Genomic DNA, 72,089 nt, shown 5'->3' with positions numbered 1-72,089 from the left:
TTCAAGTTTTAAGGACTCCCGTATGCTGAGCCTTTATTCTTCAGTCATGTGGACCCTGTTATGATGATGGATTCAGCCATGTGGTAGAATATTTATTATGGTCTGTGTGCCCAGTGCCTGACGCGGGGATAACATCCAAAACAACAATTGCACTAATCCATCATCGTCCACCAGCGTTTTGCAAGGACTGTTGAGAGGACTTGAATTAATAATTACTGCTAATATGGTATAATGTAATTAATTATGCTAAGCAAAATGCTGGTGTTATAAAAATGTTGATAACGTTTTAAGAAAATGTGCAGGAGGTGGAGTATTGGAGTGTTGAAATGTTTGATCTGCTACGTAAACTTTTCCCAAGTGTTCTTACAGGTGGAGAAAAGGAGGAAGCCGAATTTGTAAGTGAGGTTCCTGGAAAAAAATAAGTCCTACTGAAATTATGCAAGTGTCTGCTTGTGCAATTCCAATGAGGTTTGCTCCTGATGCACATCTCCATTATTGTCTGGAGTGTTGAGGGTTCCGACAGCACCCTCAACCATAGAAAGGGTATAGAGTACCGTAGAAAGGGTATAGAGTATTCCGCTCTCCTAGGGGAGGGTCAGTTTGTGGACTCTTTTGTAAGTTCGCTCCCATTTACCTGAATTGTCTAGTCTCGAAGGACATAGAAAATTTTCCGACTTCCAAGGCAAGGGGGAAATAAACCCTTTATCCATTCCTGCCCGATTTAAATTCTACATGCAGATATCCTTTTCAGGTCTTGTTCACACAAGCATGCATTTGCACGTGCGTAGGTGTGCACAAATCCGCGCATTCAGGCTCGTGCCATAACACGCGTAAATGAAGCTCCGTGCAGCATTGAAAGCAAAGGCCTGCCGGCAACCCCTGCAGTGATTTTCAGGGAACAACTTCCCTGAAAATCATCCCCATCATGTGTAAAAAATAAAAAAAACATATACTCACCTGTCCGCCACTGCCGGGGTTCAAGTGCGTCTAGCTGCTTGTTCTCCCTGCACAGTAATGAAGTTCTTTCAGCAGACAGGGATTTAAAATCCCAGCCTACTGAAAGGGCTTCGTCTGATTGGCTGAGTGCTCAGCCAATCACAGGCAGCACTCAGCCATTCATTGAATGACAGCTGAACACTGCCTGTGATTGGTCACAGCGCTCAGCCAATCACAGGCAGCGCTCGGCCATTCATTGAATTCAATGTTCAACATGTGCTCAGGGACAGGAGGACTCCCCTCGGGGAATATTGACACGCAGCACAGACCTATGGTACACGCATGTCCTATGTTTTGCAGGTATGTGCGTATGCATACCTGTAAAACAAGGACTTGTGAACACTCCATAGGGAACCAATGGTTCTAATAGACGCATGGTTTTGGGCGGACGTATGCGCGCACATAAACACGCTCGTCTGTATAAGGCCTCAATCTGCGTGTTGGTTCAATTGTGTGTTTTTCTTTATTTTAGGCTTTGTGGAGAAGAATTATGTACAGGCCCCATAGTGTATGCTGTCGCATCCAAATACTGACACCAGAAGTGAGACTTCAGTAGTTATGCTGGAGTGGGTTGTTTATGCCTAGGCAACCAAAAGAGGAGAGGGGTATGGTAAGCTATGCCTTCACCAGTCTTGTATGGTGATTTTTATTTCCTCTCTAACGCCCCTTTATTGTAGATTTCAATTCACTCTTTACTGGGTGCGTTAGGAGATGGTTCAATGGGTTAGTACACTGAGGAATACCAATCTCAGACTTTATCTCTGAGTTACGGAGTGTGCCGAGGTTGGCTTTCTTTAAGTGGGGGGGGGGGGGGGGGAGGCAAGATGGATCCACATCTGTCTGCCTAACAGAGTCACATGTTCCTTTGCCCCAAAGGATTCCTGCAGTAGTTACTGTAACCTAAGCTGGTAATGCAGACGAGATAATGTGATAATCATTGGTCAATGGTTGGCAAATAGAATCATTTGTATGGATAATTGTCACAAACACATCAACTTCCTGTGCTAATGAGCTACTCTTGCTTGACCGATCTTTAACACGATCATTTGTTCCCATTCACAGGGAGATGTGCAGTCAACCAGTGAGCAACACGATCAGCTGATGTACAAAGTCCCACAGAGTCCCTGGGGCTATGTACTATAGAGCCATCCTGTATAGTGTCCAGGTACATGTCTACCATGAGGCTTGTTGAGCATATCGCCTCAGGCGGCACCCTGCAGTTTCACACAGGGGGCGGCATTACAGCAGCTGCCATGTAAAAGGAGCTGCTAAGGTACCTTTAAAAAACATACAAATGTGCTTCCGTAACCACTTGAAGACCTGACATTTTTTGTTTTTTCCCCGCACTGAAACGTCACTCACCGGCCGCCGACTCCGCTCTGCGCATGCGCCGGCAGCCGGCACATGAAAGAGCCGGGGCCGCAGGAGCAGGTGAGTGTCACGCTGCTCTCTGCAGACGCTCGGGTCGGGTCGCACTGCGAGAATTCTCGCAGCCGGATCCGACCCGGCCGTCTGCAGGTGGCCTAAATATTAAACAACCCTCTGCTTAAAAAAAATTGCTAATTGTCCCCATATTTTGACACATAAACCTTCTGATTTTTCTGTCAATTGAGCTGTGTGAGCGTTTTTTTTTTTCATGGAATGAGCTGTGGTTTTTAATGGTAATATTTTTAGGCACATCCGACTTCTCGATCACCTTTATCCAATTTTTGGGCAACGAGTGCTCAAAAATGCAATTCTGGCATTGTGTATTTTTGTTGTTGTTTTTACACCATTTACCATGTATGATAGATAATGAGTAGAGATGAGCGAACACCAAAATGTTCGGGTGTTCGTTATTCGGAACGAACTTCCCGCGATGCTCGAGGGTTCGTTTCGAACAACGAACCCCATTGAAGTCAATGGGCGACCAGAGCATTTTTGTATTTCGCCGATGCTCGCTAAGGTTTTCATGTGTGAAAATCTGGGCAATTCAAGAAAGTGATGGGAATGACAAAGTGACGGATAGGGCAGGCGAGGGGCTACATGGTGGGCTGCATCTCAAGTTCACAGGTCCCACTATTAAGCCACAATAGCGGCAAGAGTGCCCCCCCCACTGTCAGCATAAAGATCGTCCTCCTCTGGCACAGCTGTAACAGCTGTAGCAGAGAAGAACGATGTTTGCCCATTGAATTCAATGGAGCGGCAATACAGCATGTTCCACTGAATGCAATGGGCTGCCCGCGATCGCAGGATGAATGGTCGGAAAGGGGTTAAATATATAACCCCTTTCCTGCAATTCATCCAGAATGTGTTACACTAAAAATATATACCGGCGTATAAGGCGACGGGGCGTATAAGACGACCCCCCAACTGTCACCTTATACGCCGGTAATACAGTGGAGCAAAGAATAAAAAGCATTACTTACGTTTTTAGATGATCTGCGGCGCTCCTGCAGGCTGTCACTCCCTCCTAATCCACGGCAGACAAGCTTTCTCTATGAAAGGCTTTAAATCCCTGCCTCCAGAAAGACACGTGCCTTCAGCCAATCACAGCCAATGACAATGATGTCATTGAATGGCTGTGATTGGCTGTGTTTCTGGAGGCGGGGATTTCAAGGCTTGAAATCCCCGCCTCCAGAAACACAGCCAATCACAGCCATTCAATGACATCATTGTCATTGGCTGTGATTGGCTGAAGGCACGTGTGCTTCTGGAGGCAGGGATTTAAAGTCTTTCGTGGAGAAAGCAATACTCTGCCGTGGACCAGGAGGGAGTGACAGCCTGCAGGAGCGCCGCAGATCATCTAAAAACGTAAGTAATGCTTTTTATTCTTTGCTCCACTGTATTACCGGCGTATAAGGTGACAGTTGGGGGGTCGTCTTATACGCCCCGTCGCCTTATACGCCGGTATATATTTTTAGTGTAACACATTTCTGGATGAATTGCAGGAAAGGGGTTATATATTTAACCCCTTTCCGACCATTCATCCTGCGATCGCCGGCAGCCCATTGCATTCAGTGGAACATGCTGTATTGCCGCTCCATTGAATTCAATGGGCAAACATCGTTCTTCTCTGCTACAGCTGTTACAGCTGTGCCAGAGAAGAAGGATTTGTCTTCTATATGTTCTCAATGGGGTCAGCGCTGCTGCCGCTGGCCCCATTGAGCGCATATAGAATGCATCCATAGCGAACCGCGGGAGGGGCAGACTTTTATATCAGGCGGACACCTTATCTCCCCAGCCACTCACAGCAGGGGGGTGGTATAGGGCTTAAACGTTGCAGGGGGAAGTTGTAATGCCTTCCCTGTCTTTATATTGGCCAAAAAAAAGCGCTAACGTCTCAGGGAAGAAAGTTTAAGTAACCCGGACACCGCATGGTGTTCGTTACGGATAACGAACATACCGAACACCCTAATATTCGCACGAATATCAAGCTCGGAAGAACACGTTCGCTCATCTCTAATAATGAGACATTTTAGTGGCTCTGATCTTTGCAGATATGACTATACCAATTATGGTTTCTTTTCTTCCTTTTTTAAAGTCCCAATGTTGACTTGCCATCTTCTGATCACTTGTGCAATGTACTGCAATACTTCTGTATTGCAGTACATTGTAATTTTACTGGCAGTGCTTAATAGGTTACATTACAGTGCGAGTCTTGAAGCCTTAGGCCAGCTGCACACGAACGGATTTCCATTGCGGATTCCGCGGGGGGCGTCCGCACCGCGGATCCACAACAAATACAGTTTGTAACATGCTATGGGAAAGTGCTTCTTCCTGCACAATTGTGATTTCCGCTCGCGGATGAAAAATCACAGCATGTTCCATTTTAGTGCCAATTACGCGCGGACGGCTTCGTCTGACATTGCGGATAGGTGGTGGCTACCCTCGTCATCGCTTAGTGACGGTGCGGGAAAAAAAAACATACAGGTAGTGAAAAAAGAAGACAGGTACATGGGGTCGCCGGCTGGGGTCAGAGTTGGATTCCGCTGCGGGTTCCTGAATGCGGCCTTAGCGCTCTTTAGATCCTGGATAGTTGTTTATAAACTGTTCACACTGAGGGCTCAGCTGATGCGCCCGTGTTACTGCACGAAGAAGATGGACGCACTGCAGGTGCAGACGACTCTCCGCACCGCCGGAAGAAAGAACACATGACCGATAATGGAGCTGGTCACGTGTTCTTTCTTCCAGCGGTGCGGAGAGTCATCCGCACCTGCAGTGCGGCCGTTTTCTCGTGCAGTAACACGGGCGCCGATACGCCCATGTGACTGAGCCCTGACGTTGCAACTGCTTTATGTAAGCTCTGTTGGTCACGCTATCCACCTTCCCACAAGGTGGTACTGCCTAAAGTAGTGACTCATCTCTTCTCATAGCAGATGCTCCCCTGGATGGAGGGGAATGGGCCTTTCTATAATTCGGCTCAGGCAGCGGAGAGGCTAGGTCCCATACAACACTGTATTATGCAGGTAGCTGTTGAATGTGGAACTAAGCACCATGTCAATGGACACCGTATTACAACTTTGTACAACTCAAAGGTTTTATGGAGTTGTAACACACTCATAGGTATGGGGTTCCAGGCTGGATTCACATGTGCCATTTTTGTAGCTATTTTGGTTACATTGGTGACATTGGTGACAAAATTCTGTCCTGGGACTGCAGGAGCCCTAGGGTTTAATACCTTGCATTGTTCTTCTCTGCTGTCACACCTGTCACTGGTATAGGTCCCATTTATGGTCATCCAAGACGACTGACACAATCTTCAGACCTCCTAATCCTCACACTGCTTCGGTAGTGCTAGACTTCTAATGCACTATACCTTCTCTGAACCGAGGTACGTCAAGAATAGGTCAGCAGTGAGGCGATAACATGAAGGACAGCAAGTAGTACTGGTCCTGGGATATAGGGGAGTGCATGCACCTGGGCAAAAGCCCCGGCTGCAAGTGTTCTGGATGTAGGGTACATAAAACATAGTGATTATAGGTTGATATTCCAAATAAACGTTTAATAATTACAGTTATAATGTGTAACAGTACGAGTTCCACAAATGCACAAATTAAGATCAGCACTGGCCAATCAGAGAGCAGTGCATAGTGTGCATTAGATAATTGCTGCTGCCATCTTTGACAGCCAAAAACAGGGTTCAAAACCGGTACATCAAAGGCTCTGCAGTTAATATACCACCCTAACCCTCCCGTCCCAGAACAGAATTTTGTCCCAAAACTGTAGAATCAGTTTAGCAAATTACTTTTTTTTAATCTAGCAACAAAAAAAGATTTAGGGCTAAAAAAAACATGAAAAACATAAATAACAAGAAAAACACAAACATAAACAATCCCAACCCCCCAAAATATCCTAATACAATTTCCAGATGTTTATTTGAATGATGTAGACTCAGTTTTCGAAGTTGACAGATTTACTTCATTTCTTCTTGGCTGCAGAGACTCTCGCCAAGGTAAAATGTGTTGGGTAATGGTCCAAGAAAGGTTCAAGAAAGCAGCAGAAATAAACAAAACTCCCGAGAGATACTAAGTCCAGGATAACATCTTATCATCAGACGGTCTCTGTGGTTTCGCAGAATGAGAAAACAATCAGCCAAGATGGACGCATTTTCCATCACAGTCGGTATTGGCTCTGGATGATGTTTTCGAATTATTTTCCACCCCTACTCTAAATGTAATGACTATGATTGATTCGCCCGCATAAACCCAACCACATGAAGATCTTAAAAAGTAAAGACCAAATCCATTTCCACATGTAAAAAAAATACAGATCTTAAAGTTCTCCCCTTAGAGATCAGTTTTATCTCACTTGGCTACTAAATTGCAGCAATGGCAGTTTGACTACTGCCAAATGCCATTTTCCAGATATCCCATAAAATTTATTTTTTACAGATTGCTATAACTTCTTTACTGTCAGCAATGTGTGCATCAAGCCTCTTTCCTGCTCTCGGTGCCAGAGGGCAATCCAGCACATTGTTCTTCTTTGCATTGTGGGTCTGGGCAATAATCAAACGTCTTTATGGGGAAATGATTGTGGAACTGTAACAAATTCCGGGGTATTTTCGCCTTGAGATTTTTATGTTAATTCTTAAACACAGAGTTTATATAGTTCCAGGAAAACGGGTCGTAACATGAACTATCCTATTTTACAAGATGTACAAAAAGGCAGAGAACATCGATTTGCAAAGAATGATCGGAATATAATATATATTTGTCATCAGATGCACTCAGGCACATCGTGGTGTTGGGTTTTTACTGCATATCTCATAAAATGTCAATTACTTTTAGTGGGTGCAGTTGCTTTAGAAAGTACATTTTATAGATGTTCTTCATTGGAGGGCTGTGTCTGGGGATTTAAAGGGGTGGTCCATATGAAAACATTTGGCTTATCTGTAAGATAGGTCATCCATAGGAGATCGGCAAGGGTCCGCCACTCAGGACTTGATCAGCTGTTTGTCGAATCGTTGTGCTTATGGACTGAGCTGATTTCTGCAGGAAGCAGACTTCTTCATTCGCAGTGTGGTGGCCATTGAAGTGAACGTGAACTGAGCCTGCAATACCAGGTCTGACCACTGAAGAGAGAATGGAGCTGTCTGCTTCTTGCAGAAATCAGCTCACTGCATGAGCACATCGGCCTGGCAAACAACTGATCTGCAGGAGTCCCAGATGGCGAACCTCTGCTAGTCTACTTCTAATAGCCTATCATATGTATAGGCCATCTGTAGTTTACAAGAGGACAATTCCTTAAAAATAGATGAAAAGCATGACCTAACTTTTCAGTGTACATGAGGAATAACACTATTTTGGCCCATTATATGATTTGTATCCTGCATCCATCATCAGTTTTCCCTCTGCAAGCTCTATCTCTAATTGTTATTAGTCGTCAGTCGTCACTGAGCTGGTGGGTGGAGACTGCTGCTGTTTTGTCTCCATATACTGCGCATGAAGAAAACAGCAGATTCAGCTTCCTAAAGGCACCTTTACACGGGATGAGTAATGGACGAAAAATAGTTGAAAGAGCGAATCCAAATGATAGTTATTCAGCGTGAACGTGGCCACCAACAGGGTGACGAATGATAAGTCACTAGTCATTTCATTTCAGCTTACCAAAAAAGTAGTTGATCAAAAGTTGTCTGCTGCAATTTCACTATTCTTCATATTTGATGAACTTGCTATCTTGGCAAACAACTAATAAATTATAAGCACTTTGTGTAAAAGCAAACAAATGACTGTCGCCTGCATTTGAACAATAGCTGCTCAGTGTAAGGCTACCCTATTTTTTTTGTAGCACACACACACACACAAAAGTAACAACATCATACAGGACTGTAGATATATGAAGATGGGATTTCTGTAGCTGTAACACAGAAACTAACTCTCCATTAGTTTCAGCAACATGTCTTTGAGTCTCTACTTCTGTTTTCCTCCTCCTTTTTTCCCCTCTCCTCTGCTCTCCATAGACTTCTATGGGCAGCATAACACAATACCTACCACACTTCTCATTCTCCATCTTGCTATCTCTGTTACTAGACTGGACTTCACTTGACAACATTCATTGGCCAGCAAATGAAAAGGAAGAGAAAAGCCTTATTTTTACTTTTTTTTAGTCGGCCATACGGTCCTTGCATTACCGATCATTTAATCCCTTATACAATACAGTGCAATACCTCTGGCATTCTATGCTGAGAATAAGGGGGAGAAAATCCCTTAAAGAGCTATAATTATTAAAATATTTTTGGATTATAAAGGGGTTGTGCCAAGCTATAAAGTTATCCTCTATCCATGAGATCAATGGTGCTCTGACCATTGGGATGCCCACTAATCCCAAGAAGGGTGGTTTCCGGTCACTCCCCTAGTAAAATGGAATGGAGGTCGCGCAGGCACATCACCACTCCATTCTCTTCGATGACCACACTGGAGACTACCAAGTTCAAGCACTTCAGCAACCTCTGGTGCTGTTACTGAAGTGAATGGAACAGCAATGTGGCTGTGTGACCTCTGCTCCATACATTCAGGGACCAAATGGACCTCTGTGCTCTTGATCGGGGAATAGCTTTATAACTTAGCACTATTAATTTAATATAGAAGCTAAGGAATACAATGCTGCAGCTCTAACACTATAAATTAATCCCGGCACCATAATTCCCTTATTCTCCTTGTGTTTGCCCAGTGCAATTTGAGGCAACTTTTTGTCTTACTTTGATGATCTGTTAAAGTGGACCTCCTCAAATACTGGTTGGCAGCGCACCCTACAACCGTTTATTGTGATGCTGGCAGCCGCAGCAGGGTGGTCCTTTACCTCCTATTACAATTAATTAGATATACATCTGGTCAATTAGTCTATAGGGGGTGGGCTTAGTATTCAGAAGAGACATTAATTCAGAGAGTGATATTGCAAGAATTCTAATTTCTGTAGTCAGCTATAGTTTTTAGTTGCATATTCATATATAAAGGAAAGCATGTGCTGGATTCATGTACATTAGACATGCAGGACGGTTACATTTCATGTTACTAAATATACACTCATTGTACAAAAAATCCCACTCTTAGAAGAAGTTGTGGGAATGGCATGAAACTTTCTATGTGCGATTGTGACATAAATATATACGTAAGTGATTGCAATATCAGAGCAAAATGATAATTTATTATGGAAAACTGAATACTTGTAGGGAGGCTCTAGTACCCAGTTGGGTCGCCTCTAGCTTGGATACAAGATGTGATACGAGTGGGCATGGAGGCACTAGTACCCTGTTGTACAGCCTCTAGCTTGGATACAAGACGTGATACAGAAGGACATGGAGGATCTAGTACCCTGTTGTACTGCCTCTAGCTTGGATACGAGATGTGATACGAGTGGACAATGAGGCTCTAGTACCCTGTTGTACTGCCTCTAGCTTGGATACAAGATGTGATACGAGTGGGCATGGAGGCTCTAGTACCCTGTTGTACTGCCTCTAGCGTGGATACTAGATGTGATACAGGTGGGCATGGAGGTTCTAGTACCCTGTTGTACCGCATTTAGCTTGGATGATGATGATTATCTGTTCAGTCGCATCCGATCTTTGGTCATTCTGTGGATCAATGTTCTACACGCTTTTCTGTCTTTAACCGCTTCTTTCAGTTCCATGATTGCCATGTTCAGAGTGGTCATCTTGGATACAAGATGTGATACAGGTGGGCATGGACGCTCTATTACCCTGTTGTACCACCTCTAGCTTGTATACAAGATGTGATATGGTTGGGCATGGAGGCACTAGTACCCTGTTGTACAGCCTCTAGCTTGGATACAAGACGTGATACAGAAGGACATGGAGGATCTAGTACCCTGTTGTACTGCCTCTAGCTTGGATACGAGATGTGATACGAGTGGACAATGAGGCTCTAGTACCCTGTTGTTCTGACTTTAGCTTGGATACGAGATGTGATATGGGCAGGTATGGAGGCTCTAGTACCCTGCTGTACTGCCTCTAGCTTGGATACAAGATGTGATATGGGCGGGCATGGAGGCTCTAGTACCCTGTTGTACTGCCTCTAGCTTGGATACAAGATGTGATATGGGCGAGCATTGAGGCTTTAGTACCCTTTTGTACTGCCTCTAGCTTGGATACAAGATGTGATACGGGTGGGAATGGAGGCTCTAGCATCCTGTTGTACTACCTCTAGCTTGGATACAAGATGTGATACGGCAGGCATGGAGGCTCTAGTGCCCTGTTGTACCACCTCTAGTTCGAATGTAAAATGTAATATAAATGGGCATGGAGGCTCTAGTACATGTTGGGCCACCTCTAGCTTGAGTACAAGATGTGATACGGGCAGGCATGGAGGCTCTACTACACTGTTGGGCCACCTCTAGCTAGGATACAAAATGTGATGTAGACGGGTAAGGAGGCTTTAGTGCCCTGTTGGGCCGCCTTTAGCTTGGATATAAGAGGTGATACAGGCAGTCATGAAGGCTCTAGTACCCTGATGGGTCACCGCTAGCTTGGATACAAGATGTGATATGGGCAGGCATGGAGGCTCTAGTACCCTGTTGTACTGCCTCTAGCTTAGATACAAGATGTGATATGGGCGAGCATGGAGGCTTTAGTACCCTTTTGTACTGCCTCTAGCTTGGATACAAGATGTGATACGGCGGGCATGGAGGCTCTTGTGCCCTATTGTACCACCTCTAGTACGAATGTAAGATGCAATATGAATATGCATGGAGGCTCTAGTACATGTTGGGCCACCTCTAGCTTGAGTACAAGATGTGATACGGGCAGGCATGGAGGGTCTAGTACCCTGTTGGGCCGCCTTTAGCTTGGATACAAGATATGATATGGGCAGGCATGAAGGCTCTAATACCCTGTTGGGCCGCCTTTAGTTTGGATATGAGATGTGATATGAATAGGCATAGAATCTATAGTAGCCTGTTGGGTTGCCTATAGCTTGGATATAAGATATGATGTGGGCGGGAATGGAGGCTCTAGTATCCTGTTGTACCATCTCTAGCTTGGATACAAGATGTGAAATGGGTAGGCATGGAGGCTCTAGTACCTTATTGTACTGCCTCTAGCTTGAATACAAGATGTGATATGGGCGGGCATGGAGGCATACAGTTTCCGTATAATATCCTGTGGCATATTGCTCCCCATTTGCTGTAATTGAGCCTCTTGTTTGAGCAAACTTGAAAGCTGTTGAAGTTGGCATCCCAGCTGGTCCCATACATGTTCTACTTGTCATAAATCTGGTGACTGGATGGCCACGTAAGTGTGGCAATGTTGTGGAGACATTCCTGTGACACCCTTGTTTGTCCGGCCGAGCATTATGCTGATGGAAAATGCCCTGCCATGAGAGAAACACACATGGCTGCAGGATGTCCTGAACATATCGCTGAGCTGTCATTGTCTACTAGGGGTGATCACCTGTCGTATGCGTTGCCCCCCCCCCCCCCCGCAAGACCATCACACCAACAGTGGGGCAGTGTGCTGCTGCACAACAAAGGCAGGATTGAGGAGTTCCCCCCTTTGTCTTCAGACATGAACACGACCATCGTCAGTGCCCAAACTAAACCTAGAATTGTCACTCTAGGCAACACGGTTCCACTCCATAGCATCCATATTCGTGGTTCACGACATCACTGCAAACGGAGGAGATGGTGGGTGAGTGTCAACAGCAGTATATTAATGGACATCATAAGACCATTTGTCCTTGAGCCAAGCACCTGAAACTAGTTCTGACAGACACAGGGGTGTAACAATAGTTCCACTTATCTCTGCATGGCGAACAACAAAACATTTGGAGCTGCTCTGGCTTGTCAGACAATCAGACGATCAGATGATCCTCTCTACTAGCTGTCTGTCAAGAATGTCCTGAGCCTGGTCACCTCATGTGCACCATGTATGTGTATCAACACCTCCTAACTGTCTTGGTCAAAACGGTCCAGGCGGCGGGCAATTCATCTTCGATTATGTCAAAGAGGCATTTAGTGGCCAACAAGCTGCACACATGGGGAAAGAAGAGGTCTATGACATACAAGTAGTCTCTGAGAGCCTTTTTATAGGCCAACGGTGGACCCACTTTTTGGGTCTCAAGTGGGAAGGCCATTTATGTAATCATCCACAACTTTAATCATTTACATACCTGGCTGAGATGCAACTACATGCCGAATTTTTAAGCACTTAACTTCTTTCAGGGGCTGGAATTTTTGAAAAATTAGGACTCATTCACACAAACCTATCTGTAAAATGTTGCGGGAGTCCCACAGCATTTAACCGGTCTGTGTGAGCCGGCAAAGATTGTGTATGGCAGCGAGTGCATTGCGCATGACCATGTTGCATAGGCCGCCCATACAAAAGTATGGAGCTCATGCTGCATGGTACGCAGAGAAATGGAGCGCACTGCAATCTACGTATCGACACGCAGTGTTTATACGCTAATGTGAACGGATCAATGAAAGTCTATTTACTTTCATTGACTCCATTCACCGCGTGTCACGCGGCTGGGCATCAAGGCCATAATACGTGCCGAAATGACGGTCGTGTGAATGAGCCCTAAGTGTATATTTAGTCATAGTATTTAAAAAAAAAGTTAGTAATGAGATATTACATGTCACCGAGTGGTTTAAAGATGATGAAATCTCAGGTAGTTTATGACATGGTTATTGAATGATACAATGGTACAATGCCTCCGCAGCACTACCTATTGGGTGGTAGCCTTCCTATACGTCCATTTGTGAGCTACCTTCCAATAGATGGCACTGCAGAGGCATTGTAACATGTAAATGAACCTATTCAAATGAATGTGTTAATTTTTCTTACACATTTTCTTTGTGTTGGACACAGGCAGACCTCTGATGTGAATACGGCCATATTGAGAATATTCTGGCTTGGCTTATATTCTTAGACATGTTGCAAAGCTTGTTTGGAGGTTGGACACTGAGTTATACGAAAGCTACCTTCCAATAAGTGTCCCTGCAGAAGTATTAGTCCCCAATTTGCATACTAAAATCCCCAGAGAAGCATCGCATGGTCTATGTAGGTACCTTTAATATGATGACTATTAGCAAAAAGTCACAGTTGGCCATATTTGAAGAACTTGTGAACAAATTTGCATAGAGATTACTTCTACGACCAATATCTCAGCAAAAAACTAACGACCAATGACTGCTTTGTCTAAAAGCCATTCGTACACTCCATGACTTTTCTTGACGACTATCTGAATGATAGTTGCTCCATGTAAAGGTACCCTAAGTCTCCTTGCACTCAAGTAGAAACACTACCCTTCCTGACTTGTAGTTTAGTGGAGTGGGGATTATGGGAGATCAAATCCTTAGCCAAAAATGTTTTTGGATGGAGATAGATTTCTTTGAATTTGGACTGAAACCTCTAATATAGAGTGGAAAAAGCTGATATTACGTTAAAATAGGTAGACAATGATGGCTGGAAAAAAAAATGTATGCCCCTCATCTCCAAGCCCTAAGCCTTGATGATAGTTCCTGAAGAATGTTTGTAAGCGTAGCAACTTGATAGTTTGGAAACCGTATCCTTATCAATCAGGTTGGCTTAGAGGGTAATGATACAGAAGCATATTATGGACGTCTTGAGGGGTGTCTGGAAGGCTTACAACGAGGCATAGACTATTGTAGAATGCTGTGCTGGCCCAGTTGATTTTGTAATACAGAATGTATGTTTGTAGACTACGTAATCCACTATTATAGGTTATATGGGATGCCTATGAAGTGTTTGTTCTCCCTATACATAATGGCTTTGGCAGCTAGGGGTAAAATGTCTGAAGGTAATTTGAAACATGTTTCTACAGAAAGCTCACATGATTTCATGGTCGTTGAACTTTCCACTAAATCATTCCGGTGTCTGCCTTTAAGTAATAATATGTCTTCACCTTATAAAACTCTGTTTTGCACAGAAATAAATTCCAATTTTGTGGTCATCACTGCACATCTAGGTGGCACATTCCTCTTCAGAGGTTGCAAAGTTCTTTTCTTCTGAATTAGGAAGTGTGACCACAGTAATTAGCAGCAAGTTTCCAGACATAAATACAGTACATTGAACACAGACATGCTCCCAACCGATGCTGACCTTGTCAGTGAGGGAAGGCGGAATGAAAATATGAGGATAAAAACAAATATATCACCCACTGCTTTTCTTCATTTCCCTTCTGCCGGTTTGGTCCACTTGAGTGAACAAAGTGTACACTTTAGGCTGTGCCAAGCACATCTTCCGTAGCATCTGCTCAGAGCTGGTCTACAGCAGTTAGGCATTTACTATGCTTTTAGAGGAGCATCGTGACCCTAAAATAATTAGTGTGGAACTTTGATTCATTTTTTTTTAAAAAAGCAAAAAGAAAAAGAAAAGTAACCTTAAAAAAAAAAAAGTTTGAAAGAGAACTACAGGATTGGAATTCCAAGAGTAGGTTCTGAAGTAGTGGGCAAAATAGCTCATGGTTTTTATTGTAGGATTGATCCACCCTAAATACACCTGCATCTGTCATAGGTTCTCCTTAACACTGAGCACATTGAAGGGGTTGTGCCAAGATTGATTTTTATGACCTATCCACAGAATAATGAGAGTGGGGGAGCAGGTGGCACAAAACATGTACTGGAGGTCATGCCCGGAGGGCTTATGCCACCTTGCTCCCCAGCCCAACCTGCCCCTGTCTCCACTGATTAGACTTTTATCACCTATCCTAAAGATGGCACTTTTGATGGCAATGGCAAATGGTTTGTTGGCATCCCCCTGGCACTCGCGCCTCACCAGCCCTCTATTAATCATCCTCATTTTTTGGAGCAATCCCCGTTGAGATTGTATCTGGTCTAGATGGAAACCGACTCACAGAGTTATCCTTATAGCAAAACCTGACAGAAACATGATTGGGCCACATTCTAGCATGACCACAATTGGCAGCCAGTGACTTAAATAGACAATTTAAGATGTCTTCCCATCTTTACTCCTTCTCTTGTGTCATTTCAGCTCTTCATTGGCCTCCGTGTTTCTATCTCATCATTTTTCCTTCTCCTACTTACTCACCTTCTGCCCTTTCTACACACTGATCTCTTAAATTGCCCTTGCCTCTTAAAAGACGCTTGTACTATTGATAACCTATCATCAACGTCAATCATCAATAATTGATCGGTGGGGATCCGCACCAATCAGCTGATCCTACGGCACGCTTTCAGATTAGAGTGGACTACGTGTCGGCTCCCAGGACTGACAGGGAATGGGAAGGCCGGTAAGTATAAAAACAACAGACCTAGACTCTACGCTCCATGTCCCATGAGTCCATAAATTTAGACTATACTGCTCACATGATGTGACAGCTTTCCTTTAAAGTAGCAACATTTGTATATAGCAAAAAGGCTCAATGACATTCCAATACACAGGATGAGTTATCAATTCTAAGCAGAGACATAACTTGAAGCTCCTGGGCCCCAATGCAAAACCAGGAACGGGCCCTCAACTATAATGCTTTATTCCTAGCACTGGGCTCCCTATATGGAGAAGAGAGGCCTTATGGGCCCCCCAAGGCTCCTGGGCCCGGGTGCAACCGCATCCCCTGCATCCCCTGCATTCCCTATAGTTACGCCCCTGATTCTAAGGTACGTACGGTAGCTGCCCTCTCTAGTGAGAATGATATATTGTGTATTCTGATGTGTAAAGTTCATTAGTTATGTAATAAAAAGATAAATAAAATACCAGAAATTGAATAGATAATCACAGTTGGTATCATTGCAATATATTTTCCCTTCTATGTAATCTGTGTATTGTCATTTGTGCGCAAGATTATGGTGTTTTATTGGCACCAGTGTTATTTATATAGTGTATAACAATATGGACAATGTATGGCCCTGTCATTTGTGTACTGTATGGTGGTAATATTTGGACACTGTATGGTACTGTTACTTGTGCACTATCTGAATATTGAATACCTATTGGAAGGCAGCATTCCTGCAAGTCAATGTTAGACTCTTTATACAAGCCTCGTAATAATGACTGGGAATTGAAAGCCAAATCAGGATCCATACACAGACAGCTGTTTTGGGGTGTTTTCCCCTTATCAGTGTGCAGTAGGTTTCTGGCTTGGCTAGCGAGAGGCCTGTGATGTGGGTTTTTGTACATTGTAATGGTATGATATGGCAACGCATGGCACTATATAATAATATTATGTGGAAACTGTATGGTACTGTTGTGCAGTGTGCAGTGGTTTTGTATTGTCTATGAATGACTCTGTTATTTGGGCACTGTCTGATGGTATTCTATGTACACTGTATGGTAATGTTATTTGCATACTTGCTATTATATGAGCACTGTATGGCACTGTTAGGGTGGAGTCAGACGACCGTATATCGGCTCGGTTTTCATGCCGAGCCGATGGGTGGAAGAGCCAGGAGCAGGAACTGAGCTCCCGCCCCCTCTCTGCCTCCTCTCCGCCCTTCTGCACTATTTGCAATGAGGAGAGGTGGGATAGGGCGGGGCTAATTCTCAGAATTTAGACCCTGTTCATCCCACCTCCTTTCATTGCAAATAGTGCAGAGGGGCGGAGAGGGGGTGGAGAAGAGGCAGAGGGGGGGAGGAGCTTAGTTCCTGCTCCTGGCTCTTCCATCCTCTCCCCCCTGCAGATGAGGACGCCGTATATCGGCTCGGCGTGAAAACCGAGCTGATATACATTCGTCTGAATCCAGCCTTATTTGTATAGTTTATCTGAGTATTTGAAAAATATTGTTGTGATAATACCAGCGATACTGTTATCATTTGGGATCACAATTGCCCTTTAAGGGCTCCTGCATTCGAGTATATTTTTGCGCACAACACGCAGCAAATAGAACCCATTGATTTCAATGGTTTCTCATTATGGACACGCTAAAAAAAGCTCACTGTTGCCCTCATCCACTCCCGGCTCGATTATTGCAACTCGTTGCTGATCGGCCTCCCCTGCACCAGACTCTACCCTCTCCAATCCATCCTGAATGCGGCAGCCAGGCTCATCTTCCTGTCCAGCCGCTACTCGGACGCCTCTGCCCTGTGCCAGTCACTGCACTGGCTGCCCGTTAAATACAGAATTCAATTTAAACTCGCCACCTTCATCCACAAAGCCCTCCACAGTGCATCGCCCCCCTACATCGCCTCCCTCATCTCAATCCATCAACCAGCCCGGGCTCTCCGCTCTGCTAACGAAACCAGATTGAGCGCCCCTTTAATTCGAACTTCTCATTCCCGCCTCCAAGACTTCTCCAGAGCAGCACCGGTCCTCTGGAACGCACTACCAAAGGCTACCCGAGCAATCCAGGACTCGCAGAACTTCAGGCGTGCTCTAAAAATGCACCTCTTCAGGGAGGCATACCGAATTCCCTAAACAAACCCCTCTGTTCTCCGCCTGATAACATGCTGCCTGACCTACTGACTGCAATCCCTGCTAGCCATCATAAACCGCTCCTGCAGTCATACTGTTTCTGCCGTCACACGGCTAAATGTCTGACCATTGTCTATGTGTATAACATCGCTCACTCTCCACCTCGCCATACAGTGCACATCTCCAGCCCCTTTACCTTCTGTATCACCCCATTACTTGTAGTATGTAAGCTCGTTGGAGCAGGACCCTCACCCCTATTGTTTCCATCAATTGATTACTATGTAAACGTGGTTCTGTAATGTTTGTATTTTGTCCATCTGTATTCCCCCTGTCTATGTAAGCGCTGCGGAATATGTTGGCGCTATACAAATAAAGATTCTTCTTCTTCTTATTATTATTATTATTATTATTACATAAGCGTATTTTGCGTGCACATTTCAGTCGTGCAAAAAAACCCCAAAAAAACGCAGCGCTGCTACTGTACTTTTCTGTGCATTTACGCAACAAAGGTCCCCGTAGAAGGAAAATGCACAGGGAAATACATAATGTGCTGTGTAATTCTGCTGGGAAAAGACCACATCTGGAATTAATCAGTCATTTCAAGAGGTGCGTCTTATTTGCTGCATGCAAAAGAACATGCCCTGCAGGCAGAAAATCCTCAGTAAAATACGCCAATGCGCGTGCAAAAAAAGCACCATTCATTATGTAAAAACGCAGTGCTGAGGCGCGCGCTAATGCGCATACTCCTGTGTGAAGGGGCCCTTAATTGTAACCTATGCTACATTTGCTGTTACAAATCAGGGACTAGAGACAATAGAAATTTGTTTCTCTAAATACATTCTTTAAAATGATAATCACAATTTGTTGAGAAGCGAGAATATTTTCCAACTTTTCTACCATTGGCAAGACCTTTGTATCCAAGTCGCCGCTGCATTCATTTTGTAAAGTGAAAGACTATAAATTTGCTAAAACTAAAACATGGCGACTTGGCCAGCGCTGTTGTGAGGGCTTTATATATATCGCTATGAGGGCACTTTACCACACCAGAATATTCTGCATGTGGATTTGGATGTGGATTTGAAAACTGCTGGCAATTCCACATCAATATCCACATTTAGACATGTGGATTTTGACAGTGGAATATTCCACAGCATCTTGCAGAGTATTCCATTGTGTGCCCTTATGGAGGTGTTGTCACTGGCCCTATAATGAAACCTTATGACATTTGCAAAAAGAGTACACCGATGTCATATCTATCTATCTATCTATCTATCTATCTATCTATCTATCTATCTATCTCATATCTATCTATCTATCTATCTATCTATCTATCTATCTCATATCTATCTATCTATCTATCTATCTCATATCTATCTATCTATCTCATACCTATCTATGTATCTCATATCTATCTATTTATCTATCTATATATCTATCTATCTCATATATATCTATCTCATATCTATCTATCTATCTATCTATCTATCTATCTATCTATCTATCTATCTCATATCTATCTTTCTATCTATCTATCTCATATCTATCTATCTATCTAATTATCTAATTATCTATCTATCTATCCATCTATCTCATACCTATCTATGTATCTCATATCTATCTATCTATCTATCTATCCCACATCTATCTATCTATCTATCTAATTATCTATCTAATTATCTATCTAATTATCTATCTAATTATCTATCTCATATCTATCTATCTATCTATCTATCTATCTATCTATCTATCTATCTATCTAATTATCTATCTATCTATCTATCTATCTATCTATCTATCTATCTATCTGTCTGTCTATCTATGGTAAGTGAGGAGACTTATAAGGCATCTTCTAGGTGCTCTCCCTTAAGGAGAAAAGATAGTGTTCCTGACCCACATCACAGGCCTCTCGCTAGCGAAGCCAGAAACCTACTGCACACTGATCAGGGACAAACACCCCAAACAGCTGTCTGTGTATGGATTCTGGCTTGGCTTTCAATTCCCAATCATTGTTACAAGGCTTGTATAAAGAGTTTAACATTGACTTGCAGGAATGCTGCCTTTCCATAGGTGACACTGTAGAGGTATTGTTTCATCTCCCTTATTTGCATATTACCCAGAGGAATTAAGAAAATAAAAAATGTATCCAGTATAGCGCTTCACGGGATGAAGGATGAGTAGAATATATCTTTCTACACCATAAGATGAAGCTTTCTTAATTTTACTTACTGGGCTCCCTAGTCCTAGGGACCCCAGATATCCAAGCAGCTCTCCGGACAGGATAAGGAAAGGAGGACCGTCCAATCGATTTATCTACACGCTATCCCGGATTTGGAGGTACTAGTGAGTTTACCCATCCCAGGGTTACTCACTCAGTACCGGGTAAGTCATTTTTTTACATTTATTGACCATATTCTCATTTAATACTGGAGGAGCGCTACTTCTGATCCCGACATTATTGTCATATTACCCAGAGGAGCATGAATGGCCTTATAAGTCTCCTCACTCACTCAGCTTCTAGGTGCTCTCCCTGAGGAGAAATGCATGTGCTAAGTATTAGTAACTAATAATAGAGAATTGTAATAATTTATGTCTAAGTCAGGTGTCTAGGTAGCCTAACTTTCAATGTATTTGTCTAAAATGACAATAAATACTTTGGCTTGTTAAAAAATAAACTTAATCATTTGGGATGTACACAAATGCTGTGTGACCTGTTTCCAGTCGTGCTGCTCTTGTATCAGTAATTTTCCAATTGGCAAAACAGAGTCCTAAAGAAGAGTTTGCAGCGGCCATGCAATCATGGTGTCGACTTTGTCAAAAATTGTTATGTCAAGAAGGAGATTATGTTGAAATGAGACAATACATTCAACTTTCCGGGGTAAGTATTTTAAAAGAAAAAAATTAGGAGACCTTGGAACTTGAATGCACCTTTATCCTCTATTTCTTCCTAATCTATTGAATATTTCTTAGCTAGAGGAAAGTCAAAAGATAGAGGGGAATATGAAAGAATAAACAGGGTTTGTTTGCAGTCTATAACAATGGATACATTAGCAACTTTAAAAAAAATAGTTGCAAAGCTTATTGAAAGGGGCTGCTGCCTAGGAACCCTGCTGATCGCCGGGGTCAGAGTTTCAATATATGAAGCTACTTTATTACCAGAAACAGACAGGACTGATCATGCAGTACCACAGCGGGACACTGTGCAAAGTATGGAGCAGTCTGTTTCCGGCAACAATGCACCTCTGCACCTTAGAGCGCTGGCCCAAGGTAACAGCTGATTGGTGGTGGGTAGAGATGAGCGAGTATACTCGCTAAGGCATATTACTCGAGCAAGTAGTGCCTTAGCCGAGTATCTCCCTGCTCGTCTCTAAAGATTCAGGGGCCGGCGCGGGTGACAGGTGAGTAGCGGCGGAGAGCGGGGGGGAGAGAGGGAGCTCTCCTCCGCCGCTCCCCACCTGCCGCCAGCCCCCGAATCTTTAGAGACGAGTGGGGAGATACTCGGCTAAGGCACTACTCGCTTGAGTAATGTGCCTTAGTGAGTATACTTGTTCATCTCTAGTGGTGGGTCCTAGTAAGAACTTGATCCCTCCAATCATGTAATCGATGACCTATCTTGAGGATAGCTTATGAATCGAAAATGTGGGAACCATGATTGGTATGACAAATCAGTTTTCAAAGTCCAACAAATCCCAATGAGTCCTGAGTTGAGATGAGCGAACTTACTCGGCCACGCCCATTTTTCGCCCGAGCGCCGCGATTTTCGAGTACTTCCGAACTCGGGCGAAAAGATTCGGGGGGCGCCGTGGGTGAGTGGGGGTTGCAGCGGGGAGTGGGGGGAGAGGGAGAGAGAGAGGGCTCCCCCCTGTTCCCCGCTCCACCACGCCTCCCCCCACCCCCCGGCGCCCCCCGAATCTTTTCACCCGAGTACGGAAGTGCTCGATCGAGTAATTACTCGAAACGAGTACGTTCGCTCATCTCTAGTCCGAACTGATCTTTGTCTTCATCAGGCTTCCAATATTTTTGATGGCTAGAAAGCTTGGTGCTGATGATAATGTTTTTCTTGCGGTCTTAATGGGGTACCGCTGGGGAAAAGTATCTGGGGGTATTAGTGGATAATAGACTAAACTGGAGTAACCAATGCCAGTCAGCTGCTGCAAAGGCAAATAAAGTCTTGGGGTGCATTAAAAGAGGTATAGGGGCGAAGGACGAGAACATTATCCTTCCATTATATAAGGCACTTGTCAGGCCTCACATGGAATACTGCGCACAGTTCTGGACACCGGTGCTCAGGAAAGATGTCACAGTGCTTGAGGGGGTTCAAAGAAGGGCAACTAAACTAATACATGGAACGACGGGACTGGAATACCCGGAGAGGCTATCCAAATTGGGACTATTTACTCTAGAAAAAAGAAGGTTAAGAGGCGACCAAATAACCATGTATAAGTACATGAGGGGACAATACAAGGATCTCTCCCAGGATCCGTTTACACCCAGGACCAAGACGGTAACAAGAGGACATCCGCTACGATTAGAGGAAAGTAGGTTTCATCACCAACATAGAAGGGGATTCTTTACTGTAAGAGCAGTTAGACTGTGGAGCTCTCTGCCGGAGGAAGTGGTGATGGCAAAATCCATAGAGGCGTTTAAAAGGGGACTTGATGTCTTTCTGGAGAAGAAGGACATTATAGGATATAAATCTTAGGTTAATTGTCAATCCGGGTATACAGGCAGGTAGGAACTATTAGGGGTTGATCCAGGGAACAGTCTGATTGCCATTAGGGAGTCGGGAAGGAATTTTTTCCGCAAAAGGGCTAATTGGCTTCTGGCCTTGGGGTTTTTTGCCTTCCTCTGGATCAACTCAGTAGGATAGACAGGCTGGACTAGATGGACATTGTCTTCATTCAGCCTTAGGCCTCAGTCAGACGGGCGTTTTTTCGCGCGTTTTGCGCATCGCATGTCGGATGCGCATGCGCAAATCGCGTGACCGGAGGCGAAAAATCGCGGGAAAAATCTGCACCTAGCCGCGTTTATCGCCGCTGCAAAACGCCCGTCTGACCGGAGAAAAATCGCCGTGCGCATCAAAATGCGCATGAAACTTCGTCTGACCGGCGAAAAAAATGATTTTGGTGCGCACATACAACGGCGAACGCAGATAGGCGCGATTTGCGAATCGTCGTGTCCTATAATTTTTCGCAAAAGCGGACATGTGACCGATATCATAGCGAACTATTGGTTCTATATATGCGCGAAACACATGCGCATGCGCAAAACGCGCGAAAAAACGCCCGTCTGACTGAGGCCTTACATACTATGTTACTATGTTTAGTCTACTTGGATGGTTTCACACAGAGCAAACTTTTTTGTGGTGTTTTTTTTTCATTTTAGGTACATTTTCAAAGCACAACATTGTCTGTCTAAATTTGTCAGTTTTTTCAGACATTTATCCACAGACTTCTCTACAGGAATAAACAATGACCGAAAAAAACACTTCAAAAATAATTCAAAAAATTCTTGTAAAAAAACTGAAATCCATGACTTTTCTTACAAGACCCAGAAAAAAGCATTTCGAAAGTCGCCTACGGCATTTTTTACATTGCAAAATGCGTGTGCAGATTCCACTGTAGATTTCACACCAAAATACGCATAGGAATGGACATCATTTTGCATCAAATTATTTGAATGTAAGTAAAACGCTGATTTTCACATATTGCAGGAAAAAAAAATAAGGTAGAGCAATGTTCATGTGCTGATCTGTGGCATTTAAAGATTTAAATTTATGGCAGAAATTTGAGGTTCAGCCTTGGATTCCTGCCATGGATTCTGTGTCATGGAAAAATCAGCCATGTGAGCGAAGCCATAGGGTGCAATCACATGAGCTTGTGAGTACATTGGTGCACACAAAAGCACGCACCCACGTACGTGCACAAACAGGCGTGAATGCAGGTCCGTGCAGCATTGCTTTCAATAGGGCCGCGGCTGCTGCCAGCGGCCCCATTGAGTTGACTCCATTGATTGGCTGAGAGCTCAGCCAATCACGGGCAGCACTCCGCCATACATTGAATGACAGCTGAGTGCTGCCTGTGATTGGTCACAGCACTCAGCCAATCACAGGCAGCTCTTGGCTATTCATTGAATTCAAGCGCGCAGCCAATCAGATACAGCCCTTTCAGCAGGCGGGGGTTTTAAATCCCTGCCTGCTGAAAGAGATTCAGAGCAGTGCAGGGAGAAGACAGGCAGAACGTGCCTGAGCTCCAGCAGCTGAGGAGAGGTGAATTTTTTATTTTTTTTAAACCAGATAGGAATGATTTTCAGGGAAGGGCTTATATTTAAAGCCCTTCCCTGAAAATCACTGCAGGAGTGCCGGCATCGCGATCCTCTGCCACAGCTGTCATAGGGGATTCTTTACTCCCTGCAGGGAGTCCCCTTGTCACTGACATGTGAACACATCATAGGGAACCAATGTTTCCAATAGGCGCATGTTTTTGTGTGCACATAAACATGCTCATCTGAATCAACCATGAGACTGCATTCAGATGCCTGTATGACCTGAACCCTGCAACAGTAATGTGAACGCTAAACTGTGGCCGCCTTTATGGGTTCAAATTATAGGCATACTCCATTCCAGCTGCTGTGGATGGATATCTTATCACATTCTAAATAAATAAATCGTGTAATTCAGTGTTTTCAAGTAATTTTTATTTATTACCCCCATCAAGCTGGGTACTCCTTTTACTAACCTCAGAAGGACATAAAGCTGAGTCAACCTCGATCTCGCTACCTGAACCAAGTGGGGATTGAACTCACAACCTTCAGGTCATTTCTGCCGCCTTAACACTCTGCACCACCCAAGGCTCAATCTACAGCATAATGTCTTGACACCAGTTTTTCAGTGGTCATTGCTTTGTTTGTAGAATACAAATAATGCAAATTATCCCCTTTTTTTCCCTTTTTGGTGGGAATCTAGGTGCCTGTAATCGACTTCCCATAATCTTTGTGCTCTGTACTGAGCAGCGCTTTGTGAAAGCCATTTTTCACATTATCCCCATACTGAATGGCGTATTCATAAGTAGCTCAAGCCAGTGTTCCAAATTTGCTACACTTAGGACATAATGCCTGATGTATATATCCTAGAAGAACGTGTCCAAATATCAATTCAGCCTAATTTATAGCAAAAACGGAAAACACTAGAGCATTTAACAGAACTCAAGCCTATATATTATTTGCTTTGATCTTGGACTTTTGCCCAGTTTGCTCATTTGTAGGCATTTTGTACGTGTTTTCGTTCCAAGAAGCCAGGAATTTGAAATGGATTTCACCAGGCAGAGCTCATATTTTATATCTATGGAAGAGGGGAATCTATCTGATCTGACATCTGCAGTGCTCTAAGCTTTCACAAGAATCATGCAGAAGACGGAATGAAACAGCAACTGCACACATTTATTGATTGCACGTGTTGTTGGGATGGGGTTGTACAAAGGGTAAATGGCAATCTAGGAAAAAGAGAAGCATACTTTCCTCTCTGTCTGAGCTCTAATGCATAATGCAATTTACAACTAGCCGCCTTAGCAAGTTGTCGTTATTCCACTAGATGGCACGATAGGACTGTGATTATATAGGCTCGGCGATACCCTGTACATAAATTCCTTGTGTTGATATGTAATGATTGGGTGGAAATACTCAAATTAATGCTGTCTGTGAAAAAAGTTTTTTTTTAAAAAAATCACTACTTTTTTTAACTTCTTCATTGATTCTGCAAATTTGCTTTATCTGATTTACTTCTACAAATTTAAAAAAATGACAAAATGAAAGGATAAAATAGCAACACCAAAAGGGTTGTCATAGGAAACAATCGTATATAACACAGTAGGACTGCTGGGAGAATTGTCAGCCCGTCGAAAGACTTTCAGGTTGTTTTAGGACCTTTACATAGCAGCATAGAGTCTGGAAGCATAACATTCTGAATTCTAGCTCAAATTTGTAATTGTACAATTCTCAATTCTTACCAAAATTTTTCATTGCACAGTTTTTAATTTTAGCTCAATTTTTTTCATGGCTCAATGAAATCTGCTGAATAATTTTTAACTTTCTCATTTTTTTTATGTTTAAGCAGTTTGCAACCTAATGGAATCCTGTTGGGCTTCTTGATCTAGTGATTGATCTAGTAATTCTTGCCCTCTTTTTGCACACTGGACATTAAGCAGTCACTTTTGTTTTCTTTTGACTACAGTTACATTTCAATGTAACTAAAGCAGAATGTAATTTTGAGAGTTATGGATGCTTAAAGGGCTTTTCTAATTACATGAAAAGAAATGGCCCTCTAATAGTGATGAGCGAGTATACTCGCTAAGGCACATTACTCGAGTGAGTAGTGCCTTAGCTGAGTATCTCCCCGCTCGTCTCTAAAGATTCGGGGGGTGGAATGGGGCAGCGGGGAGGAACGGAGGGGAGATCTCTCTCTCCCTCTCTTCCCCCGCTCCACCCCGCTCCCCGCCGCAACTCACCTGTCACCCGCGCCGGCCCCCGAATCTTTAGCGACGAGCAGGGAGATACTCGGCTAAGGCACTACTCGCTCGAGTAATGTGCCTTAGCGAGTATACTCGCTCATCTCTACCCTCTAAGTATGGCATCTGGGGCTCAAATTGTTCTACTAGCCAGGATGTTGGATTTGGAATTGCAATCAGACTATATAATTCTGTAGGCTCAGAGGATGGAGCAACACTCACTGCTTCCTTCACTGCATCCTCCTTTTCCTCCTAGGCCCCACCTTTATGTTCTGGCTCGGCCTACTAACTGTTCTTAGCTGTAGTCTTCTTCTACATACCCATAGCCCCATTTAATTTTGAATCAAAGGACTCATGCCTTGTTTCCTTTCCATCCGGAGCCTCATCCCCACAAATAGCTCCCCAGTTAACCCTTCATATAGAATTTGTTGTTGCTCTGACTATGCCTTCTGGAGTTATCCTTCCAGCCAGCTCTGGCCTACTCTCTGATGTCATTCACCAAATGCTGGAAATCTCATGCATGTGCTGGGATATTATGAACCAGTGCAGATGAAGGAGCACACAGGAGGGCCAAACAATCTGCACATGCACCAGTTCATGATCTCCTGGCGCATGAATGAGATTTTATTCATACACATCACAGAGGGGTTGAATTATGGAACAAGCTCTGAGCCAAAGTGATGGTCTGGCCTGCCGACTGGACCTTTCGAAAACCATTGGATTGTGGTGCAAGACATTTTAAATGGCTATTTCAAAGATATGCTTTGTCTAGGAGATAGAACCAGATTTTGGAATCGGCTCTACATCCGTGTTCTATAGCTGTAAGGAGTTTTACATACTTAGAACTGCTGACAAGTTCCATTTAACAGCCCTGTACCATGAGCCAAGTGTTTCGAGTAGACCAGTAGACAATAGTTGCATGTCCACAACAATTTAATTTTCAAGAAAATCAGTAACGACTCAATGAGCACCCTCTGTAGGCCTGGGTCGTTACTAATTGGGATCTCTCCAGGTCCATCTGCATCTATTCAATTTACACACCTTGGTAGGTCATGGAGGTGCCACCCTCTACCACACAGAGAACTACGACATCGAACTGCAGTTGCACATGCATTGCAGGTTGTCAATGTGGATTTCCTAGAGTTTAACTAATTTTTAAGGGGGTTTTCCTAGAGTAAAGATATTGCTTTCCAATATCACCTATAAAAAAAATCTAGACGGACGGAGAAAGGAAGATGCATATTTGTCTTTACAATGCAGCATTCCAAAAGGCGAATTTTTTGCTCTAGACAAAGAGGTTTAAGTCACTTTTAGACATGAGTGGGTTAAACATCGATTGTAGATTTATTTCTGTGTTTTTACTTTAAGCGTCCATTCTTCCTGTAGAATAGAACTGCGCTCCCCAATAACTCTCAATCCATCCAGCCTCAAGAAATACAATCTTCCTGGACAATGTAATGTGCTTTTCTTTCCTGAAGCTATAGAATACAATCAATGTCTACCTGTTATACAGATAATTGGATGCAATGAAGAGAATATGGCTTTGGAAATTTGATAAAAGGACCTCTGCAGTCCTTACAGCCAATGCACGAGAACCCTATGCTGGATGTGTTTCTCCATTAAAAGAGCCCATCGCTGAAATGCAAGATGTTCTTACATGACACTAACGTAAAGAAATGACGCCCTCAAGATCATCCATCCTCCTCTGCAGGTTCACTTGATTACAATAATCATTTCTGATTAGGATTTCTTGACATTTTCACTAGAGAGTTTTGATCGCAGGGATTTATTTCTCTTTCACTCATAAGCTAATAAAGTATAAAAAACATCAAAATGAAAACTTCAACATACGGTAACTTTATATAGTTTCTCCTTGCAAGCTCAACAGTTTGTTCTCCAGAACCTTTTTGGTTCAGTTTCCGACATAGGTCACTTCTGAACCCAAAAAGGTTACATCTGGTTGGTTACATTAACTCTAGCCTGTATCTATTGGCCAAATTCAGACCCTACACTGCCTTCTCTCACTATCTCATAATTGATGTAAACTTTGCCAATCACTATAGATGAGGCTCTGTTCACACTAGTGTTAGGGCCCACCAAGGCTTCTGTTGACTTTCTAGTATTTTTGATATCAAGAATAGTGCAATCTGCAAAGTTATTTTTCACATCAAAAAGGTCAAAAAGTTGACAGACCCCCAGCAAAGTCAATGCAGTCCATTAGGGTTGCCTGATATCCATTCAAAAATGGCATGCGTGTCATATTAAAATGGTTTAACGTCTCTGCGCTTCACGATACTGTGGTATGAGTAAGCTACTTGTCAAAATTATAGAGATAATGGCAGCAGAACGGCACTTACTGGACAGGAGGGGGATATGATGTTCAGAAACCCCCTCCTCAGGGGCGTAACTATAGAGGATGCAGGGGATGCGGTCGCACCCGGGCCCAGGAGCCTTAGGGGGCCCATAAGGCCTCTCTTCTCCATGTAGGGAACCCAGTACTATGAGTAAAGCATTATAGTTGGGGGCCCTGTTACAAGTTTTGCATCGGGGCCCAGGAGCTTCAAGTTACGCCTCTGTCCCTGCTTGAAGTGTAGATTCCAGCATCAAAGGGGAAGTACACTCAAGTCCACAGAGAGACAATCCAAAGCTTTAATATAACAGGCAACGCGTTTCGGTGCTTACACGCTAGCACCTTTTTCAAGCCAACATAAAATAACACATACATATGATCCCATTTATATTAAAACAAGTAATACATTACTTTGATGCTGTCTAGAGTCTAGAGTAGGGGACATCAATAAACACCAATAAAGCATATAGATATAGGTGGTCTTTATGAGACTGCTGATCTGATGGGTTTTCTGGGCTTTTACTATTTTTCTGGGCAAATCCATTATCAGTAGTGGATCGTCAGGGATTTGCTGCTTGGGATCCCCACTGATCGGCAGGGTTCTGCTGCTTGGGATCCCCACTGATCGGCAGGGTTCTGCTGCTTGGGATCCCCACGGATCAGCTGATCGTCTGGTCTGCAAATCCAGACATCATCATAAGGGTCAGTGCCCGATGTGTAATAGTCGGCTTCACTCCTAATGAAATCAATGGGAATGAAGCTGCCTGTTACACTTCCATCTCTGACCCCAATGCATAGCAGTAAGTGTAATAGGTGGTAGCCTCCATTGATTTCAATAGTAGTGAAGCCAGCTATTACACTTTCGACTCCGAACCTGATGAGAATGTCCGGGCTGCTGCACTGAGAGCAGGCCAGGGATCCTGAGTGGCAAATCCCTGCTGATCAACTATTGATGACTTATTCTTAGGATATGTCATTAATAGTAAAAGCCTGGAAAACCCCTTTAAGAATAAAAACCATTATGCTATTGCAAACAGAGCCTTGGATCTTGCACATTTTCAATTTCTGATAATTGAGAAGATCAAAATGCGTGGCAGTGTAAGATACCATGAGTAAGAGTATGTCTGTCTTACACATTTACAGCCTATTAGTTCTACTACTATTATGAAACTGCAAATTCCATCACGCCATGAAAGCTATAGACTGTCTGAACCTCAAATTGCCGACCACTGATAACGTATATAATATAGCCCATAAAGAGTTAAATATCAATGAAGACACATAATTGCTGATTGACTGATTTGGTTATATTTTCAATAATGTTAGGTAAAGTATTTGTATAATGAAAAGGAAATTAAGTTGTATTAACGAGTATTAATGTAGTCAGGAAACAGATCTAGTTGACTAAGCAGATGAGAAGCAGTTCAACCATGTATTTCTCTCGCTGTTCTGCATTACCTTACCTTTGCTTCTCTCTGCATTCTGCGACATAACCAACCTAAGGCTTTGTTCCCATAAGCGTATATCGGCCCGCCGTTTCACGGTTTGTCAATACACCCTTTGATCTGATGTATTGGATTTCAATGTATTAGATCACATGGCTGTATTCCCGCGACATAAAAGCGCCGGGTGTTTTTATGTTGGGCCCAAAAAATAGTCCTGGAACTATCTTTTGGGCCGGAATACGTCGGAGAAGGGAGGTGGGAGGGAGTTTAGCAGTGTGACTGCTAAGCTCCCTCCCTCTTCTTTCCTCCCCTCCAGCTGTTTGAAAAGGGAGGGGGAAGGATGGGGTAGAGCTTAGCACCGCCACATCCCGCCTCCCCCCATGCTGGCTGCGGGCAAGGAGCAGGACGGTGGCAGAGCTAGGCTCCTGCCCCCTCCCCGCCCCTTATCCGCAGCCAGCAATGGAGGATGCAGGGCAGGGTGGCACTTAGGTCCGCCCCGACCCTGACCCCTCCCATTGCAATCAGTTGGATGGGAGGAGAGAGGAGGTAAGCCGGCGAGGGGAAGGGAAAAGGAAGAGGCAAAGCTGTCTTGGCATATATGTGCCGGGGTCCATGGCGTCTGAACGGGCTCACAAACGTTAGATTTGTGCACCCATTCAAGAGTTTATACAGCTTGGATCGTAGCGTACATCGGCCAGCCGTGAAAATGGTGGCTGATATATGCTTATGGGAGCAAAGCCTAAATCTATAGTGTCTGATTGCTCTTCCTCCCTTCTGAAGGCTACTTCAGAAAGGTTATCAAAACAAAAAAAAGTTAGAAACTGCTCACTGTCGTGGAAAGACACAAAAGAGGGCATACCTCACCTGGTCTGCACCTCCCTTACCGCTGGTGCCCAGTGCCTTGGTGCTGTCTGTACCCAGCCGCAGCCATTATGACATTTCAACAACAGAACATATAATGCGTCAGCGGACAAAGTGAGTGATCACATATCCCTGATAGTCTTGAGCGAACCGAAACAGTAGAACCCTGTTTGGGGTTGAACTTTGCTAAAATTTTGGTTCAGTTCTGAGCTTTTACCAAAGTTGTTCTACTGGTTTGGTTCAAACTAATTACTACAGAACGAAATGTTTTGCAAAAGGTATGCAAACCGGCCAGACCAAACTTTCCAAAAGTTTGCTCATCACTAGTACTGGATTTTGATGACGTCATTACTATAGCAAGAAGTACAAAGCAATGAGGGACCAAGCACCATCAAATTGTGAGCCGCAGGAGATCAGGTGAGATATGTCCTCTTTTATGTTTTTTCCACCACACTGAACAACTTTCTAATGTTTTTTTGACTGTGTAGCCCTTCAGTTACCAGGCCCCATGTTAACTGCTTTACCAGCTACCCTGGTGGTCACATATGAGCACTGGGAGGCACATGTTTTACACTGTGGTTTATTACTTCTAGAAAGTTTACAAAAATGTAATAAAAAATATTATTTTCCATTTAATTTTAAAGTTACATTTATGTTTGCATTTATATATAAATTTACAGGGAGCAGGTTATTTATCACAATTCTGTATAGAAGGTATAAAAATAAACTACACCTTGTAAAATAATAATAATATTTCTTCCCTTTAGTACCTAAAACACATGGAAATAAAGTGGCCTGGCCTATGTTTTAGACATTGGAGTAGCTAAATCACATACAGACCCTCGTTCCCCTCTTTTGGAGAATTAATTCCTGATTAGGACCCAGGGATAAAAATTCTCTTTGGGGAGATTAATGTAGAGAGTCTTATATAGGCCATGCAATGCTTCCTGGGAAATGTATGCAAATAAAGGGTAGAAGAGTGTCTCCACAGCACCATCTATTGGAAGGCGAGTGCCCTGTAAGTCAACTTTTCAACAGGCCTTGACAACATAACTAAGGTCTAGAGATGAGCGAGCATGCTCGCTAAGGGCAATTACTCGATTGAGCATTGCCCTTAGCGAGTACCTGCCCGCTCGGAAGAAAAGATTTGGCTGCCGGCGGCGGGCGGGGAGAGGCGGGGGAGAGCGGGGAGGAACAGAGGGGAGGTCTCTCTCTCCCTCCCACTCCCCCTGCTCCCTGCCGCAACTCACCTCTCACCCACGCCGAACCTTTACTTCAGAGCGGGCAGTAATTGTCCTTAGCGAGTATGCTCGCTCATCTCTACTAAGGTCCCTTTTACAGGGCCCGATAAATCATTTAACTTCCCGCATCCAGTGGGGATTACTTTGCAGTGTAAATGCAAGCAATGAGTGAACAACAAAAGAGAATTTGTTCGCTTCTCATTCCTTATTCAGTTTCTACAGGCATAAAACTGAATGACGGATTGGTCTGTGTAAACAGGCAGCAGTTCATTTATGAACAACTGCCTGTTTACTGTGGATGGAGGTCAGCCGGTCCCGCCTCCATTCGCTAACAATGATTGTTCCTGTGTAAAAGCACAGGAATAAGTATTGGTGGGACAACCTGAAATCAATGGTTTCGTTTTGACCCGTTATGTAGTCATGATTATCACTCGGTTCTGTATAGATTGTATTATTCACATCACATCATTGGAATGTAGGGGCTCCCAATGGAAACCTATACAAACACGGGGAGTACATACTATCTCCTTGCATATGTTGTCCTTAAAGCTCCTTTACACAGGCTTATGTGCAACTATGCTTACCGCTACGGAGCATAGTTGCGCATGAACAAGGTTTTTTCACCTCTTCGGGTCATTCGAACTCCGTGCTACAGCACAGGAGATTGAAAAAACTGCCGGAAGATGAGTCCTACCCTATCTTCTAAATCCTATATGAATTCTCGTTCGTACTATTAACCCTCTCCAATCCACTGTCTGACGTATAAAGACATTCTGATTAAAGGCTGTACAGCTCCGATGGCGGAAGACGTCTAGCTGGGTATTCTTACTGCATATTACTGGCCGCTCTGTTGTCGGGGGCCTCTCCAGCATGTCACATACCGCAGTACTGGCTCAAGCCAGCAGATGGCGCCATTGTATAATGGCAGAAAGAGAAAGCACCCTAGGAAACCCTGAATCTAAAATTGGATTGGAAAGGGTTAATGGGCGAGAATCCCGATAGTGAAATCGAAACCATTGAAATCAATGCGTTTTTTTCATCCCGATATGTGGTCACGATTAACATGGTTGCATAGCAGGACCAAAACACGCCGATCTATTCAAGCCCTAACTGCCTATTTGCTTTCACTTTGACACTGGTGTCACGGTGTTCAGTAACAAGGGGTCTCCCCGCGGGGAATATTGACACGCACCACGGACCTATGGTGCACGCATGTCCTATCTTTTGCAGATACGTGCGTTTGCATGCCTGTAAAACACGGACATGTGAACACACCATAGGGAACCAATGGTTCTAATAGACGCATGGTTTTGTGCGCACATAAACACGCTTATCTGAATCCACCCTAAATCATGGCAGGGGAGCTTTGGGCAATAGACTGTGCATGTGCAAAAAGTACAGTACTACCTCATTCACGGCATGCTGAAGCATGCGCATTTGGGCATACGGCCGCCTGACTAAGCCCTAATAGAACAATTTGCATCCCTTCTGTATTTTGGAACCACTCTTGTTTTTGGCTTGCAAATACTGATTCAAAATGCTGACCGCATACTGCGGTGCGAGAGTAGTCTAACTCTGTTAAATGTTTACATTTGCGGATATAATTTATTTCTCATTTGCCGCTTTTCCTCGTGTTTGGAAAAACAAGGGAAAGTCCAATATACAGTTAAATGCTTTACTTGTTAATTTCATGAAAGTGCCTTGAAAAGGAATTAAGGAAATTCAATGTGTTCTCCTGTTATAAGTTGACACATTTTTCTGTTTTGCTAATGATTAAAATATTTTCCACCGAGTTAAGAATCTTTCATGCATGAGTAATTTGGTCATATATTAATTTTTGAGGGATTTGACTGCCAACAATTAGTCATTAGACTTGTCATTACTAGTTATCTCCAGGAGAAAATTAGTCTCCTAGGTGAAAATAAGTTGTACTTGCCAACTAGTGGAAACTGATGACCTCAACTGATTACATATTTTATATATATATATATATATATATATATATATATATATATATATATATATAGACATAGATATATATCTATATATAGATATATATCTATATAGATATATATGGATATAGATATATATATATAACTAGATATATATATATATATATATATATATATATATATATATAATCATTATGTATGTATATCTAGAATCAAAGCAGATGCTTATTGAATGATTGCAGTTTTTATTTATCCTTCAGTGCATTGGAACATGGCTGGAGATTTAGTGACAGTAACATTTGATAACGTAGCGATAGTCCGATGGTGTACAATATCTGTTTATCATCCTGGAAAGCCTGACAACGTCTGAGATGAGTCATGAGAATTAACATTGGAAGACAGATGTGAAATAAGAATAATTATTCAATATTTTATGTTCTGTCAAGATAACGAATTTTACGAGCATATAGAACATCGTACGCAGGAACTTTTCATAAGTTAGTAAGGCAAGTTCTTCCCTTTTTTGGTTTGGGTCCAAAGTACAGTTCTTTAAGAAGAAAACATCCAGGGATATTTTAAAGTATTTATTATACACTTAAAGGGAATGTACAGTATCATATAATTAGATGTAAGTTTGTGGAAGAAAAGTAATATCTTTGTTCTTTTTTTTTTTTTTTTTTACATTGTAGCTATTTGCTATTTAACCCATTGATGGGATTATCCAGGGACAAAGTATTCTGCAAAACCTCGATCTGCTTGCAGTATTAAAATAACAGCATTTATACTCATGATTGTATTATATAATGTACTGAAAACCGTTTTAAAATTTCTAAGTGGAGTGAAATGGAAAAAAAAAACATGGAATTCTGCCTTCTTTGGGCGGGTCTTGTCTTATGGTATATACACTGTGGCAAAAATGGCGTGATAACCTTATTCTATGGGTCAGTACGATTACTGCAATACCAAATTTACATATATATATATATGTGTGTGTGTGTATATATATATATATATATATATATATATATATATATATATATATATATATATATATATATATATATATACACACATACCTTTTTGCTGCACTAAAAAAGCAAAAACTAAAAATCTTCAGGAAAATAGAAAATTATTTCCTACCACCATCTTCTGTGCGCAATAGCTTTTTTACTTTTCCATCGACATACTTATGGCAGGGTATTTTGTTGCAGGACGTCCTGTAGCTTCTATTGGTTCCAGTTTGGAGTACATACAATTTTTTTGATCACTTTTCATTAAATTATTTCTTAGAGATAGGTGACCAAAAAGCGCAATTCAGACATTACATACTCTTTTCTGACGACATTCACCATATGGGGAAAGTAATGTATTACTTTGATGGATCAAACTTTTATGGACGCAGTGATACCAAATATGTTTTTGTCCTTTATTGTTTTGCTTTTTTTTACTATAAATTTGGGAAAATGTTTTTTTCTAACTTTTACTTCCTTTTATTTTTTATAATAATCAACAGAAAGTTTTTTTTAAACTTATTTTTACAATTTTTCTTTAGTCCCCACAGGGGGACTTGAACTAGCGATCAATTGATTTCTCCGGCAGCATAATGTAATACCATACTATTACACTACACAACAATTTGACAGGTATTCTACCAAGCCACACTACAGGCATGGCTTAATAGAAAATCAGACATGGGAGCGCTGGGCGCCATCAGAAATGACAGCGGCATTTAAAGGGTTGACAGTCGCTGGTCGCGTCTGTTGTGGGTGGGTGTCAGCTGTAAGAAACAGCTGGCACCTGCATTGTATGGAGTGGGATCGGCTCCCGATCCACTCCTTACAAACCCTGAATGCACTGGATGTAACTGTACATCCTGTGCTGTTAATGGGTTAAAAAGTTTGCCTATGGGTGGCCATTTTGAAAATATGCATTTACGGCCTGTATTTTGCATAAAGACAGTACAGCAGGGTATGTGTGCTGTATGAGATCTACAATGAACAGGAATCAATAGATGTCATAGATTAGTCTATAGGAAGTGATAAAATACAGCCTCTTACCCCAGAGACCATGGAGTGATAGGGAACCTGCATACAGAGCCTTATCTGTATGTTTAGTATATACCTTTGCTGTTGTGCCTTATCTAGGACTCTGGCAGTACCATTAACCTACACTCTACTTATAATGAGATGACTTTGCTCATATTGTCCTAATTAGAGGTGAGCGAGTATACTCGCTAAGGCACATTACTCGAGCGAGTAGTGCCTTAGCCGAGTATCTCCCCGCTCGTCTCTAAAGATTCGGGGTCGGCGCAGGTGACAGGTGAGGTGCGGCGGGGAGCAGGGGGAGAGAGGGAGAGAGAGCTCTCACCTCCGTTCCTCCCCGCTCTCCCCCGCCGCTCCCCGCCTCCCACCGGCCCCCGAATCTTTAGAGACGAGCGGGGAGATACTCGGCTAAGGCACTACTCGCTCGAGTAATGTGTCTTAGCGAGTATACTCGCTCATCTCTAGTTCTAATCTATACAGAAATCTGAGTGGAGAAGCATCAGCCTATTGTGTCTGCTCTAGTGGTCAATGTGAAAAGTGGAATATTTCAAGATTTTAAATATGGATAAAATAAACTGTAATACATTTTTTACATATAAGTTTATAACAAAAACCTGTTTAAAAAAACATTTTCTGATGATACTTTCCTTTTAAAACTAATCTCTACCATTAATCAACATGTTATTTCTGGGTCCAAATGTTTTGCTGATTACTTTCTAAATATATCTTTATAGGGGTTCCATATCTGATACAAAGGTACAGATACCCTTCATAGACATAGGATACTTATGGGATACACCTCCAAACAAAGTTGGCGCCTCTATGGCTTTCCATTTCCAAGCAAATGAAATACATGCCAACTATGAGTGGGTGTAGATTTGCACTATGCATATTAACATCTTCATCAGCACTTCGGCACTATTCACCAATCAGGTTGCTGGAATTGTGAATCAGAACCAATTAGGTTGCTGGAATTGCTGAATAGGGCCGAAGTGCTGATGAAGATGTTAATAAGCTTGCACTATAATTAAGGTCAATTTCGGTCATAAATGATAGCAAATCTGTTGGTTGTTGAAGACTCACCTCTTCCGCTAAGACCCGCCCACTTTTAGAAAAATTTAAAAAATGGTGCAAAATGGAAAAAGTCACAGATGTTAGTGCAAAAGAGTCATGTGCCAAAATTTGTGGCTTTTTATGCAAGAAAACATATGCCATTGATAAACTGCAACAGGTAACTACGTGACTCATGAGCAGTATACTGCAAGCAGAAAATGTACCACAAAACCGGCTAGAGATAATAAGCATAGAAGAAAATGAAAGTTTTCCAGCTACTTGGACAACAAAGACGAATTTCAGAATTTATTTCAGAATTTTGATAATAGCATGGATAAAACACCCCACTATAGATGTTTGAGTGCCTACATGTTTCGAGCAGGTGCTCTTATTCATGGCATAAGATTATACCATGACTTAGAGCTCCTGCTTGAAACATGTAGGTGTTTAAACATCTATTCTGTGTTTCATTTTTAATCCATGTTCCTATTGAAATAAAGAAGTCTTTTATGCTGTCCATGTTTCATTTTCGTCTGTGCCACAAAACATCGATTGGAAACCTCTGCCCAGACATGTGCTATGCAGTCACCTTAGGCATGATTGGCTAGACTCAATTGATGGATTAGAAAAAAAGAAAAACAACTACAGCTGTGTCTTTAAACTTTTTTCGTACATCCAATTTACTGCTCGTATAGCTTTATGTTTTCGGGTGAGCCCTTCCCTTGAGTGTCTTGGTGAGGGAAAAGACGTCTGTCTTGTTCATGGGCCATTGACTAAAATTGTATAAAGTCCATGAAATTTGTTTGGAGAATTTGGCATTGCAATCGTCCTGCCATTTGAGGTTACATAAAACAGCCTTGTAGTGTGAAAGGCCCTTTCTGTAATTTCACATACTATTTTAGAAAATCCTTCAATTCTTGGCAGTCCTCCCCGATGCTATTTCATATGATGTAATGTAGCCATTTCTTCGAAAAAAAAATGGGAGATTTTAAAAAGTCGTATTTTTCATGTTCGTGTTTCTAACAACCAAAAATTGCAAAAACCAACGTGATAGTCAAAAAGGGTCATTGTACGAAACTAAATGTGAGCGCCGAATGAAAAGACAAACTAATGCGATGTAAGGGGGAAGCAACGAAAAAAAAAGGAGAAAAAAAAAAAAACGAGCCATTTAAGCATGAAGCGACAGATTTGCTGAAAGAGTCAGATATCATTTAACTTAGTTTAAAGGCTCCACAAGAAAGTAATTTCAGATCTGTGTAAAGGATGTAACAAAATCGCAGTCTCTAGCAGCTTTAGCTGTGGTTTATTCTTGTGGAAAGAAAAACATTTACTGCAATGCCAATTAGCTGAAGAACACAGAAGTATGACATAAAACCCCAACATTATAAAAGACTTAAATCTCAAACCCAAAGAGGTATGAAATGCAAGACAAATACTTTAAGAACGGCATTTGAAAGCCAAATAAAATGAAAGTGTGGCTTTACGCCCAAAGCCAAGAGCTTTCCTGCTCTTATCCCGCTGCCTGCTTGCCCATCCCAGACGGCAAGAGCAGAAACTCGAATGGCTGAGATGTAAACAGACATGAAAGTAGCCAGCCAGCATGCAATCGCATAGAAGGAGCAAGGAAATTAATTTTACACAATTTATAAAATACAAAGTGGGAGAAGATTAGGTATGTAAAGTAATGGCTGGTCTTTTTAGAATCCGCAGACCTCTTCAAGTTATTAGACTTACAAAAATACACAAAAGAAGGAAATATATAACAGCAGGCGCAAATAGTTTACTTTTACTGTAGCTGTATGACTTTGAATACTGGGTATTTTAATTAGTGATCTAATACATATATGCCCCAGCGTATCGGTTTGTCACCAAAATACTGCCACCATGTGGTTGGATGACCACGTTGTTGCGGCGGTTCTAGGATCTGTTCCTTTCTAGTAATCTGCTTCAGTTCTATTCATCTTTCGGATCTGGTGGGAGTAGTTTTAGTAAAACTTGCTAATCTAGGAGGACTATTTAACCTGTACTAGCTCATTGCTGTTTAAGGCCTTAGTCAGACGGGCGTTTTTTCGCGCAATTTGCGCATGCGCATGCATCCGGCGATTTTATAAAACCATTGCTTTGCAATGGTATCGGACACATGAGCGCTTTTTATGCACTCGTCCGATAAATTATAGAACAGAAATCGCAGATCGCACCTATCTGCGATCTGCGATTCCTGTTCTCTTCTCTATATGCGCTCAATGGGGCCGGCGGCAGCAGCGCCGACCCCATTGAGAACATAGAGAAGACAAATCATTCTTCTCTGCCACAGCTGTAACAGCTGTGGCAGAGAAGAACGATGTTTGCCCATTGAATTCAATGAAGCCGGCAATACAGCCGGCTCCATTGAAAGCAATGGGCTGCCGGACAGCGCTGGATGAATTGTCGGGAAGGGCTTAAATATATAAGCCCTTCCCTGCAATTCATTCAGAAATGTGTTAAAATAAAAAATATATATATACTCACCTTGTCCCAGCAGCCGGAGAACAGCGCGGCCGGCCTGCAGTGGGTGTGAAGGGGGTGTGACTCAAAGCTGCCCCTGATTGGCTCAGCCTGAGCCAATCAGAGGCAGGTCTGACTCACACCCATTCATGAATTCATGAATGGGTGTGAGTGAGACCTGCCTCTGATTGGCTCAGCGCTGAGCCAATCAGGGGGCAGGTCTGACTCACACCCCCTTCACACCCACTGCAGGCCGGCCGCACGGAACTCCGGCTGCCAGGAGCAGGTGAGTATATATATTTTTTTTATTTTTACACTTTTCTGGATGAATTGCAGGGAAGGGCTTATATATTTAAGCCCTTCCCGACAATTCATCCCACACTCGCCTGCAGCATTGCATTGCTTTCAATGGAGCCGGCTGTATTGCCGGCTCCATTGAATGCAATGCGCTGGACAGCTCCGGCCCATTTCTAATGAAACGCGGCTAGGAGCAGATTTTCGGGCGATTTTCGTGCACCGGTCACGCGATTTGCAGATGCGCATCCGTCATGCGATCCGCAAATCGCGCGAAAAAATGCCCGTCTCACTAAGGCCTAATTCAGTCTTCCTCTGACTGTGGTGGAAGTTAGACGTTGGTGCTGAATCTTCTGTTTTCCTGATTCTTCACTAACTAACTATTATTGATATCTTATTGTCTGTGGTTTTCTCATCTACCACGTAGGGTCTGCTAGTGGCCTAGGTACATGGTCAGGTTCGCCCTTGTTAGGGCGGGTTATGTGTGTACAGGCAGCTCCCTTTCCTTGGTAAAGGGTTTATAGGGACAGTGTTTCCCTGGTGTCAGTTTTATTTATTACGCAAAACATGAAAAGGGAAACAGTTCAGCTCACTTCTTGTGTTTGTTAGGAAAAATGGACAGGTGAATTCCAGCAGGATGCACGGAGAAACCTGAAGTCCTGAACTCCACATGCACAGTGAAAAAATAGTATCCAGCATCCAAAGATAAGATAAAACTTGTAAAGTATTGATTCATATTAAAAACTGCAGCCCGTGTGCACACAGGTAACTCAAAATTGCTGACGCGTTTCGGCAGAACGTCTACCTTAGTCACAGCGTATCTGATAAATGAACATCATGTTTATAAATTGACCCGGGAATGACTCCCATCAGGTGTGTTTAACCCTCTGTATATCATTTACAAAAGAAACAGACAATGGCCCCTGAAGACTCAGGATGCAACCTATAGGAAAAAAAATCTTTTTTTTTCTCTTTTCCTTTTCTTTTTTTCCTCTCTCTTTTCCCTTTTATGTCTTTTTTTTAAATGCACAAAAATTAGGCCTAAAACCTATGATCAATAAATATAAAGTAAATTATTTCTGTAATTCAAACCATTCATTCAATTTGAGAATCCAAAAGGCTTTTCTTGCTAAAAGTTTTTTTTGTCAATTATCTCCTCTTGTGAGTTTAAACACCCTTTCTATACCGATCACCTGCAGCTGTGTAATATCGGCAGCGTGGTCCACGGCAAAGTGCTGGACAGTACCCCGATAGGGGCCGGCCTTCTCTGTTTAAGGTATTACTGGCTGCAGAAGAAATGTATTCTGCAATTCTCGTTTTAGGTTTTCTAGAGGTGCACCCCACATAGCGTAACTGATACAGTTTGCCAAAAAATCAGATATACCGCGTAGGTGAAATTGCAGTCGATAAATGAGTGTATATCATATTTGGGAATAGTCGTTAAAAACCTTTTTGTTTGTACAATCCTTTTGCACAAACTCCATTTTCACAATGAAAGCAGCCCTTTAGATTTAACCAATTGAGATTTGATATATTCTGAGGGTAAGCTTGATGCAACCATCCAGAATATGTGTAAAGGAGTCATTTTGTCCCAAAATGTGTAAATTATTGCGGACTATCTTGACGACAGAAGAGAACGTTTCAGGGTAAGGCGTGGAGAAGGCCAAGGATGGATCACCCTTCAATGTGGCTCCGTTGTGTGATAAATAAAAATCCCTGGATTTGTTATCCACCCTAAGGCATGCGTTTTGAATGGTATGTACTGGGTAACCCCGTTGAAGGAACCTGATGGTGATCTTTCTGACTTCTTGCATATAGTCAGCTTGTTGTGAACAGGCCCTTTTAGCTCTGATGAATTCCTCAGTTTGTAAATTGGAATTTACATGTATTGGATGACAACTAGAGATGAGCGAGCAGGCTCGTTTAGGGCTGATGCTCGATCGAGTATCGGTCTTATCGAGTAACTGATTACTTGCCTGAGCACCATTCGGGAAGGGGGGGGGGCGTCGGGGAGGAGTGGGGGGGGGGGGGGGGGGGGGAGTGAGAGAGATCTCTTCTTTTCAAAACAATTTAGTTTCTACTTTCCCACTGATTGAATTACCCATCAAACATACATCTAGAAACTCAGTTTCTTTCCCATGATGTGATCATGTAAAGATCAGATTATAATTATTATCATTTAGATAATGAAAAAGGTTCTGTGGAGAAGATGACCGGAAATCCCAAATCCCAATTTATGATCATATCAACTACATATCTTCCATGCCACACATACTACACAACATTGTCCAAAAAAGTATTATGACAATTGTACAAACAAGGATCTTCGCACCATGCCATGTATGAATTCGCCAAAGACGGAGAAAAAGCCGAGCCCATGGGGCATCCACATTATTGTAAATAAAATGTATTATCAAGCCAAAAACAATTGTGTGTTAGCAAGGAAGAAGACACCATAATGATGTATTCCTTCAGGTCACAAGAATAATTGCTTGCAAGAATGGCCTTGTTGTGCGGTATGGTAAGAATATAGTGACTGAAGGTCACAAGTGATCCTCCTGTGGTGTTCCTTCCATTGTAATTTATCCAAAACCTGCAGAACAAATTTGGTATCCCTGAGGAAGCCCAGAACCCCGGAAACCAACAGTTGAAGCAAAGCATCTGTTATTATTTATTGTTTACCATTTTTTGTGTGTACTTGTGGTCTGTTTTTTCACAGCCCATAAGGCCTCCTGTCCACGGGCGATATGACACTGTGTTATCTGATATGTCACTGCGATTTGCCGCGATTCTCCATGGTGAGTCTATCTATCAGGCAGGCTCATCATGGAGACATGTCAGTTCTTCACCCTGCTCCCCCATGGTGGAATATTGCTAGTGATATTCCGTCTCGGCTGTGAACAGGCAGCCTTAGTCTTTCAGGATTTAGGATCCAGTGCAATGAATGATAGGTGAGAGCTGCCTGTGATTGGCTGAGCACCTCAGCCAATCAGAAGCCGCTCTTTTAGCAGGTGGGGATTTTAATTCCCCGCCTACTGGAAGAACTTCAGTGCCTAGCTGGGGATAGTGCAGAGAGGACGTGGCTGAGCCCCGGCAGCTGAAGAAAGGTGAGTTTAATTTTTTTAAATTGTTACACCAGTTTGAGCTGTTTTTCAGGGAAGGGCTTATATTTAAAGCCCTTCCCTGAAAAACAATTAAGGGGTGCAGAAAGCTGGATCCTCTACCGCAGCTGTCATCTGTGACAAATACACAGCAGGAGCTTGGATGTTGAAAAGTTAAAAACTCTTCTGCTTTTATTTAGTTTGTGCTTAGTAACTTTGTTGTAACAAGCACAAACTAAATAAAAGCAGAAGAGTTTTTAACTTTTAAACATCCAAGCTCCTGCTGTGTATTTGTCTACAATGTAAAGCCGCTTGGATCAAACGGCACTGGATGGAAAAGTTACTCCTGCTGGAAGAGAGGATACAGTCTGAATATAAGATGGGAGCGTGTACAACCTGATGCATAGGTGAGGAATTCTTTTTCTTTTTGCAGTCATCTGTGACAGCTGTGGTAGGGAATTCTTTATTCCCTACGGGGATGAAGAACTCCTTTGCTGCATCTGTCACATCTGTGACAGGTGCAGCTGGGAATTTTTTACGCCCCATGAGGATGAAGAAAACATCTGCCGCATGTGGCAGATGTGTTCTTCATGCCCGCGAGGGATATGGCAGCGGCGGACAGGTAAGTGTTTATATATATATTACACTAAAAGGGATGATTTTTAGGGAAGAGCTTATAATTAAAGCTCTCCCCTGAAAATTACTTCAGGGGTGCCGGCAGACCATTGCCCTCAATGGAGCCGTCGGCAGCAGCCGCGGCTCCATTGAAGGTGATGCATGCAGGGCCTATGGTACACGCTTGTCCTATCTTTACAGGCGCACGCCTGTAAAATACGGACATGTAAACACACCATAGTGAATTCAGTGTTTGTAATAGATGCGTATTTTTGTGGGCGCAAGGAGAGAGGGGTTCCACTACTGGGGAGAAGAAGGAATACCACCATAGCGGGGAGAATCCCTTTACCTGCTGCTGGGAATTCCTTCTTCTCCCCTGCAGGGGAACCCTTCTCTTCTTGTGCCCACAAAAACACGCATCTATTACAACAATTGAATTCACTATGCAGTGGAACCCTGACATATGTGATGCTGGGGACATCCCTCCATCCCTGCTGAGATGAAGAGAAGCCCCACAGAGAAGGGGGTTCCCCCTGGGGCTTTCCATCATCTCTATCCTCCCGCAGCACTTTTTTTGCTAAAACATGCAGCTCCCAATTGTGTGAATGGGCAATTTCCCTGCTAATTGAGCTTGGGACTTTATAGCAGGAAATCATCCATTCACCCGATTTTTTGCAGTGCTACCTGCAAATGTTTTTGCGCAGCTAGCTTCAGATTGATTTTGTAGCCCGTGTGGAGGAGACCTAATTGTCGAATGCACAATTGCTCCACTTTTGCTTTGCACCAGCTTTGATATATCTCCATTGTTTGCACAAATATGGCCACAAAATACAAGGCTTCTGTTTACACGATATAAAATCAAAATCAGGAAAATCCAACATGCAGTCACATCATAATTTGTGACAGAGCCTGATCCTCGGATTTTTCTTATGCCATCAGTTTGCATTTGAAGATGCTGCAGATCTGCACACGGATTAGCCCAATTCACTGGAGCTAATCAGCGATTTCCAAAATCCACTTTAAATCCACATCAAGAACTGACGAGTCAATTCTTTTTTGTTCTGTGACACAAATTTCAAGTCTACCAATGAAGTCAGCGGGATGCAAAAATTACACCGATTTCTATGTGGGTTTTGGCACAGATGCCACTACGACATCCAGTGCCTAATACAAATACAACATGGAGGGACAGATTGAAGTTTTTGTTTCACTAGTCAACTTTTTTGCTTTTGCCAGTGCAAAGTGTAACACCGAAAAAATGGCTTTCGTTATGGCTCCCATGAGAAGACCAGCCCCCAAAATTATGCCACCTTAGAAGTGGAGTGGACTTGTGCAAAACCTTTGCAACCTTTTGAAAAGTCACAAATGATAAATGTGACTTAAATAATTAGTTAACCTAAATCATGCCCTCATTTATTGGCAAAAAACCCAAATTGTCGGAAATGGTGTAAAAGCACCAGAATCTACAGCAAAAAAAAAAAAAGAAGGTGAAAAGAGAGAAAAGCTGCACACTTTTCACCCGAAAAAAGCGCAAAGTCATTGTCTTAGAAAACCAATACTTTGGTGCCCAAAAGATTTAAGAATGTTTAATTACAGTAGGTACAAAGTGTTTTAAAGAGAGAAATCCAAAATAAAAAGGATAATATGTAGCCACAGAGACTCTAGCCAATCTCTCTAGAGAGATTCTATCCTCCATCCCACCATTGGTGGTAAAAAGGAGGAATTCTGGCTAACTGCCGACAGCAACCACTTTACATATTGATTGGCCCATTATTGACCAGTCATTGATGAGTTAATATAATTGACACATTCTTAAGCCCCAATTACACGGAACAATTATCGCTCAAAATTCGCTCAAATTATGTCTTTTGCTACCATTGGTTGCTTTTCAGATGAACGATGATTTTATGTTAAGTATAAAATCCATCATTTGGCTGGGCAGATGATAGCAGGGACCACACACTGTGATTCTCCACAGGGAGTGCTGATAACATTGTTTTTAGCTGCTGTCCCATGACAGAAAAAAGGGGCTGTATGCAGATAACAGACCATCTGCTGTTATCTGCATACAGCAAAGGGAGCCTCATTTACATGCAAATGAAGCCAATAAGCTACTAAACGATCGCTCAAACTGTCATCCTCCCTATCTTTTGAATGAATTTTGAGCAATCATCTTTGTGTGTAAATGGGGCTTTAGTCACATTGGATTGCTTGTGGCCAGAGTTGTTTCAAGCCAGCCAAAGGGGCCTTTATTCCTCTTTCACACGAGTGATGCATTTTTACACAGGTAACATCGCAACAATGCTGCTTTGCCATGATCTAATTCCAAGAGGAATTAGCGTTTTCTCATCCATTCACATGGCTGTATTGTTCCCTTTTTTAACTCCCTCCTCTCCCTTTTTCTCAGCTCCCATAGGAATCTATGGGAGCTCCCTGCGATTTTCATCAAAAGATAGGTCATGGTCTATCTTTTGATGCTGCAAGGAAAAATATCGTCTGAAAATCGCCATGTAAATGAATGCATTGGAATCACATGGTCATGATTTTCCGGTAAAGTCTTCAAAAAACTAGACTGATAATTGGTACTGATTATTCTCTTCATCGCCAATGATTTACGCATCCACAGAATATTTTTGCAACATGACATGCAGTGTTGTTATTGGGATATTCACTGTATCTTCCTATTTTCTTACTTTGTGCTTTGCAGCACCGTCTCCACTTTATACGCCCTGCATAATTCATTTCTGCACACGCTTCTAGTAAATTCTTCATTTGATATTGCTCCACTACACCGCATCACTGCTGGGATCACCTAGGATTTCAGTGTAATAAATGATAGACAAGTATATGACATAATTGGTCAAACGTCAGCGTATACAAGCATTATTACAAATACGAATAGTTTATTAAAGCAGTTCATCTCCGATCTGCAATGAGTAGCGTTTCATTTCTCAGACGTTTTATAGAATTTTCTTAGGTTTTTACACAACAGCAGATTTTTATGATTCTCTAAGGGTATGTTTTTATTGAAAATTCTTTTATTTCTTATTTTATAGTTTGGTTAAATAAAATGCTTTAAAATAATTTAAAGTTCTGCTCACAAACACACTTTGAAATGATTAAGAAATAAACTTAATCCTACATAAGGGTAAAAAAAAAAATGCACAAAACGATATAAAAGAGTAAAAAATGAAATTGAAGCATTGTAAAAATATCTGTATATATTTAATGGTTTTACTGCACGGTAAAATATTGTCCCTGTATTGAAATAAACATTGTTGTCCTTGTTCGTATTGGTCATTATTTTCTAGGTATAGCACTGGGGATTATGGGATATTTTTCCTGGAAGAAATCTAATTTTTTTTTTTACTGTTCGCAAAATGTCCAATATAAGTTCTCGTGTTTCAAGTATTTTATACAGTCCTGATACATAAATGGGATTCCTTGTATACAAAGATTATGGTTAGTAGTAGCGTTTTCTAATAGGGTCACTCCAATGGTGATCTTTTTGTATGTGCTCATTTAGTATGCACATTTTAGGTGTGTCTAGGCTATAAATCACACTGAAGATTGTGTTATCCTATGCTGTTGCTTTGACTATTGTAATTAAAGTCAATGTATCATCAGAAATGTACATATTGTTTAACCCTTTCCAATACAATTTGTATCCTGGTTTTTCCTAGGGGGCTTACTCTTTTTCAATGGCGCTATCTGCTGGCTAAAGCCAGTACTGCATGAGGTGACACGTTGGATCGGCTCCGACAGCAGAGAGGCTGGCAATATACAGTAAGAGAACCCCGACGGACGTCTTCCAACATCAGAGCTGTACAGCCCTAAATCATAATGTCTTCAGACATCAGACAGTGGATTGGAAAGGGTTAAAGAGGACCTGTCATGTAGTAAAGTCTGTATGGCCAGCTGCATAGCTCTGCAGCCACGGCCCTGTTGACTCTACGGCTATCTGTGTTTTCTTGATATCTCTGCCTAATGGCTCAGTCACACGGGCGCATCGGCTCCATTGCCGGTCATGTGTTCTTTCTTACGGCGGTGCGGAGAGTCGTCCGCACCTGCAGTGCGGCCGTCTTCTTCATGCAGGAACATGTGCCTGTGTGACTGAGCCATTAGGCAGAGATATCAAGAAAACACAGGTAGCCGTAGAGTCAACAGGGCCGTGGCTGCAAAGCTATGCAAAATCTTTTTAGTTTCAGTGTCCAACAAAGTCAAGTGGGTGGTCTTTCCTGCTCACTGTCAACTTGTGATTTTGGACTTGATTGTCAGTCTGAAGTCACGCATGATTGACAGCAAGTCCTGGGGACCACCCACTTGATAGAGTTTAAGGACCATTTACATGCAAAGATAAGCTTTCAAAGGATTGAAAGATTGGATGTTTTAGCAATCTTTTTGCATAAAGTGTTAATGGCCATTAACACTTTATCATCTTCATTTGCATGTGAAAGGGCCTCTAGGAGTTGTTTGCAGAGCCCAGCATGTGATTAATCACATGCCCCGAGGTGCACACAGATGCATTGTTCTCGTTGGAGCTGCATACAAATTACAATGCAATCTCCCGACTCCCGTGGAGAACACAGCATGTGGTCTATTGGTAGATACTTTATATCTCTGCAGCTGACAATGGATTTTAAGTTCACCTTAAAATTATCGTTCAGACGAAAAGTGCATGATGCCCCCGTTAACATGTAACGATTACAGCTTATTTTTGGTCGTTTGAATGAATTTTGAGCGAAAATCGTTACGAATAAATGGGTCTTAACAGTGCCGTGAGCTAGATCTAAGAAAATCCACTAGAAAAGATAAAAAGAAACACTCCGTAGTGTAGCAATGCACAGAAAGATATCGCAGTATGCAATCTGCTCAACTAGACTGGTTTTGCAAACTAAGCGTGACACCAATGTATGGCCTGTTACAGCTACTGAGACGCACGGGTGTAAAACCTTAAGGGTACCCTGTTTCCCTGAAAATAAGACATACCCTGAAAATAAGACATAGCATGATTTTCCAGAATTTTTGAGGATGCAAAATGATGTTTCAGGCTTTTTGAGATGCTTGAAATATAAGCCCTACTCCAAAATTAAGCCCTGCTAACAGTTAATTTAAAAAGTCAATTTAAATAGTGTCCAGGCAGCTATACATGTAAAAAAGTTAAACCTTTTTGAACAAAAATTAATATAAGACACTGTCTTATTTTCGGGGAAACACCGTATCAACAGTAGACCATGATACATGGATGATACCAATCAAGGAGGATGTCTGATAAGATTAAGAAAAGATTTTAATACAGATAATATGTTTCTGCACCGAATGGGCACCTCTGTCCAGGTTTGCCAATTGCCTGATTCTGATGTTAGCCCTTCCGAGACACACTCAATAGGTTGTCTACTTTTTCCAACTTTACCTGTTCTGCTAAAACTGGTCTTCACAAAAATGGCGGTCGCTTGCAGTCTGGAGAATGAAAGGTGATAAAACAGAATAGGTGAAAGCAGTGGACAATTTAATATTGCTGTTGTGCCTGCTACATGGATTGTTAGTAGTCTAGGGTTTGGTCAAAGCAAAAGCCGGAAGGCCATGCTGTATATTTCTGGTTCTTCCCATTTATGTCTCTCTTAGTCCTCAGTCTCTTTCTGTGAAGTCAGGCATGTGTATCCAATTACTCTGCCATATTTCAGGTTGTATTGTCTATGGTTTGTTTTGCTTGTCATGCAGTTGATATGTCTGCCTGATCACCCTATTGTCTATTCTCGTATCATTACTTCAGAGGCTTTGAACTTTCTCTGCGGCTTACCCTGTTGCACAGAAGTTCATTGTACTGTCAAGTTCTAGAGGCATCTGATTACTAAACGGAATTTTCGGAGGAGGTACTTGGGAGCTATTCACATCAGAACATGTGCGGTGTCACTGATCTTCGCTGGTGGATAAAGTTTCAGATAATGCTTGTTCTCTTGTCCGATGAGTTGGTTCAGTTTAGTTGTGTCTGCATCCATGGCAATATTCTGGTTCTGACGAATTGTCCCATTGACAAAAAAGACATACACATACTTCAGGGCTTCTACAAAAGGAATACATCCTAATAGGCTTTAGAAGGTATTGTCCCTGCTTATTAGAGATCTGGCTAGATTCTTCATGTAAATAGGCAAATAATGGCTTTAGTCAACCTAAGGTTTCTTGTTTATGTATTGTACAGCATATTGGTGGGGGCATAACCCATATGTGAAAGGTGTAAGAGCACTAAATGATGCCAATGCAAATTTACAGTCGGGAGCAAATTGGCAATTCCATCCACTGGGAAGATTCCCGGTGTGCCGTTCGCATCCTGGGGTCAATGCAAGGGAGGAAATTTTGGGTGAAATGTAAAAAAAGAGTTATACTTATTTTGTGCTGCCCCTCCTGCTCCCGATCTCTGCAGTCCATGCGCACACAGATCACTCGCTTAGTTCCAGGTAGAGTGATCATGTGAAATGCACACGTAATCACTGCAGCAGGGAACTGGCCTCATCGATCACATGATTGCTCTACCTGACGTAGGTCAGGGGCTGGAGGAGCGGCACAGATGAGCATCGTTTTTTTTTTAACTGAGTGGGTGGCCTGGGGTCTAGGAGGGGCATTATTACTCAGTGGTGCCTATATGGGGCATTATAACTGAGTGGGGGCCTATATTGAACATTATCACAGAGTGGGTGGCTATATGGAGTATTGTTAGGGTGTGCTGCTGGGATCTGTTCTACACGGGTTTCCAGATGTGCAGCCTCATAGGTGGGAGTTGATTGAGCTGGTTGGCTGTAGATTTTTCTAGCCTGCCCATCACCAGTGGTCTGCTGCTCATATATACCAGCTCCTCTGCTAGAGGCGGCTTGGCTTTCCTCTGTTTGTTCATTGTGTTCAGTCTAAACAGTTTCATGTTCCTACGTGTTTGTGCAGGGTGCCGGACATGAGGTGTGGACAGTCCTGTTCACGGTGCATGATGTTTGGTGTTGTATGCAAATCCTTGGTGTGTTGATGTGAGCTGCATTCAGTCCTGCTCTGTTTCGTTTAGTCCTGCTGTGTTTCTTTTGTCATTTAGGCCTATGTAGGTCCCCAGGTTCCAGTGTGGGACCGTTTCTGTCAGAACAATTGCCCCGCATGCATGCAGGTTTCATATAAAAGTTGTCTTGTTAGAGTAGGGACCTGCGAGACAACGAGGACCCTTGAAGTGGGCTCGCTGGCTTAAGTATCTTGGCCAAAATACGAGCCAATACCTAGCATTGTATCTATTTACATATGTTTATGCATGTGGGTATGCTTAGTCGTATTTTAGCGTTTGTCAGTCAGTGTGTTATGTCTGTCCTGAGTTATGTCTGCTGTTTCCGAGTTCCGCCAGAGATTCGCCAGTTCGTGAGTGTGAATGATGTAACAAGTATTATTACTGAATGTGGGCTTGTGAGGGGTATTATTACTGCATATAGGCCATTATTCCTGACTGGGTAGCCCATATGGAGCATCATTACTGAGTGAAGCCTGTGAGGGGCATTATTACTCAGTTGGGATCTGTGAGGAGGATTGTTACTGAGTGACGGCCTGTATGGAACATTATTACTAAGTGGGGGCCTATTTGGGGTGTTATTACTGAGTGAGGACATAAGGGGAGCATTATTGTTGCTATATGTGGGACATGGAAAGTGGCACTTATGATGTAGGGCCTGCAGGAAGCACAAAAGGCAGATACTATTACTTTGTGGATTACCTTAGGTGACATTATTACTATCTGGGGTATTATAGATGGGGAGATTATGTAGAAACGTGGAAAACAAAGCTATGTCCCTGGAAAATTGAGGGGTCAAAGATGTCTGCAGAGACAAGTTGTGACCAGGAGAAGTCATCATGACTGTCTGGACAAATGGAAAAAAAAGGGAAAGTGAACACTTCCAGTCAAAGGGGATGTCATCTGTGACCACAGGATACAACGGTAATCATTTATATAGTCTGCAGAATGCTTGTGTAGATCTAGTATATACTGCTATAAGGTCACTGTACGGGATGGGGGTAATAATAGTCTTTGCATGGCGTTTTTTTGCTGGTATTATGTGGTCATAATCCAGGGGTTTTATTTAGCCTTCATGTTATTATTGGTGGTATTGATCTTTGTAGTGGTTTTTATTCAGAGACAGTATGTTGGTACTAATCACTATGTGGTGGTAATATGTGATCATGGTGTGGCGGGGTTATTTGGCCCTTACATAGTGTTATAATTGGTAATATTGGTCTTGTTTAGAGGGTTTTGCTCAGTGACAGCATGGAGGTAATTACGTTGTATACTGGCCATGATAATTGCAGTTATACCGTGTGGTTGGTTTGTTTTTTTCACTTCTACAAAACAAAAAAATGTTTTGATTTTATTTATTTCGACCTACTAGAGAAGTCACAACAGGGGTGTAACTATAGAGGATGCAGGGGATGCGGTTGCACCCGGGCCCAGGAGCCTTAGGGGGCCCATAAGGCCTCTCTTCTCCATATAGGAAGCCCAGTACTATGAATAAAGCATTATAGTTGGAGGCCCTGTTCCAGGTTTTGCATTGGGGCCCAGGAGCTTTAAGTTACGCCTCTGAGTTACAATGTGATCTTCATTCACTCTTAGAATGCTTTGGTGTACTCAGTATAGCAAAGAATTATTCCATGTGCGTCTAAAATTACTTAGTAATCTATTAGGCGGTGTTGAAGGCTTAGGCCCCATGTCCACGGGCGGGTTGAATTCTGCATTCAGAAGCCCGCAGCGGAATTCGACCCTGCCCGTGGCTGGAGACCCTGTTTACCTGTCTGGGTCTTATTTTTTCTGTACGGCATATGCATGCAGAAGCACCAGCCGGCGCAGTGGTGCACATGCACAGTAGAGGGTTTTTTTTCAAACTCCTGCTTTCCTGCAGTATCCGCGACCCGTCTGTAATGTCAATTGCGGATGGACCACGGATCAGACGACTTCCATTGACCCCAATGGAAGCTGTCTGTGCGGGAACCGCAACAAAATGAAGCATGCTGCAATTTGTTTTTCATACCAAAAGCTCCGCAAATCAAATCTGCATACTTGAATTCAGCTGCGGACGTGGGGATTCCGCAAATCAAATCCGCCCATGGACATTACGCCTTATCCTAAGGCCTTATTCAGATGAACATTTTTAAAAATCGCAACTATGTCAAGTATTGGATTCAGGGGCGTAACTATAGAGGATGCAGGGGATGCGGTTGCACCCCGGCCCAGGAGCCTTAGGGGGCCCATAAGGCCACTCTTCTCCATATAGGGAACCCAGTACTATGAGTAAAGCATTATAGTTGGGGGCCCTGTTACAAGCTTTGCATCGGGGCCCGGGAGCTTCAAGTTACGCCTCTGGATTCCAATGCATTCATTCACATGGCCGATTATTAGCCGACAGAAAACGTTTGGCCAGGAAAGATAGGAAATCAGCACCCAAATGCATTGACCAATGTTTTGACTCAGCGAGAAAAGATAGATCCTCCCCTATATTTTGGGTGCTTCTATGGGAGCTGTCGGCAAGAGGAGGGGAAGGGGAGGGAGTTTAGCAGTGGCTAACGCTGCTAAACTGTGTCAGCTGGCTGTATTGAGCCACTTGAAGGATTTATGCCGGCCGAAGGAATATATACGCCCCACCTGGACGTGTGAATGAGCGAGATACAGCCGTGACTTGGTCGCAACTTTTTCTCATTCATGTGATTTTCGTCCGTGATGCGGGTGGGCGAAAATCGCATTGCTCGTGTGAAAGAGGCCTAATAGTCATACGACTTTGGTATGCCTGGAGGTCTTTCCTTGGCCGCTGTCTGCCATGGTTACCCATCTGCATTTTGCGATTGCACTTGTGGGGGGCCGATGGGCACAGAGCTCTTTCCTTCCCTCTGTCGAATCACCTAGATAACATAGTCGTTATTGATCGCGGCATCTAAGGAGTTAAATGACAGGGATCAGAGTCTTTCTGATCCTGGCCATTACAGCGAGAGCTCCTGAAACTTACTGAGATCTTGTAGAAAGCACAGAAAGTGTGTATATTTGTGTATATATAGTATTTTGGGCAACCTTGTAGACCTACCAACAAGAGTATAAGAAGTAACGAGTGGCATCTACTTTAGATAAAAGACAATGTTATTGTCACCGCACAGCCAGTGCCAATGATTCTTGGGGCACATGTGTGGGTCCAGCGGGGATGTGGTGATATCACAGTGTCTTTGCCGGACCACATGATGCATCTGCTGATGTACGTACATTGTCATTTGGTGCTGGATGCCAAGAAAAGAACATCTCCCTCTTGGTCTAGCACTGATTGGCTGGCTGTGGTGAAAGGCTGCCCTGCCAGCCTATCTGTGAGTCATGTCACCAGCCAATCCCAGTCTGGCCTGGATAGATGGGACAATAGTATTTAAATGGGTTTTCCAGAACTTACAAAAAAGAGGCTGGCACCAAATACTGAACTATCCTGTGCTCATCAATCCAGTACAGCCACCTTGATTTCCATCGCCCCAGTCCTGCAGGCTCCTAGAATGTTCATGTTTCTTTGATCCTTCACATGACCACTGAAGTCAACTACTGTCCTTAAAGGGGTGGTCTCGCGAAAGCAAGTGGGTCTATACACTTCTGTATGGCCATATTAATGCACTTTGTAATATACATCGTGCATTAAATATGAGCCATACAGAAGTTATTCACTTACCTGCTCCGTTGCTAGCGTCCCCGTTGCCATGGTTCCGTCTAACTTCGGTGTCTTCTTGCTTTTTTAGACGCGCTTGCGCAGATGCATCTTCTCCCTTCGGCTGGTCTTGGAAGCATCGGCGTTTTGGCTCCGCCCCCTTTTCGCGTCATCGCGTAGCTCCGCCCCCGTCATGTGCCGATTCCAGCCAATCAGGAGGCTGGAACCGGCACACGTCATGGGGCGGAGCTACGCGATGATGCGTACAAGGGGGCGGAGCCAAAATGCCGATGCTGCCGAGCGGAGCCGAAGGGAGAAGAAGGGAGAAGACGGATCTGCGCAAGCGCGTCTAAAAAGGCAAGAAGACACCGAAATTAGACGGAACCATGGCGACGGGGACGCTAGCAACGGAGCAGGTAAGTGAATAACTTCTGTATGGCTCATATTTAATGCACGATGTACATTACAAAGTGCATTAATATGGCCATACAGAAGTGCTTAACCCCACTTGCTGCCGCGAGACAACCCCTTTAACGGTGTTATGTCATTCACACTTACGAACTGGCGAACTCTGTCAGAACTCGGAAACATCGGACATAACTCACAGACAGACATAACACGCTTACTGATAAATGCCCAAAACATGACCAAGCATACCCACACGCATAAACAGATGTAAATAGATACAATGGGAGCTACTGGTTCATATTTTGGCCAAGATACTTAAGCCCACCAGCCCACTTCAAGGGTCCTCGTCTTGCGGGTCCCAACGCTAACGAAACAACTTCTACATGAAACCTGCCTGCATGCGGGGTGATTGTTTCGAGAGGGACGGCCCCATGCCAGAACCTGGGGACCTATTCAGAACTAGATGACAAATGAAAAACACAGCAGGACTGAACGCAGCTCACACCAGCACACCAGGGATTTGCATACAACACCGAACACCATGCACCCTGAACAGGACTGTCCGCACCTCATGTCCGGCACATACACCGACACGTAGGAACATGACACCGTTCACACTGAACACACTGAACAAACAGAGGAAAGCCCAGGATCTTCTAGCAGAGGAGCTGGTATATATGAGCAGCAGACCATTGGTGATTGACTGGCTGGAGAAATCCACATGCAGACAGCTCAATTAACCCCCACCTGTGGGGCTACGCTGCTGGAAACCCATGTAGAACAACAGATCCTAGCAGCACGCCCTAACACTACCTCCCCCTTAAAGAGGGGCCTTCAGAGACACAGGCATCCAACAGACAGAGATCTGAGACCCGGGGGAGTAGCTGGCTGGAGAAATCCACACCCAGCCACTCAATCAACCCCTACCTCTGGGGGACTGCACTGCGCTGGAACCTAACAAACGGCCATGTGCCATTCATGCATGAACAATGATCAACACATCTAGGAGTTCTGAGGACTAGTTGGCCGTGCTGCATCGGCAGAACATCTATTGCATAGTTAGTTATTTTGTGCAATTCCTTGCTCTTAGCCTATTCTTTGTAAACCTCAGAAAGCCCTTTAAAGGCTATTTCCATTTTATTTTATGCTCACACACAAGATTGTTGTAGTAGTGAGCCACTCATTCAGTTGATTAAGATGTGATGGAGTCATCAACGTCACCGCCTCATCGTGAGATTTCATGCAATCATCATGCAATCCTTAATTCTGCGTACACAATTTTTATCTGTTGTTTACTTTGATTTCCGACCGGCAGGGAAATCGATATCTCATTTTTGTATAATGTTTTATTGCTTCGTCTGTCCCACTATTTAGAATCATAACATCGAATGAGTAAAAAAAAAAATCTGCGATTTCACAGTGTTGAACACTTTGTCTGTTATAGATTTCCTTGTCTTGTTTTAAATGCTGGTAGTGTTCTTGGTAAATTAATTAAATGGCTATGTCAATAAGTAAAACCAAAGACACTTATGAGATTTGTTTTGCTGCCCTTATTTTCACTTGCTGCACAAAATTAGGTGGCAGGATTAAAGCATATAATTCTTCTTTTATGCTGTGTTTGAGCACTTGATCACAGAGGCATGGTTTAATCCAAACATCAATAGCACCTCATCAATCCAGTCCGATGCCGCCGTCAGAGTGGACCTCCGGTTTGTTTAGAGACTGACTGTGTTATCCCATTTTTTAAGGTCAGGTAATAGTTTCTTTGATTTCTGCTGCTGAAACATTTCTTAATCTTCTAAACTCCAGAAACATATGTCAAGATTAAAATGTAGAAATCCCATCTGAAAACGGATGCGCTATTAGCCGATCTACAGATGTAGTCTGTGCTTCGAGATTTTTCTTGGGCCTTACAGCTCTTGGGAAGGTGACATTTGTGGTCAGCCACAAAGGCAGAATGTTTGTGAATGGGAAGCCCACAGCTGATTTCTAGGCAGTAACTGATCACTGTGGTCTATTTTCCCTGGCAGCTATAATACTGCGGGTCATATGTTTGCCCACATTAACATGGTTACCAAACGAAAGAAAAGAAACAGGAATCCGATACAGTCTAACATATCATAAATAGTCATTTAATAGAGTTGGGGATTAAGCAGGAGAGCGCCACAAGTGGTTACATTTAGTCTCGATGAACTCTGTGCACTGGTTTTATTTAATTTTCATTCTCCGATTACAATCAATTGTTTTTCAAGAGTTATGACATGGCAAGTTATGACAAAATGCTATGCACGCCTCGTAGGTTACATCCGAGCTGGACGCAAAACACCTCATACTGATTGGATGTAATATGTTGTCCTTAATATAATGAGTGTCACGGCTTGTCGGTTGCGACAGTATCGTGGCATGGTGGCCTCGACGCAGGCCAAGAGCTGTCACCTGGTCATGCAGGGCAAGGGTTAATGCACCATGTGCAGAGACTGCAAGGTGCATGCTGACTATTAGGCATTCCTGGGAGCTTTATATTCTTACTAGAGATGAGCGAACGCGTTCGTCCGAGCTTGATATTCGTGCGAATATTAGGGTGTTCGGGATGTTCGTTATTCGTAACGAACACCATGCGGTGTTCTGGTTACTTTCACTTCCTTCCCTGAGACGTTAGCGCGCTTTTCTGGCCAATTGAAAGACAGGGAAGGCATTACAACTTCCCCCTGCAACGTTTAAGCCCTATACCACCCCCCTGCTGTGAGTGGCTGGCGAGATCAGGTGTTCGCCTAATATAAAAGTCGGCCCCTCCCGCGGCTCGCCTCAGATGCGGTGTGAGTTAGATGAGGGACAGTGCTGTTTATACCGGAGCTGCTGTAGGGAAAGAATTGGTAGTTAGTGTAGGCTTCAAGACCCCCCAAAGGTCCTTATTAGGGCCACTGATAGCTGTGTGTTGGCTGCTGTTAGCAGTGGGATTTTTTTTTTTCTCAAAATCGCCTCTGCAGACCGTTGCACCTGGCATTAGGGACAGAAGTGCTGCATAGGCAGGGAGAGTGTTAGGAGTGAGTGTAGCCTTCAAGAACCTCAACGGTCCTTTCTAGGGCCATATTTATCCGTGTGCAGTACTGTCCAGGCTGCTGTTAGCTGTGCTGCATTTTTTTTGGGCTTCTCAAAATCGCCTCTGCAGAGCATTCCACCCTCCATTGATACTGCAGGGAAAGAATTGTATAGGCAGGGCCACAACACAGTTATTATTCATAGAATATACGCAGTGCTGCCTTTTGGTGGGAAAAAACTGAAAACAAATCTATTTGTCCAGCCTCTGTCCGTCCTTACGGGCGGTGGAGACGTGTGAGCTGCGTGAAGAACAGTGCTAAATCATACGCACCCAGCTACGCTTTACTGCTGGCTTCGCCATTTGCTTTCCTTAATTGGGAAAAAAAATACCTGCTCTGCCAGAGTTATAATAACTCTGCTACCCTCACGTTCTGTGACACATAAGCAGGGACACAGCACAGTTATTAAACTTCTCATGTTCATAGAATATACGCAGTGCTGCCTTTTGGTGGGAAAAAACTGAAAACAAATCTATTTGTCCAGCCTCTGTCCGTCCTTACGGGCGGTGGAGACGTGTGAGCTGCGTGAAGAACAGTGCTAAATCATACGCACCCAGCTACGCTTTACTGCTGGCTTCGCCATTTGCTTTCCTTAATTGGGAAAAAAAATACCTGCTCTGCCAGAGTTATAATAACTCTGCTACCCTCACGTTCTGTGACACATAAGCAGGGACACAGCACAGTTATTAAACTTCTCATGTTCATAGAATATACGCAGTGCTGCCTTTTGGTGGGAAAAAACTGAAAACAAATCTATTTGTCCAGCCTCTGTCCGTCCTTACGGGCGGTGGAGACGTGTGAGCTGCGTGAAGAACAGTGCTAAATCATACGCACCCAGCTACGCTTTACTGCTGGCTTCGCCATTTGCTTTCCTTAATTGGGAAAAAAAATACCTGCTCTGCCAGAGTTATAATAACTCTGCTACCCTCACGTTCTGTGACACATAAGCAGGGACACAGCACAGTTATTAAACTTCTCATGTTCATAGAATATACGCAGTGCTGCCTTTTGGTGGGAAAAAACTGAAAACAAATCTATTTGTCCAGCCTCTGTCCGTCCTTACGGGCGGTGGAGACGTGTGAGCTGCGTGAAGAACAGTGCTAAATCATACGCACCCAGCTACGCTTTACTGCTGGCTTCGCCATTTGCTTTCCTTAATTGGGAAAAAAAATACCTGCTCTGCCAGAGTTATAATAACTCTGCTACCCTCACGTTCTGTGACACATAAGCAGGGACACAGCACAGTTATTAAACTTAGATAATTCATTCACTAGAGGCAGTGGGGCCTTTCGTTTTCCAAAAAGGGCAAAAATTATATTTGGCCTGCAGTCTTGCGCCAATTTATTTCCTGCCTGTGAAATCAAATCACTGGTAATACAGCATGCTGAGGGGTAGGGGTAGGCCTAGAGGACGTGGACGTGGCCGAGGACGCGGAGGGCCAAGTCAGGGTGTGGGCACAGGCCGAGCTCCTGATCCAGGTGTGTCGCAGCCGACTGCTGCGCGATTAGGAGAGAGGCACGTTTCTGGCGTCCCCACATTCATCGCCCAATTAATGGGTCCACGCGGGAGACGGTTATTAGAAAATGAGCAGTGTGAGCAGGTCCTGTCCTGGATGGCAGAAAGTGCTTCAAGCAACCTATCGTCTACCCGCAGTTCTGCGCCGTCCACTGCTGCCAATCCGAATCCTCTGTCTGCTGCTCCTCCTTCCTCCCAGCCTCCTCACTCCACTACAATAACACCTGCTCAGGAGCGGGAGCACTCCCAGGAACTGTTCTCGGGCCCCTGCTTAGATTGGGCAGCAGCGGTTCCTCTCCCACCAGAGGAGTTTATCGTCACTGATGCCCAACCATTCGAAAGTTCCCGGGGTCCGGGGGAAGAGGCTGGGGACTTCCGCCAACTGTCTCAACAACTTTCTGTGGGTGAGGAGGACGATGACGATCAGACACAGTTGTCTTGCAGTGAGGTAGTAGTAAGGGCAGTAAGTCCCAGGGAGCAGCGCACAGAGGATTCGGAGGAAGAGCAGCAGGACGATGAGGTGACTGACCCCACCTGGTGTGCAACGCTTACTCAGGAGGACAGGTCTTCAGAGGGGGAGTCAAGGGCATCAGCAGGGCAGGTTGCAAGAGGCAGTGCAGTGGCCAGGGGTAGAGGCAGGGCCAGACCGAATAATCCACCAAGTGTTTCCCAAAGCGCCCCCTCGCGCCATGCCACCCTGCGGAGGCCGAGGTGCTCTAAGGTCTGGCAGTTTTTCACAGAGACGCCTGACGACCGATGAACAGTGGTGTGCAACCTTTGTCGCGCAAAGCTCAGCCGGGGAGCCAACACCAACAGCCTCACCACCACCACCATGCGCAGACATATGAGGGCCAAGCACCCCGCAAGGTGGGACAAAGGCCGTTCACCGCCTCCGGTTTGCACCCCTGCCTCTCCCCCTGTGCCCCAACCTGCCACTGAGATGCAACCCCCCTCTCAGGACACAGGCACTACCGCCTCATGGCCTGCACCCACACCCTCATCTCCGCTGTCCTCGGCCCCATCCAGCAGTGTAGTTCAGCGCACCGTTCAGCCGTCGCTTGCGCAACTGTTCGAGCGCAAGCGCAAGTACGCCGCCACGCACCCGCACGCTCAAACGTTAACCGTCCGCATCGCAAAATTCATCAGCCTTGAGATGCTGCCGTATAGGGTTGTGGAAACGGAGTCCTTCAAAAGTATCATGGAGGCGGCGGCCCCGCGCTACTCAGTTCCCAGTCGCCACTACTTTTCCCGATGTGCCGTCCCAGCCCTGCACGACCACGTCTCCCGCAACATTGTGCGCGCCCTCACCAACGCGGTTACTGCCACGGTCCACTTAACTACGGACACGTGGACAAGCACAGGCGGGCAGGGCCACTACATCTCCCTGACGGCACATTGGGTGAATTTAGTGGAGGCTGGGACAGAGTCAGAGCCTGGGACCGCTCACGTCCTACCCACCCCCAGAATTGCGGGCCCCAGCTCGGTGCTGGTATCTGCGGAGGTGTATGCTTCCTCCACTAAAGCACCCTCCTCCTCCTCCTCCTCCTCTGTCTCACAATCAAGATGTGTTAGCAGCAGCATGTCGCCAGCAGTCGGTGTCGCGCGGTGTGGCAGCACAGCGGTGGGCAAGCGTCAGCAGGCCGTGCTGAAACTACTCAGCTTAGGCGATAAGAGGCACACGGCCCACGAACTGCTGCAGGGTCTGACACAGCAGACCGACCGCTGGCTTGCGCCGCTGAGCCTCCAACCGGGCATGGTCGTGTGTGACAACGGCCGTAACCTGGTGGCGGCTCTGCAGCTCGGCAGCCTCACGCACGTGCCATGCCTGGCCCACGTCTTTAATTTGGTGGTTCAGCGCTTTCTGAAAAGCTACCCACGCTTGTCAGACCTGCTCGTAAAGGCGCGCCGGCTCTGCGCACATTTCCGCAAGTCCCACACGGACGCTGCCACCCTGCGCACCCTGCAACATCACTTTAAGCTGCCAGTGCACCGACTGCTGTGCGACGTGCCCACACGGTGGAACTCTACGCTCCACATGTTGGCCAGGCTCTATGAACAACGGAGAGCTATAGTCGAATACCAACTCCAACATGGGCGGCGCAGTGGGAGTCAGCCTCCTCAATTCCTTTCAGAAGAGTGGGCCTGGTTGGCAGACATCTGCCATGTCCTTGGTAATTTTGAGGAGTCTACCCAGGTGGTGAGCGGCGATGCTACAATCATTAGCGTCACCATTCCTCTGCTATGCATCTTGAGAAATTCCCTGCAAACCATAAAGGCAGCTGCTTTGCGCTCGGAAACGGGGGCGGGGGAAGACAGTATGCCGCTGGATAGTCAGGGCACCCTCCTGTCTATTTCTCAGCGCGTACAGGAGGAGGAGGAGGAGCATGAGGAGGATGAGGAGGAGGGGGAAGAGACAGCTTGGGCCGCTGCTGACGGTACACCGGCTGATTGCCTGTCATCCTTTCAGCGTGTATGGCCTGAGGAGGAGGAGGAGGAGGAGGAGGATCCTGAAAGTGATCTTCCTAGTGAGGACAGCCATGTGTTGCGTACTGGTACCCTGGCACACATGGCTGACTTCATGTTAGGATGCCTTTCTCGTGACCCTCGCGTTGCACGCATTCTGGCCACGACGGATTACTGGGTGTACACACTGCTCGATCCACGGTATAAGGAGAACCTGCCCACTCTGATTCCCGAAGAGGAAAGGGGTTCGAGAGTGTTGCTATACCACAGGACCCTTGCGGACAAGCTGATGGTAAAATTCCCAGCCGACAGCGCTAGTGGCAGAAGGCGCAGTACCGAGGGCAAGGTAGCAGGGGATGTGCGTAGATCGAGCAGCATGTACATCCCAGGCAGTGCAACAGTCTTTAAGGGCCTGGCCAGCTTTATGGCTCCCCACCAAGACTGTGTCACCGCTCCCCAGTCACGGCTGAGTCGGCGGGAGCACTGTAAAAGGATGGTGAGGGAGTACGTAGCGGATCGCACGACCATCCTTGGTGACGCCTCTGCCCCCTACAACTACTGGGTGTCGAAGCTGGACACGTGGCCTGAACTCGCGCTGTATGCCCTGGAGGTGCTTGCTTGTCCTGCGGCTAGCGTCTTGTCGGAAAGGGTGTTTAGTGCGGCTGGGGGAATCATCACAGATAAGCATAGCCGCTTGTCAACCGACAGTGCCGACAGGCTAACACTCATCAAGATGAACAAAGGCTGGATTTCCCCAGACTTCTGTTCTCCACCAGCGGACAGCAGCGATACGTAAGCAATACGTAGGCTGCACCCGCGGATGGAAGCTACGTTCTCTCTCACCATCCAAAACGGGGACATTTCTGCTTCATCAATCTGTGTCTAATATTCCTCCTCCTCCTCCTGCTCCTCCTCCTGAAACCTCACGTAATCACGCTGAACGGGCAATTTTTCTTAGGGCCACAAGGCTCACTCAAATAATTTTTCTGAACAATTTTTAAAAGTTTCAATGCGCTTAAAAGCATTGGAACTTTAACTTGAACCAATTTTTCGTTACACTGGGCTGCCTCCAGGCCTAGTTACCACTTAAGCCACATTAACCAAAGCGATTAATGTGTTTCACCTGCCCTCTTGGCTGGCCATGGCCAATTTTTGGGATGTACATTAGTACTGTTGATACAGCAATTTTTGTGGGCCCTCGCCTACAGTGTAATCAAATTAATTTTTAGCCCACCTGCATTACAGCTGACGTAACCTCAGCTGTGTTGGGCAATGCAATGGGATATTTTTGTGTACCGCCGGTGGGTTCCAGGGAGCCACCCATGCTGTAGGTGCACACGGAGTTTTTAATACATCTGTACACTTCTAAAGAACCCCAGTCTGACTGGGGCATGCAGTGTGGGCCGAAGCCCACCTGTATTACGCACAACATTACTACCTCAGCTGTGTTGGGCAATGCAATGGGATATTTCTATGTACCGCCGGTGGCTTCCTGGCACCCACCCAGGCAGTGGGTCCACAGGGAATTATAAATGCATCTGTTTCCACTTATAAAGAAACCCAGTCTGACTGGGGCATGCAGTGTGGGCCGAAACCCACCTGCATTAACCCTTTCCAGTCCACTGTGTGACCTGTGAAGACATTAGGGTTTAAGGCTGTACAGCTCCGTTGTTGGTAGACGTCCGTCGGGGTTCTCTTACTGTATATTGCCAGCCTCTCTGCTGTCGGAGCCTATCCTACGTGTCAGCTCATGCAGTACTGGCTTTAGCCAGCATATAGCGCCGTTGTATAACGGCAGAAAAAGAGTAAGCCCCCTAGGAAAACCATATACAAATTGGATTGGAAAGGGTTAAGCACAACATTACTACCTCAGCTGTGTTGGGCAATGCAATGGGATATTTCTATGTACCGCCGGTGGCTTCCTGGCACCCACCCATGCTGTAGGTGCACACGGAGTTTTTACTACATCTGTACACTTATAAAGAACCCCAGTCAGACTGGGGCATGCAGTGTGGGCCGAAGCCCACCTGCATTAAGCACGACATTACTACCTCAGCTGTGTTGGGCAATGCAATGGGATATTTCTGTGTACCACCGGTGGGTTCCAGGGAGCCACCCATGCTGTGGGTCGACAGGGACTTCACAATAGGGAGTTGTACCTGCCTGTGTCTATGAATTAAAAAGCCCGGTCTGACTGGGGCATGCAGACACCTTGACAGAATGAATAGTGTGTGGCACATAGGTTCCCCATTGCTATGCCCACGTGTGCAGCTCCTGATGGCGGTGGCACAGGATTCTATTTCTCATTGCTTCTGTACAGCATTGTGGGCTATCGCTCCGCCACTTTTAAAGAGGGTCGCTGCCTAGCCGTGCCAACCTCTGCAGTGTGTGCCTGCGGTCCCTCGTCATGGCAGACGCAATTCTAAATAGACATGAGCGTGGTGTGGCATGAGGGCAGCTGAAAGCTGCCCAGGGACACTTTGGTGTGAGCTGTGGGGGGGAGGGGGGGCGGTTGGTCAGCATGTAACCCAGGAGAAGTGTCAGTGGAGTGTCATGCAGGCAGTGATTGTGCTTTGTTGTAGCTAGTGTGGTGCTTAGCAAAGGTATGCCATGCTAATGAGCGCTTTTCAGAAGTAAAAGTTGTTGGGAGGGGGGGGGCCCACTCTTGCCGCTATTGTGGCTTAATAGTGGGACCTGTGAACTTAGGATGCAGCCCAACATGTAGCCCCTCGCCTGCCCTATCCGTCACTGTGTCATTCCCATCACTTTCCTGAATTGCCCAGATTTTCACACATGAAAACCTTAGCGAGCATCGGCGAAATACAAAAATGTTCTGGTCGCCCATTGACTTCAATGGGGTTCGTTGTTCGAAACGAACCCTCGAGCATCACGGGAAGTTCGTTACGAATAACGAACACCCGAACATTTTGGTGTTCGCTCATCTCTAATTCTTACCCCTCCCTTTGCTCACTGCTGCTTATTCAGTTCCATAGAGGAGTAGCTGGAGAGTGGTATTCCTCTGTGCTGGGTGAATTGCTCCTTATCCAGATAAGTGCTGCGGTTTCCTATCAGTTGTATTTTTGTTAGCTTTTTTGTATTGCTTTGCGGTGTGAGTTCATTTCTCCAGGGGTTCCTATAGGGATAGTCAAGTCCCAGGAAGAAGACAGTGGGGCCACCTTTATCGAGGCAATGACTCCGCTTTTAGGCAGGGACCTGTTACCTTCCTGTTATGTTAGGGACAGGTTTCTATTTTTCTGGAATGGTGCACCCTATCCTACAGTGCATTGTGGAAACGACTGCAGTAAGTGTGAATGTCACCCTACACCCATGCTGTGCGTGGTACTGGTGTGCCGCACGGACGTGACAATGAGTATACACAATATGTAAAGACAGATAACTAAACATATTTATAATGGAACCAAAAAGTGAGGAAATGGGGAATCTGACCCTAAACTACGATAAGTTCCTACCTAAAAGCGGAACACTCGCCCTGATGAGGGTTACCCTACATCATGACTCTGGGGTATCCCTGTCTTACCCTAGGGAAAAATAGGAATGTTATTGCGGTACAGAACAACAGAGAATAAGATTGGAATGGAAAACAGCATACTATTCACAAGACAGGACAGTCTGGAAAAAGATGTTACAACACCCAGGGTGTCCTAATATACCAAACAGACCTATCTGATTGTGGAACAGAACAGAACCCAGCTATTGTAACGGGGGCATGATCATTGCAGTTTTATTGTTCATTTGATGTCTTACTGTGTCAGAGGTTTGTAAACTACTATGGCTTAAAAGAGTGGGGAGAATGAGGAAGAAGAGACAGGAAGTAGTTAGTCTGTGCAGCTATGCTTCAAAGTGGGGATCTGGGGATATTCCCCATAATCTGTGCAACCATGCTTTGGAGTGAGGGCAAGGGACACTCTCTGGTTAGAGAGAAACTTGGTGCGCCTGATTAGTCCTACAACGTGACAGACACTTCTTACTTCTTTTGGATAAAGGCTGAGCTGAATACAAGCACCGGAGAGACTTCTGCCCCCTCTTTCCCCTCCTACCTTCTGTCCTTCACCATTGATGTGATACAGAGCTACCAAAGACTACATTATTGGTAACCAGGTAAAGACTTTTGAGAAACCCATTACACAAGAAAAATATTACTTAGATTGAAACCCAAGTTATCAGTTAAGGATTTTAGAAATCTGACGTACGGATACTGGACTTTTAATGCAACACTGCTAACGCAGATCCTCAGTAAGAGCCAACCGGTATATGGTCATAAGTGACCCCGAAATAGGACCTGAACTGCTTACTTGTTTCATCTGTCCATTAAAATTCATTTTTGAAGACAGATAAAGCAGCTATTGAGCCCTATGTGAATTATCCCGGAGCCCCCACACTACTGACACCATCTCAGATCACCAGGGAACCCCCAATCCTGATACCAAGGCCCCCTTCACAATACAATACAGCTGACAAAAAAGTATAACCGACATCCTCCATAAGGAGGAGCTGGAATAAAAGTATAAAATGAAATGCTGACTGGCCGGCTGGGACACACACCTCCCAGACGACCAATCGCTCCACACACCAGTATAGAAGTCTTCATGTCGGCACCCAACTCCAAAATGATACTGAGTATGAATCAATATGTGGATCCCTTGGGGTGGGGCTGAAGCTGTGATGTCACCCTGGTTCCAATCTGACACGACCGATGAGTCGGGACACTATAGCTCTCAGACCAGGTTTTGAGAACTGCTTGTATAACTTTAATGGGGTTCTTCCAGAAATAGCGCCACACCTCTCCATGAGCTGTGGCTGGTGTAGCTGCTCCACTCAATTGTAATGAATAGGGGGAACTGGACAGGTGTGCAACTGGTTTTAGGAAGGCAAATTATAACTTGGGGTCTTTTCCGACACCACAATGAATCCAGGGGTTAGCATTAGCACTGTGCAGTTTGGTTTTTGCGCTAGTCGTCATACTTATTTTCACTAGTCTCTCCTGGACGAATGGTAACGTCCTCGACACAATTTTTTACATTGGATATATTACTTATTCTAGACTTAGTTTCTGTACATAGAAAATGAGGTGTTTTTTTTTTTTTTTTTGCTGGAATAGTTTTCTAAGTGACACTTTTTATAGATATTTTTGGTTGTATAAACACATGACGCTTGTTGTGGAATACATTAACAAAATGACTTTGCGGTGACAGGCAGAGTGGTTTTTTATTATCATATTTTCATATCATTATTTTTTTTCAGAAATTGTTCCTACACCCAAAAATAAATTCTGATTAAGACAGCCTTCTATACTAAATACAGATTTATGAAAGCAGATCTTTTTTCACTGTATTCATACATACCAATGATGATTAATCACAGAGCGGTTGGCAAATGTATCCTCCAAGCTTCGACAATACGATTCTCTAATGCATTCATGACTATTTGAGATGCAGTTTTTTAGTAAATACATATGATGTTCTGATCGTCGAACATAAAATGCTAGAGTATCACGTTTTTCTTGAATTCTTCAGGAAATGACTCTCAAGCTCCAACGACTTTTGGCCGCTACATGGAGGCAGGGTGCTGTATGAAAGCTATTACAAGTCATAAACTCACTAATGGCATTTTGGGATGACTCTTCACCACCCCAAAGAACTCACATGGAATTATACTTGTTAAGTCTATACCACTACAATGCAAATATGTTTAACTATGTAGTCAATATGTATATACTGACTATACTGAGTGTACTATACAATTGTGCTTGAATATAGCGTTCTCACCTCCTCCGCTATCCAGTATCTTTCTGGATGCACTTATTCCCTTGTTGTTGCCTTTGCCTCCCTCTTAAAGGGCTAGCATGTGCAGACAGCTTTCCTTTCCTCAGCCTATCACAGTCATTCCCAGTTTATTTAAGACACCTGCCCCATTAGAAGGTGCTTGAGCAATAGGTTCCTTGTGGTTCAGTGGAGATTTATTTGTATCCTGCTTGATTTTCAGTTTTGACCCTCTGCCTGACTACCCAACCTTCCCAAACTCTGCCTATCCTAAGCTTATCTTGTTATATTGACTGTGCTTTGCCTGAATGCCTCCTGCCCTGACATTCTTCCTGATTACTGTTGCAGCGGGCAAGACCAAGGAGGGGGGGCAGCAAAATGATCATAGTCGCAGTGGCACGGCTGCTCCTCTCTGATGGAAAAGGCGGCCTGGTGCGGCATTGCACAGGGGTGAATGGCAGTTCTTATTTAAGGTGCTACCCACAGAGTCGGGTAGGATAAGATGGTAATCCTATATGGGGGGGCTACCACGGAGTCAGGTCGTGTAAGGTGGTGTTTGGTCGTAACGCCATTCCGTATACGGGTAGGGACCCGTTCCAAACAAAAATAATAATTTACAAAAAGCGGAGAAGTAAACGAAAATGGAGGAGGTAGTCCTTGGCCCTGGAGAGTGTAGTGTGGTACCACAGTGCAGATGTTATAGATGGTGGGAAGGGACTCCCGGAAGCAGGATTAGATGTTAAAACACGTTAATACTTTTTTTTTAGCAGGGAGAGAGAGAGTTCTTTACTTTGCAGCAGGTACACAACTTGAATTACATATACTTGAGTAGATGATGAAAATTGACATAGAGGGACTCTTTTCTAAGATTAAAGAATTTAGGGTTGAATTTCCCCTTCTTCATCTCCTGACTTTACACTCCAGCTTTACTTCTCTGGCCTTAAAGGGGTTGTCCCGCGGCAGCAAGTGGGGTTATACACTTCTGTATAGCCATATTAATGCACTTTGTAATGTACATCGTGCATTAAATATGAGCCATACAGAAGTTATTCACTTACCTGCTCCGTTGCTAGCGTCCCCGTCGCCATGGATCCGTCTAATTCTGTCGTCTTCTTGCTTTTTTTAGACGCGCTTGCGCTGTGCGGTCTTCTTCCTGGTGAATGGGGCCGCTCGTGCCGGAGAGCTGGTCCTCGTAGCTCAGCCCCGTCACGTGTGCCGATTCCAGCCAATCAGGAGGCTGGAATCGGCAATGGACCGCACAGAGTCCACGGTGCACCATGGGAGAAGACCCGCGGTGCATCGTGGTCTCTGATACTGAATATTTTTTTGCCTATTCCATTAGTACCACACTCTCATGTCTTTTGACCCACCTTGGTCATGTGCCACTGTACTGAGACTACTTCTGAGAAACCGAGTTGGAGTTTCCCTGTACTGAAGAGAAGATCCCTCTAAAAAAGGGTTAAAGAATGAAGACCAGGGGCCTCTTAGAGCAGCCCTCAGGAGTAGCCCAAAGCCAAATCAGTCAATGGCTTAGTAGATCCACACCTTCTGCATTACAATAAGGATCCAACATATGTCATGGGTGATGGTGTTGCAATGTGGAATTCAGGACGCAGCAAAAGGAGTACAAGAATATGCAATATTTACTTAAGAACAGAGGCATGAAAATGAACAAGGTTAGAATGGCAATTAAGCAATCGGATTTTTAACCTTGGAATAATTTGACGCTAGCTATGGCTAAATTCTGGGGTAAATACATAGCAATAATGAATCGAAGTACCTTTCGCAAATATATCTAAGGCTGGGCTCACACGATTGTTTGCTTGACTCATGCTGGGTTTTACTGATGTGGAGCCGGCAGTGACCCAACCTATCGCTGCATATGGCAGTGATACTGTACTGCGCATGACGGCATACCTCATGAACATTGTCATGCGCAGTCTTCCTGTTTTTTATTTTTACATTTACAGCGCTGTCGCTTCGCAACGGCATGTATATACGTCGCCCATACGTAATGTAATAATGTATGGGCAGTGTTGATTATGCACCCATATAGAACAATTGGCTTTCTCACACGTAATACACGGCAAAATAGAACATGCCGTGGTTTTTTTGCGCTCACTTTTTATGCAATGCATACACGCAGATATGAACAAAACAGTGTAGGGCAATGTATTTGATTGCCTGCGAATTACCGCGTATCACACACGTGTACATCTCACGTGTAATGTGCGGTGTAAACTTACACTCCTATGAGCCCAGTCTAAACATAATGAAGTAATTGAGTATTGGATGTCATGTAGTTTTGGGCGGTTACTTAAAATTGGCATTTGTGCCACTCTGGATAACGCACTGTAATAGTGTAGTACACAGAAGGGCCTGTAGAGGGCTGCAGACAGGACTTCTAAAGAGATAGGGTTAACACCTGATGGGTGTGGCAGGAATTGATTGCATGAAAGCCAGTTCCTGACAGAAGCAAGGGGGAAGTTACAGCTCAGGTGAGCTGGAAGGGCTGAAAGCCTGGGGTCCAGTGTGGACCAGTGGAAGCAGTGGAGAGGCCGCGTCAGGAACTGGGAGCCTGATCCGTGCAGACCAGTTTTGGGTCAGTCACACGTCTGACGGAGGAAGATGCCCTCTAGACACCCCGGGTGGAGTAGTGACGGTGACCCAGTGGGTGGAGAACCCAGGATTACACATGCATTGTGTTTGAATGCTGTTTGCTGTGAAATAAAGGCTGGCAGGAGCCAGAACTAAAGTGAATCCACGTCTCTGGAGCATTTCTACACGTGTGGTGCACCATTTTCATGTATGAGAGGTCAGCGATCCGCAGGCGAGTAACCCCCATCTTGCCACAGCACCTACAAGCGAGATACAATATGTAGAGTGCTCACACTGAATATTTCCCCTGAATGAACCATGCATCTTATGGGAATACCCATCAGGATGGAATGTTCATGTGATGCCGCATTAGCTCAATCTAGGAGGCAGTGCAGTTTCAGCCACTAAAAAGTGGGGACGTCCTTTTCAGGACAGCTACTCTGCTTGATAGTGATAGGTAGTGTGAAATAGCTATTCAATGGGGATATATATCTTCTTCTGTTTCCCCGACATGCTGATGCTGTATCCTATGGTAATAAATCATGAGCAACCTCAGAATTGTGAGTAATACTGTTCCATGTGATGAATATAAGGTGATATACTGATCTAATATAGACTGCTGTATATGCAGTAACATGAGCAAGAGACGAGTTTTAATTATAAGAATAAAGGTTAAGCTTCATATAGGTAAATGGTGGCGTTGTTGTGATAACATCAGCCAATCAGAAAGCGAAGCATTCCATGAAGTATGCTCAGTTCTGCATGTCAAAATATGGCGCTAATTTTGGCGCACATGGTAATTTGGGCACAATTTCTGGCACATTTTGCAGTCCATCTCCCTAGCAACCCTTTAGGGGAGGCTCTTACATATACCCAACTGAAGCTAGACTAAAAGGGGGAAGTCTGGATGGGGGGCACATATTTTCCTCAGTCTTGTACCGGCATAAAATACCAATTTTTTATCATTTTTAAAGTAAATAATCGTATTTGATGTGAAGTTTTAAGTTTTACTTTTACAAGTTCATTATACATTTAGCATGAATACAAATGTAATGGAGAATGATCTAAAGATGATCTAATTTATTGCCGTAGAGATCAAGCCCAACGTTCCAATTCTTTTTCCTTACTGTCTGACGGTAAATGACAAATTCTGACATGTAGATATTTTATTATGTAACATTTAGTATATTGTTAAATTTATGTCTATTTTTCCTTTATTCTGAAGAGTAAATGACACGGCCCAATAATTCATGGATCCTTTTTATGAAGATAGCATATGTAAATGTTGAAGTCTTTCACAATGACACAGTGACGGGAATATGACTGTGAAACTGTATTGTAAAAAGGATGCTGAAGTTGACATCATTTTAATTTAAAGGCTATGGACACCTTTGACATAGAAAGAAATGATTTTTTTTTACATATGTTAGTGGTTACTTTGAGTTAATAAGTTGCACTAAGTTTCAGGCTGCAATTTCCATTCCTTCATCAGTTTTCAGATTCCCAATATACAGTTTGCAAACTTTTGCTAACTTTTTTATGTAGGAATCCCCCCCCCCCCCAAAGTGCCCAGTCTCCATCCTCAATAAAGAATTGTCTGTCTATGTTTGATGTTAGTTATGCTTGATGAATATTAGCTTCTTGTGTATTTATCTTAAACAGGAAGTAAAAGCTAGAAGTAAGGCTGCCCAAACCATTAGATAACTTCTTCAGCCAACTGCTATCTCTCCCATCCTGCCCATGTTTGTATATATTGAGGGGAAGAAAGCAGTTGCCAGATACCTCAGGCT

The sequence above is a fragment of the Eleutherodactylus coqui genome, chromosome 3, assembly GCF_035609145.1.
Source record: "Eleutherodactylus coqui strain aEleCoq1 chromosome 3, aEleCoq1.hap1, whole genome shotgun sequence".
Classification (NCBI taxonomy): Eukaryota; Metazoa; Chordata; class Amphibia; order Anura; family Eleutherodactylidae; genus Eleutherodactylus; species Eleutherodactylus coqui.
This window is presented reverse-complemented; position numbering follows the sequence as displayed.